This window comes from Leptodactylus fuscus, chromosome 6, assembly GCF_031893055.1.
Source record: "Leptodactylus fuscus isolate aLepFus1 chromosome 6, aLepFus1.hap2, whole genome shotgun sequence".
NCBI classification, from domain to species: Eukaryota; Metazoa; Chordata; class Amphibia; order Anura; family Leptodactylidae; genus Leptodactylus; species Leptodactylus fuscus.
In genome coordinates this window covers 167,799,882-167,871,970 of record NC_134270.1, presented here as the reverse complement: position 1 = coordinate 167,871,970, position 72,089 = coordinate 167,799,882, and the positions used below count along the sequence as shown (strand labels likewise).

Below are 72,089 nucleotides of genomic sequence, written 5' to 3'. Positions count from 1 at the left end.
ATTCATGGTGGAGGGAGCCTCTAACCAGCCCAGTTTGGACCAATTCATGGTGGAGGGAGCCTCTAAACAGCCCAGTTTGGGCAAATTCATGGTGGAGGGAGCCTCTAAAAAACCCAGTTTGGACCAATTCATGGTGGAGGGAGCCTCTAATTAGCCCAGTTTGGACCAATTAATTGTGGAGGGAGCCTCTAACCAGCCCAGTTTGGACCAATTCATGGTGGAGGGAGCCTCTAACCAGCCCAGTTTGGGCAAATTCATGGTGGAGGGAGCCTCTAAACAGCCCAGTTTGGGCAAATTCATGGTGGAGGGAGCCTCTAACCAGCCCAGTTTGGACCAATTAATGGTGGAGGGAGCCTCTAAACAGCCAAGTTTTGGGAAATTCATGGTGGAGGGAGCCTCTAACCAGCCCAGTTTGGACCAATTCATGGTGGAGGGAGCCTCTAAACAGCCCAGTTTGGGCAAATTCATGGTGGAGGGAGCCTCTAAACAGCCAAGTTTGGACCAATTCATGGTGAAGGGAGCCTCTAAAAACCCGTTTGGACCAATTCATGGTGGAGGGAGCCTCTAACCAGCCCAGTTTGGGCAAATTCATGGTGGAGGGAGCCTCTAAACAGCCCAGTTTGGGCAAATTCATGGTGGAGGGAGCCTCTAACCAGCCCAGTTTGGACCAATTCATGGTGGAGGGAGCCTCTAACCAGCCCAGTTTGGGCAAATTCATGGTGGAGGGAGCCTCTAAACAGCCCAGTTTGGGCAAATTCATGGTGGAGGGAGCCTCTAACCAGCCCAGTTTGGACCAATTAATGGTGGAGGGAGCCTCTAAACAGCCAAGTTTTGGGAAATTCATGGTGGAGGGAGCCTCTAACCAGCCCAGTTTGGACCAATTCATGGTGGAGGGAGCCTCTAACCAGCCCAGTTTGGACCAATTCATGGTGGAGGGAGCCTCTAAACAGCCCAGTTTGGGCAAATTCATGGTGGAGGGAGCCTCTAAAAAACCCAGTTTGGACCAATTCATGGTGGAGGGAGCCTCTAATTAGCCCAGTTTGGACCAATTAATTGTGGAGGGAGCCTCTAACCAGCCCAGTTTGGACCAATTAATGGTGGAGGGAGCCTCTAACCACCCCAGTTTGGGCAAATTCATGGTGGAGGGAGCCTCTAACCAGCCCAGTTTGGACCAATTAATGGTGGAGGGAGCCTCTAAACAGCCAAGTTTTGGGAAATTCATGGTGGAGGGAGCCTCTAACCAGCCCAGTTTGGACCAATTCATGGTGGAGGGAGCCTCTAAACAGCCCAGTTTGGGCAAATTCATGGTGGAGGGAGCCTCTAAAAAACCCAGTTTGGACCAATTCATGGTGGAGGGAGCCTCTAATTAGCCCAGTTTGGACCAATTAATTGTGGAGGGAGCCTCTAACCAGCCCAGTTTGGGCAAATTCATGGTGGAGGGAGCCTCTAACCAGCCCAGTTTGGACCAATTCATGGTGGAGGGAGCCTCTAACCAGCCCAGTTTGGACCAATTCATGGTGGAGGGAGCCTCTAAAAAACCCAGTTTGGACCAATTCATGGTGGAGGGAGCCTCTAAACAGCCCAGTTTGGGCAAATTCATGGTGGAAGGAGCCTCTAACCAGCAGAGTTGTGGGAAAGCAGGGTGGAGGGAGCCTCTAACCAGCAGAGTTGGTGGAAATCAGGGTGGAGGGAGCCTCTAACCAGCAGAGTTGGGGGAAATCATGTTGGAGGGAGCCTAGTATTAGCAGAATTGTGCAACGCTTATGGTGGATGAGTATGAGGATGCGGAGGAATTGGAGAGGTTGAGTACAGACATGGAGTTTCATGTTGGGGTGCTTTACACAGGTGGGCACAAAAATGAAGGCTCTATCCAGTGGTGGTTCATTTTTATCAAAGTGAGCCGGTCGGCACTCTCAGCTGACAGACGGGTGCGCTTGTCAGTGATGATGCCACCGGCTGCACTGAACACCCTCTCAGATAGGACGCTGGCGGCAGGACAGGACAGCACCTCCAAGGCATATAGGGCAAGTTCAAGCCACAGGTCCAACTTCGACACCCAATACGTGTAGGGCGCAGAGGGGTCGGAGAGGACAGGGCTGTGGTCGGAAAGGTATTCCCGCAACATGCGCCTATACTTCTCACGCCTGGTGACACTAGGACCCTCCGTGGCGGCACTTTGGCGAGGGGGTGCCATCAAGGTGTCCCAGACCTTAGACAGTGTGCCCCTCGTTTGTGTGGACCGGTGAGAACTTGGTTGCCTACTGGAGGAACTGCCCTCCCTGCCGCCAACGTCACATGCTGGAAACATCTCCATCATATTCTGCACCAATTGCCTGTGGCAAGCATTGATGCGATTGGCCCTCCCCTCTACCGGAATAAAAGACGAGATGTTGTTTTTATACCGGGGGTCAAGGATAGCAAAGATCCAGTACTGGTTGTCCTCCATGATTTTGACAATACGCTTGTCGGTTGTAAAGCACCCCAACATGAACTCAGCCATGTCTGCCACAGTGTTAGTTGGCATGACTCCTCTGGCCCCACCGGAAAGTTCAATCTCCATTTCCTCCTCATCCTCCATGTCTACCCATCCGCGCTGCAACAATGGGACGATTCGAAGTTGCCCGGAAGCCTCCTGTATCACCATCACATCATCGGACAACTCTTCTTCCTCCTCCTCCTCCTCCTCCTCCTCCTCCATTAAACGCAGTGAAGCGGACAGATGTGTGGACCTACTCTCCAGCTGTGACGGATCGGATGCTATCCCTAACTCCTCTGTGTGATCTGAGTTATCCCTGATGTCAATCAGGGATTCTCTCAGAACACACAAGAGCGGGATTGTAAGGCTCACCATCGCATCCTCAGAGCTCACCCTCCTTGTGGACTCCTCAAAGACCCGTAGGATGTCACAAAGGTCTCTCATCCATGGCCACTCATGGATGTGAAACTGAGGCAGCTGACTTTGTGGCACCCTAGGGTTTTGTAGCTGGTATTCCATCAAAGGTCTCTGCTGCTCAACCACTCTATTCAACATCTGAAACGTTGAGTTCCAGCGTGTGGGGACGTCGCACAAAAGCCGGTGTTGTGGCACATGCAGGCGTTGCTGGAGAGATTTTAAGCTAGCAGCGGCTACTGTCGACTTGCGAAAGTGGGCGCACATGCGCCGCACTTTCACCAGTAGCTCTGGAACATTGGGGTAGCTCTTTAGGAAACGTTGCACCACTAGGTTGAAGACGTGGGCCAGGCATGGAACATGTTGGAGTCCGGCAAGCTCCAGAGCTGCTACCAGGTTCCGGCCGTTATCACAAACGACCATGCCTGGGCCCAGGTGCAGCGGCTCAAACCATATTGCCGTCTCATCGAGGAGGGCATCCCTCACCTCGGAGGCAGTGTGCTGTCTGTCCCCCAAGCTGATCAGCTTCAGCACAGCCTGCTGACGTCTACCAACGCCAGTGCTGCAACGTTTCCAACTCGTAGCTGGGGTCAATCTAACAGCGGAGGAGGAGGCGGTGGCGGAGGAGGAGGCGGTGGCGGAGGAGGAGGCGGTAGAGGAGGAGGAGGAGGGGGGTGTTCTTCTCGTGTCCCTGCCAGGAATGTTAGGCGGGGAGACGAGGTACACCGGGCCAGTTTGGGAAGCAGTCCCAGCCTCAACTACATTCACCCAGTGTGCCGTCAGTGAAATGTAGCGTCCCTGTCCGCATGCACTTGTCCACGCGTCGGTGGTCAAGTGGACCTTTGTGCAAAGCGCGGAACTAAGGGCCCGCCTGATGTTGAGTGACACGTGCTGGTGCAAGGCGGGGACGGCACACCGGGAGAAGTAGTGACGGCTAGGGACGGCATAGCGAGGTGCCGCAGTTGCCATCAGGTCCAGGAAGGCGGGAGTTTCAACAAGCCGGAACGCCAACATCTCCTGGGCCAGCAGTTTAGCGATGTTGGCGTTCAAGGCTTGCGCGTGTGGGTGGTTAGCAGTGTATTTCTGCCGCCGCTCCAATGTCTGAGAGATGGTGGGTTGTTGTAAAGAAACGCCTGATGGTGCCTTTGATGGTGCAGGAGAAGGAGATAAGACAGGACCAGGGGAGGATGAGGTAGAAGTCAACAAAGTGGCGGAGGCAGATGAAGTGGTGTCCTGGCTCGTCCTCTGGAGTGCATCGCCAGCACAGTCAGCAGTGGCAGTGGCAGAGGCAGAGGCAGTGGCAGTGGCGTGAACGGCAGGCGGCCTTTGTCCTGCCGTTGCTGCCTGCCACTGATTCCAGTGCTTGGATTCCAAATGACGGCGCATTGAAGTGGTGGACAGGTTGCTCTTCTCAGAGCCCCTAATCAATTTCGAGAGGCAAATTGTGCAGACAACACTATATCTGTCCTCGGCGCATTCCTTGAAAAAACTCCACACCTTCGAGAAACGTGCCCTCGAGGTGGGAGTTTTTCGGGGCTGGGTACGAACTGGAACATCTTGGGAGATTCCGGGTGTGGCCTGGCTTCGCCTAAGCTGCTGACCTCTGCCTCTGCCTCTAGCTACCCTTTTTGGTGCTGCACCTGCCTCAACATCCACACTACTTTCCCCGCTTGACATCCCCCCTGTCCAGGTCGGGTCAGTGTCCTCATCATCCACCACTTCCTCTTCCAACTCCTGTCTCATCTCCTCCTCCCGCACAATGCGCCGGTCAACTGGATGCCCTGACGGCAACTGCGTCACATCATCGTCGATGAGGGTGGGTTGCTGGTCATCCACCACCAAATCGAACGGAGATGGAGGAGACTCTAGTGTTTGAGCATCTGGACACAGATGCTCCTCTGTTAGGTTCGTGGAATCGTGACGTGGAGAGGCAGGTTGAGGGACAATGAAAGGAGCGGAGAACAGCTCTGGGGAGCAGGGACAGTTTGGGTTATTGTTCTGTAAAGCTTCGGAATTTTGGGAGGAAGGAAGACAAGACTGTTGGGTAATAGGAGGAGAGGAGGCAGAGTCTGACTGGCTGCTGGACAATGTGCTGTAAGCGTTCTCTGACAGCCATTGCAAGACCTGTTCCTGGTTCTCGGGCCTACTAAGGTTTGTACCCTGCAGTTTAGTTAATGTGGCAAGCAACCCTGGCACTGTGGAGTGGCGCAATGCTTGCTGCCCCACAGGAGTAGGCACGGGACGCCCTGTGGCTTCACTGCTACCTTGCTCCCCAGAACCATTCCCCCGACCTCGCCCACGGCCTCGTCCACGTCCCTTTCCGGGAGCCTTGCGCATTTTGAATTCCTAGTTAGAAATTGGCACTGTATACCAGTAGTAAAAATTGTGGGTGCACGTAACCCCAATATATTCTTTGAATTCCCAGTCAGAAACTGGCACTATATGGCAGTAGCAAGAAATGAGGGTATTTGTATTCCCAATATACTCTTTGAATTCCCAGTCAGACAATGGCACTGTATACCAGTAGTAAAAATTGTGCGTGCACGTAACCCCAATATATTCTTTGAATTCCCAGTCAGAAACTGGCACTATATGGCAGTAGCAAGAAATGAGGGTATTTGTATTCCCAATATACTCTTTGAATTCCCAGTCAGACAATGGCACTGTATACCAGTAGTAAAAATTGTGGGTGCACGTAACCCCAATATATTCTTTGAATTCCCAGTCAGAAACTGGCACTATATGGCAGTAGCAAGAAATGAGGGTATTTGTATTCCCAATATACTCTTTGAATTCCCAGTCAGACAATGGCACTGTATACCAGTAGTAAAAATTGTGGGTGCACGTAACCCCAATATATTCTTTGAATTCCCAGTCAGAAACTGGCACTATATGGCAGTAGCAAGAAATGAGGGTATTTGTATTCCCAATATACTCTTTGAATTCCCAGTCAGACAATGGCACTGTATACCAGTAGTAAAAATTGTGGGTGCACGTAACCCCAATATATTCTTTGAATTCCCAGTCAGAAACTGGCACTATATGGCAGTAGCAAGAAATGAGGGTATTTGTATTCCCAATATATTCTTTGAATTCCCAGTCAGACAATGGCACTGTATACCAGTAGTAAAAATTGTGGGTGTATATAGCCCCAATTCTATTGCTAGGGGACTTGCAGGGTATTTCTGGGGTGAAGGTGGGGGGGCACACCGTTGGAACGGGTATCGGGGTATATATCGGGTATACGGGAATACACTGACAGTGTATTCCAATTCAGGATCCTGGGAAAGCTGGGTTGCGGCGATTGAGCCCGTCAGTGCCACGTTACACTGACAAGCTTCTCCCTGGAATTTAGCTCTTACAAGAGCTGTTGGTTGTCTTCTCCTTCCTATCCTAGCCTGTCCCTGCCTACCCAGAATCTAAGCCCTAGCTAGCTGGACGGAAACCTCCGTCCTCGGTGAATTGCAAGCTCAGAATGACGCGAAGCTGGGCGTCGCTGTTCTTTTAAATTAGAGGTCACATGTTTTCGGCAGCCAATGGGTTTTGCCTACTTTTTTCAACGTCACCGGTGTCGTAGTTCCTGTCCCACCTACCCTGCGCTGTTATTGGAGCAAAAAAGGCGCCAGGGAAGGTGGGAGGGGAATCGAGTATGGCGCACTTTACCACGCGGTGTTCGATTCGATTCGAACATGCCGAACAGCCTAATATCCGATCGAACATGAGTTCGATAGAACACTGTTCGCTCATCTCTAGTTATGAACTGTCTCTGTATTTAATAGGCTGATATTGCCGATGATCTTAGAGAGCTCCTCTATATACGGTGCTTGTCCATGGAGTGGCCGGTATGTAATAGAAACTTCATCTGTTACATATGTGGATTTATCATCTCATTATTGATACTATAAGACAGTTGTCACAGACATGCCGAAGATGAGGTAACTGGTCAGGTAACTTCTTATAATTACCTAGCACATGTTCATATCCGGTATTAGCTCTTAGCCAAGTATTTCTCCTCCAGTCTCTGCTCAGACAGAGATAATAAACTGTGTAGTCTGTACACTGGATCTGAGGAACATTCACAAGTTGCAATTTGCAAAAATCATTAGAAAACTGCAACTTTGCACAAGTGTAGAATTATATTCTAAAATGTTTATTGATTTTTTATATTATAGATGTTATCATTAGAGATGAGCGAACAGTGTTCTATCGAACACATGTTCGATCGGATATCAGGGTGTTCGCCATGTTCGAATCGAATCGAACACCACGTGGTAAAGTGCGCCAAAATTCGATTCCCCTCCCACCTTCCCTGGCGCCTTTTTTGCACCAATAACAGCGCAGGGGAGGTGGGACAGGAACTACGACACTGGGGGCATTGAAAAAAATTGGAAAAAGTCATTGGCTGCCGAAATCAGGTGACCTCCATTTTAGACGAATAGTGGATTTCAAATCCGGGTCATATGAGAATGTGAACTTTGTGACTATGAGACAGGGATAGCTGTACAGGCAGGGATAGCTAGGGATAACCTTTATTTAGGGGGGAATGTTATTAAAAATAACTTTTTGGGGCTCTATCGGGTGTGTAATTGTGATTTTTGTGAGATAAACTTTTTCCCATAGGGATGCATTGGCCAGCGCTGATTGGCCGAATTCCGTACTCTGGCCAATCAGTGCTGGCCAATGCATTCTATTAGCTTGATGAAGCAGAGTGTGCACAAGGGTTCAAGCGCACCCTCGGCTCTGATGTAGCAGAGCCGAGGCTGCACAAGGGTTCAAGCGCACCCTCGGCTCTGATGTAGGAGAGCCGAGGGTGCACTTGAACCCTTGTGCACCCTCAGCTCTGCTACATCAGAGCCGAGGGTGCGCTTGAACCCTTGTGCACACTCTGCTTCATCAAGCTAATAGAATGCATTGGCCAGCGCTGATTGGCCAATGTATTCTATTAGCCTGATGAAGTAGAGCTGAATGTGTGTGCTAAGCACACACATTCAGCTCTACTTCATCGGGCTAATAGAATGCATTGGCCAGCGCTGATTGGCCAGAGTACGGAACTCGACCAATCAGCGCTGGCTCTGCTGGAGGAGGCGGAGTCTAAGATCGCTCCACACCAGTCTCCATTCAGGTCCGACCTTAGACTCCGCCTCCTCCGGCAGAGCCAGCGCTGATTGGCCGAATTCCGTACTCTGGCCAATCAGCACTGGCTAATGCATTGTATTGGCTTGATGAAGCAGTGCTGAATGTGTGTGCTTAGCACACACATTCAGCTCTACTTCATCGGGCTAATAGAATGCATTGGCCAGCGCTGATTGGCCGAATTCCGTACTCTGGCCAATCAGCACTGGCTAATGCATTGTATTGGCTTGATGAAGCAGTGCTGAATGTGTGTGCTTAGCACACACATTCAGCTCTACTTCATCGGGCTAATAGAATGCATTGGCCAGCGCTGATTGGCCGAATTCCGTACTCTGGCCAATCAGCACTGGCTAATGCATTGTATTGGCTTGATGAAGCAGTGCTGAATGTGTGTGCTTAGCACACACATTCAGCTCTACTTCATCGGGCTAATAGAATGCATTGGCCAATCAGCGCTGGCCAATGCATTCTATTAGCGTGAACTGAGTTTGCACAGGGGTTCTAGTGCACCCTCGGCTCTGCTACATCAGATTGCTACATCTGATGTAGCAGTGCCGAGTGTGCATCAGATGTGTAGTTGAGCAAAACTGACTCAGCACTGCTAAGTCTGCATTCGCATAGGAATGCATTGGCCAGCCTTCGGCCAATCAGCGCTGGCTCTGCCGGAGGAGGCGGAGTCTAAGGTCGGACCTGAATGGAGACTGGTGTGGAGCTATCTTAGACTCCGCCTCCTCCAGCAGAGCCAGCGCTGATTGGTCGAGTTCCGTACTCTGGCCAATCAGCACTGGCCAATGCATTTCTATGGGGAAAAGTTAGCTTGCGAAAATCGCAAACTGACAGGGATTTCCATGAAATAAAGTGACTTTTATGCCCCCAGACATGCTTCCGCTGCTGTCCCAGTGTCATTCCAGGGTGATGGTATCATTTCCTGGGGTGTCATAGTGGACTTGGTGACCCTCCAGACACGAATTTGGGTTTCCCCCTTAACGAGTTTATGTTCCCCATAGACTATAATGGGGTTCGAAACCCATTCGAACACTCGAACAGTGAGCGGCTGTTCGAATCGAATTTCGAACCTCGAACATTTTAGTGTTCGCTCATCTCTAGTTATCATCATTCAATGTAAGAAACATTTTATTTCTCATTATATCGTGCCCACTTTGCATCAACAGATTCACTCACTCCTAAAAACTTTTCAGGGGACTATCCTGGAAACATTATTAAATCTACACATCTAATAAGCAAGGCACATAAATGAAAGTATCCCTGCGTACACCGCACATATGACCCAACCAGGAACAGCCTCATTAATGACACACAAAGATATTAAATTCAACTGTGTGAAAACATTTATTACCCACAAGGAAGTTAAAAACTTAGAAGTCAAAATCAAACTATAGAATTGAGGTCGGTTCATGGTTAGGGTTGATCCGATCTTGAGATTTCAGGATCGATTTTAAAATCCAATTTACAATCATTTTCCAGCCGATCCCGATTGCTCAACCCTAGTCACGGTGCCTAAACATGCATGAATCACATGAAATATACATACACTCATGGCCAAAAGTTTTGAGAATGATAAAAATATTAATTTTTACAAAGTCTACTGCTTCAGTTTTTCTAATGGCAATTTGCATATATTCCAGAATGTTATAAAGAGTGATCAGCTTAACAGCAATTACTTGCAAAGTCAATATTTGCCTAGAAAATGAACTTTATCCCCCAAAACACATTTCAACATCATTGCAGCCCTGCCCTAACATTGTTTCAGTGATTGCTCCATTAACACAGGTGTGGGTGTTGATGAGGACAGGGCTGGAGATCAATCTGTCATGATTAAGTAAGAATGACACCACTGGACACTTTAAAAGGAGGCTGGTGCTTGGCATCATTGTTTCTCTTCTGTTAACCATGGTTATCTCTGAAGAAACACGTGCAGTCATCATTGCACTGCACAAAAATGGCCTAAGAGGGAAGAGTATCGCAGCTAGAAAGATTGCACCTCAGTCAACAATCTATCACATCATCAAGAACTTCATGGAGAGAGGCTCCATTGTTGGCAAAAAGGCTCCAGGGCGCCCAAGAAAGACCAGCAAGCTCCAGGACCGTCTCTTAAAAGTGTTTCCCCTGCGGGATCGGCCTACCAGCAGTGCAGAGCTTGCTCAGGAATGGCAGCAGGCAGGTGTGAGTGCATCTGCACGCACTGTGAGGCGGAGACTCTTGGAGCAAGGCCTGGTCTCAAGGAGGGCAGCAAAGAAGCCACTTCTCTCCAGAAAAAACATCAGGGACAGACTGATATTCTGCAAAAGGTACAGGGAGTGGACGGCTGAGGACTGGGGTAAAGTCATTTTCTCTGATGAATCCCCTTATCGATTGTTTGGGACATCTGGAAAACAGCTTATTCGGAGAAGACGAGGTGAGCGCTACCACCAGTCTTGTCTCGTGCCAACTGTAAAGCATCCTGAAACCATTCATGTGTGGGGTTGCTTCTCAGCCAAGGGAATCGGCTCTCTCACAGTCTTGCCTAAAAACACAGCCATGAATAAAGAATGGGACCAGAATGTCCTCCAAGATCAACTTCTCCCAAACGTCCAAGAGCAGTTTGGCCATCAACAATGCCTTTTCCAGCATGATGGAGCACCTTGCCATAAAGCAAAGGTGATAACTAAATGGCTCAGGGAACAAAACAGAGAGATGTTGGGTCCATGGCCTGGAAACTTCCCAGATCTTAATCCCATTGAGAACTTGTGGTCAATCATCAAGAGACGGGTGGACAAACAAAAACCTACAAATTCTGACAAAATGCAAGCATTGATTGTGCAAGAATGGACTGCTATCAGTCAGGATTTGGTCCAGAAGTTGATTGAGAGCATGCCAGGGAGAATTGCAGAGGTCCTGAAGAAGAAGGGTCAACACTGCAAATATTGCAACGCTGCATTAACTCATTCTAACTGTCAATATAAGCTTTTGTTACACATAATATGATTGCAATTCTATTTCTGTATGTGATAAAAACATCTGACAAACACACATAAAAACCAGAGGGCAGCAGATCATGTGACAATAGAAGATCTGTAAAAAAACACAAAGAGCACCGCGCCGTACCTAGTGCATTATCCCTCGTATGTTGGAATCTTAACCACTACTAGGGCAATAAATAATCACCTTGTGACCTAAGTTTTATGTGCCAAAACAATATCACTCAAAAGGGTTTTTTAGCAGCAAAGATCTCCATAGTAGAAAATACAATTCGGACCAGTCATCCAAGTGTGTGTACACAGGAAGGACAAGATAAAATCAATGGATTCGCGCTTACCCTCCCAACGACTTTTATTCAGCATGTAGCAGACAATACACAACGCGTTTCGGGACGCAGCCCGTCCCTTTCTCAAGTGTCCGTTTTTGTCCTTTTTAAAAGGAGCTTATATTGTTAATGTTTTAAAAAGGACAAAAACGGACACTTGAGAAAGGGACGGGCTGCGTCCCGAAACGCGTTGTGTATTGTCTGCTACATGCTGAATAAAAGTCGTTGGGAGGGTAAGCGCGGATCCATTGATTTTATCTTGTCCTTCCTGTGTACACACACTTGGATGACTGGTCCGAATAGAAGATCTGTGTCATTCTCAAAACTTTTGGCCATGACTGTAGAGTCTGAAGAAGGTATTTTTTTTTTTTCTTTTAAAATGTAGATGGTGAGCCCCACATAGAGCTCACAATGTACATTTTTCCCTATCAGTATGTCTTTGGAATATGGGATGGAAATCCATGCAAACACGGGGAGAACATACAAACTCCTTGCAGATGGTTTTATGCCCTTGGCAGGATTTGAACACCAAGACCCAGCGCTGCAAGGCTACAGTGCTAACCACTGAGCCACCGTGTGGCCCCCCTGAAGAAGGTATTTTATACCGAAAAACGTTGAACTCTACTTGTGTGAATAAATAAGCGTATATATTTCTGCACAACTCAAGTGTGGCGTTCATTTCTTCCACAAATATGACATGTAGATACATGCGGATACTGAAGGTTGTAGCAAAGCTGTAACCTGGCACTTTCCCATTAGTAACATGGCGAGGCTGAGGCCTAATCTGTATACTTCCCCTTCTTCCCATCTGTATATATCGCTGTATACACTAGTGTAATGGATCGCTCTGAAGTCAGGAAGATCACCGGGCCGCCGCCGCCACCACCGAACCGCTCAAGAGCTGTGACTGAAAGCTAACGTGCAGAAAAAGCATATGGCGGCTTCACGTGAGACTCAGTCACAATAACCACCGAAAAATTGATGGAGAAAAGAAGGGAATTTTCTCCGTTGCTTCCAGTTTTCATACAGCGACACCCAGGGAATCACATTATAGTTACTGGGGTCCACCATTGTCAGTGTGTATCCGCTGTCTTACAGGTCCCGCTCTCTGTTGTCTGGTCCGTCAGGAGAACATAGTGTGAGCCGAGTGTCAGATATAATGGGGGATGATTTATCTATAGAGGTGGAATAGCAGTAAGGCCCATAGCAAACAATGGGGGGTCAGCTGTCCAAGGCCCCTTAGAAAATTAAAGTACTAATCTGATTGGTTGATATAGACGACCCCTCCCCCGGACCTGCCGCGTAGGATTATGGCGGATAAGACTGGAAAAAGTGGCAAATCCTGAAGATTAAGATGGATGAAGGACAATTATATACTGTATAATATTATAATATCTACCATCTAATATCTATCAGTATATGTACTGGTATAATACAGGTATATCTGGTATAAAAGACAATGTGCTTGTCTGAATACAGCTGAAAATAAAGGTATTGTTGGGATTAAGCCATACATCTATACCATACATCAGCTGCGTGTTCAGATAGACTAGTACAGTGATGGTGAACCTATGGCACACGTGTCAGAGAGAGCATGCAGAGCCTTCTATGCTGGCACGTGTGCGGTCGCCCGGATCGCTCACTAACGGGGAATCTAATAAAGGATTGCCCATTGATGAGCGATCGCTGCCTTCGGTTGTATGTGCAAATGCACATACAATTGAAAGTTGTCAGCGTAGGCCGCAAATCACGCGACTGCGACCTACACTGACTGCAGAGTTTGACCTCTCCTCTGACACAGGCGCAATGATGTGAGACATCAGCGCCCACAGTCAAAAGGAGGTGGACACCAGCGGCACTTCGTGGGTAAGTATAAGAGTGTGTCAATGTGTGTGAATGTCATACTGACTATACTAAAGAGCTGTTAGGACTGTGCGGCAGCTGTCTCTGCTCAGTCCAGCATGCATGGGGTTAATCCCCTTGCAGCTGATAGGCGTGGTCGGTCTGCTGACTGACACTGGTGTCGGCCTATCGGCATCTAGCTTGTAGCACCTGGGCTGGCTGATCGGTCCCGCCTTCCCTCCATTTAAGGAGGCTGGTTTGGAGCCGGGTGCTCTAATATCAAACATCACATGCTGCATGGCAGGGCAGTACTTTAGTTTGGCAGAGTTCTGCCTTAGCTAGGCAGGGCTTTAGTTAGAATTGTCCCTAGAATTGCCCAGAGATTTCCCACCTAGCTAGCCTCTGATCTCCATTGCTTCATGTGCTGCGGCTGTGTGTTTGGCCCAGCACTGTTCTGTTTTACAGTCTGTCAGTATCTTAGGCAGGCTGCTACTTGTGGTACTCCATAGCAGGGGCTGTGGTGTGGGTGTGGCCCGGTAATCTGCTGGAAGCACACGGTCATAGTTAGGTGTCTAGTGGTGAAGTAATCCCTAAGACCTTTGTATTCCTTTAGTGGCTGCTTAGTACTGCAATGGTGGTGTCTCTAAGTATCAGAAAAGCCCTTTAGTAGGTGGAATAGCCCAGCAGTGAAGTCAACTGGGCCTTGTTCACACCAGTTTGCGCTTCACCATAATTTAGTGGGTTTTAGGTTGCAGTTTGGGCACTCAGTCTCTAAAAGGTTCGCCATCACTGGCCTAGTATAATAAAATGGCACAAAGCACACTGGTCTGTAGTAGTTGTAGAGATGCCGCCATAATGTACACGCAGAGCGTCTCTCCAGACCACCGGAGATATGAGGCTATAGGGGAAATGTAATAGAAGCCACAGTAGGAAGGCCGCTATGCCAATGTGATAGCAGGTCGTCCCATCAAGCAACATGAGCCTAGAAGCAATAATTACCCCGGAAAGACCGTCTAAGCTAGGACCTGATATGGCGCTACGAGTGACTATGGTCTATGCGATTCACCCCCCCACTCACACTGGGGGGATTGTCAAGAGCCTGAATATGCCCTCAATGATATGAAGTCAAAACTGCATTTCCCGAAGCCGTATTGTAGGCTGTGGTACTTGAAATAGCCGACATTGCACGCTCACAGCGCTCGCCTTTAAATACTCATGCGTGCCGCCAAGGCCTCTCCCCTCCCTGACATCATAGTAGTGGATCAATCAGCGCTCAAATGTGTCCACACCTCCAGATATGCATCAGGGGGAGGTACAAACAATCCCTAGATGTCAATATAACATGCAAAAATAGAAAGGCATCAGAAACACTGAACGCCAATGATAAGTCAGACCAAACACTGGTTGGAATTAGAGGCAGTTTGAATGCCAGGGGGTTGGTAGATTGTCTGATCTGAATATGTGCAACAATAAGGTCATGTCCGATATTAAAACACATATTCCTGACTAGGCTGAGCTGTAGCCTTCCCTAAAAGGATCTGACTGGGGCCAAATATCCATTCTGACCCTAAAGCCTAATTATAGATGAAAAGATGAATACACAAGAAATGAAAAGCCAATCACTATTATAGATATAACATCAAACATCCCCCATTATTTTTATATATATATCTCCGAGGAATTCACAGCAGATCAAATGTCAAAAGGTTTTTATGACCACTAAGATAATAGATGAGCACAACTATAAAGGGATTCCAATTGTTAGAGCACAGATAAATAAATCTAGGATAAGTTGCAACGCCCCATTAAACAAGATAACACTAGTCAGATATCCACTCTAACCCTAAAGCCTAATAATATTGATGCACAGATCGATCGCACATCAAATAATGTGCATATTCCTATTAGAGCCATAACACTAAGCCTCCCCCCTTTATCCAAAAGGTGAAACTACCCTCTAGCACAAGAAAGTAGATAGGATGCAAAAGTAGTCCAAATAAAGGATGAAAAGGACAAAGATTCATTAAGTCCGTCAGGCCTAACCAATTATTTGGAATATCCAACGTGTATCTCTCTGCAGGATGACTGTCCCAATATCGCTCCCTAGGGTTTTTACAAACCAATTCGAACCCCTAAAAGGAGCAAACGTGCTGAGATTGGACTGTCAACCCGCCTATTGATATACCCAAAGTGATCCAAGATTCCAACCACATACTATTTGTTTTCACAAGTCGGAAATGGCCATGAACCAACCTGTCACCCAAGGTGCAAGTCCTACAAAAGGCGATTGATGGTCGACCAGAAATAACCCTGATATCACCATCCTGTTTGAGGATCTCCCAGAACGGAAAAAGTTCCTGATATACACGGCCAGACTGATGATCAAATGTCCTATTCAGTCGTACAGGCCTATCCACATCAGTCTTCGCCTGTGGTACTAGTAGTTCTGGATATTCTTCCTAAGTGGTCTGGATGGTGGCTATCCCAGCCAAGTAATGAATTTGTTGGTCTTTTTCCAAAACAAAGTGGTAGATAGTACCCCATCCTCCCAAATCCTAATTCCTAAATCAAGGAAAGATAAATTGGACGCAACCAACATTACCGTCAATCTCATATTCATGGTGTTAGATTTCAGGGCATTGACACAGTCCCAAAATAGAGCAGGAAGGCCCGACCAGAGTGTCAAAATCGTCAAAAAGCGGATCCATAGGAGTATATGCGATGTCCAGTGCTCATGTGACTCTATGAAGACGTGGCTTTCCTACCACCAACCCCCAAAAATGTTAGCATAGGTGGGCGTGGCAAAAAAGTCAGATTATCATGTTAAAAAAAATTTTTTCCTGCTACAGTGTTCTTACGGGAAAAACATTTTCAGAATTTTATAGACCAGGTTCTGATGAGCACAGATAACTAATATGCATGTGTTTTACAGAAAATTTTTTAATTTGATTGAAATTCTAGGTAAGAGGCAGTGATTTGAAGTTTTTATTTTTTAAAACTATTTTTTTTTATTCACTATTTTTAGTCCCCCCTAGGGAACATTTTGCAGTCCCATAGACTGCAATACAACTGCATTAGAGTATGGGAGTTTTGCTATGTTACTATTGAGGCTGATCATAGACCAGATTCAATAGTAATATTCTAATGACAAGCCTGGGATCCTTCATAAGGCTTCTGCCTGTCAGAGGAACAGGCCGGCTCCCATGATCTCGCCGCACGAAACATGAAAGGAATAGGCCAATTTTCTTTGGGGGGGGTGCCTTACAGACTGTTAAACCATAAAAATATAGAATTTTGGTACGTCCATTATCATATTGACCCACAGGATATAGGAAACATGTCATGTTGGTAGAACAGCGATTACCCCAAAAACAAAACCATAAGACAAGGATACAAATGAAGGCTTTCTCTAATAATCAGAATTTACCTCATTCACCATCCAGTACATTATATGAAATATTATCTCCTTCCTGACATCTGTCATAATACATTGAAGGTTGAATTTTAAAATTTTGAATTTTATTGTGGACAATCAGGAGATCCAGAGCCGGCGATCAATTGCCATGACAGCCGGGAGATTAAGGGTTCCCTGAATAGCATTCACTACTTATACGGTCTGTGCTATGTAACGTGTCAGAAGGAGAGGTATTTTGCAATGTGTTTTAGTACTGATCAGACCCGTAGGATTCAAGAAATCTAGGACTAAAAAAAAAAATAAAACTAGGTGTATATAAAAAAAAATGAAAAACCTAAAAACATTTAACTATTAAAATTTCAAATTACCTCTTTCCCTTCAATACATGTAAAGTAAAAAAATTACTGAGACATACACATTAGGATCCCCGTGTCCAAAAACACCCGGTCTGCAAACTTATAAAAATAATTTTCACGTACATGGAAATATCAAAAATATCAGAATTTAGTGACTTCTGAGATTTTTTTTTTTTTTTTTAAATAAAACTATATACATTTGATATGTTAAATAGAACTGAAATATAGAATACAGGTGACATGTTATTTTGGTAACACCATAAAGACAAAGGAAAGTCGCACAAACGCACAATGCCGCCCCATTCTGATTTTTTTTTTTCCCCCATCTTCCAGTCCATTGTACAGAATAATGACACGATTATAAAGAACAATTTATCCTGCAAACACTAAGCCCTCATATGGCTCTGAGAACAGAGAATAACAATGTAATGAGGTTTGGAAGGTGGGGAGGGAAAATGGAAACTAAAAATAGCCACCAGTAGGAAAGGGTTAAATGGTCCCAATATGAAGGAGAATTTGTCCTGGGAAAATGAAGCCTCATCCAGCTCTATAAATAATGATAGTTAGGGCTTGTAGAAGGCGGGAAGTAAAAGACAAAAACCAAAAGACAGGAAGTGGAGAGAAATTCTTTTGGCAATTCAATAGAATCTACTGTGTACATAGACAGAGCATCCAATCTAGAGAGATGACCGCCATACTGTGGGATTGTCCCTTCTAGGATAATATATCTTACTCTGCTACCTGTCACCTTCTACCTTCTGGAATAGGCCGAGATTCCCCAAAAATAGGACGAGGTCTGATATAACTTTTTGCTATGAGAGATGGGTTAGGACTTATCTTCAGGAGACGTCTTATTATATTCATGAACAATCCACTCTCCAGAACCCCTTATACCCAGAACAATGATGGGCTCTCACACACAGATCCTTCTTGGACTCGCCCACAACGTTTTTTGTTCCCAAATACTAGAATAATAGTAGACACCCCCGGTGGGTGACGTTCCATATGTGAGTATATGAGCTGGTGTGGCCCCCAGTACAGGTCTATACATTATATAGAATCTCACAACCACAGATTCATTCCTAGATCTTTATTATGTTATAACAATTATAGAAACATACATTCCATCTTTATATAATATATACAGCCCCTCCCCCTCCCTGTGACAAGCACCCCACACCCTGGGGCTTCTGGTCAGTACTGGGGCAGAGATAGGGAGTTCTCCATGAAGGAAACCACAGACGACAAGGTCTGGAACATAGCTCGGGTGTCCTGAATAGACAAGACAGAACGGAAAGAAAAATGTCAGTGTACAACAAGTGTTAGTATGTCATCCTCCTGTACCCATAATGTCAGACAACTTTTCTAAAAGTTATTGATTTCTCCTCACATGGGTTTTGCCCATATTTGATCTTCATCCACAATCTGGAACATCACTGGGGTAGAGGTTCCCTCGCTGTTAGTTTCTATGCCACTATCACTACTAGAACTTATGGGTGATGTTCGTGAACTTCCCGTGGAGCTGCCGTCTTCTGTTGGTCTGGGGAAATTGTTCTTCTGAGGGTCTTGAGTTATCCGGAACACGGGCCGTTCTTGGATCAAAGGTGGCCACAGTGTAAGGAATCCCCTCCTCTCCCAACCTGTCCAAAGATAGATCAATAAGATATCAGTATTGGAAATCATCAACTACTATCCTTACGGAGTATTATAAAGTAGAGGGACTACTCACCGACAGGAGACCTCATAAGGGTCATCCAAAGGGTAATTTCTTTTGTGAGGGTCAAATCCTCGTACTTCAGCCCACTGTAGCTGCAGGCTTCCAGGATGCTTCTCTTGGTCACGCCTATTGATCCTGATGCACCTGAAAGGTAAGAGTCAGCCATTATAGAGGAGATGCCGATGGTACAAGATGGGATTTATTTTACACATCAGATCAATGTGTGAGCTGAATGATAAATCAGTATGAGGGAATAGTTGGAGAAGCCGACACATCACATCCATTTATATCCAGATAGAACTGGTGAGTTACCTATAAGCTTGGCCTCTGATAGGCTTCTCTGGATACCAGTGTCCGAGAAATTTTTTTGTACATTCTCAGCCAGTTTTGCTCCAAAAATTTCAACTTTAATTGGGTTCAATTTGTTGCGTTTGTTGGCCACAGCTTTCATATACTCAACGCCGGCCTTCAGCTCCTCCCTCATCTCCACTGGAACAAAGAAATAGGCGTCCATTGTATATGAAGGAGGAAAAAAGGGGGTGTTGCCTTTTATTGGTCTTCCGGGGTAAAATATACTGTATACTACTGATGGGTGGGCAGTGGAGCTTCACCTGTATAGTAATATATGCTGTGGTGGAAAAACCTAAAACATCCTGAGCAAACAGAGAAGATCCCCGGCCATCACATCTTATCTAGTAGCTAGAGCCAAGAGACCTAACATGGTGGACTACCAACTGATGTAATAACAGAGCCAATACTGTCATGTAGCCACCAGCCCCGACATCTCAGCTTCATAACTACAATATTACATCATCAACATTACAATTATCAATTGAAGTATATAGCAACTAAACAGACCATCCCGACCTCCAAGGCACAACTCACAGAACAGCCAATAAACACAGATATGAGCATATATATATATATATTACAGCTTTACTTACCGTATACACCATATGTACAGATATGTGCACAAGACACCAACCTCACTGACCTCTATAGAAATGGATTTATCTCTGGGATAGTCCAGGATTACAAAGTGTCGGATTGTTCTATAGAAAAAAAAAACAAAATGGTGCCTCCCATATCCATGGACTTAGTCTGGTATTGCAGCTCAAAACTAATCACTGCAAGGACCTACAATACCAAACACAACCCATGGAGAAGAGAGGGCTGATAAACAAAAAAATAATCAGATACACAAACATCACTAGCAGACAAGGAAGAGATTACAAATACATGTCTACTTCTTAGTCAGATCTTATTAATACATTGAATAAGTCTCTGATAAGACCTCAGTAGTCAGTGAAGACTCGGACACCGGCAGTGACAATGTGATGTACTATGTGTCCTGGAGATGTCACTTCAAAGCTATTTTCTAAACTGCATCAGAATAAATGAGAATAAACATAAGTCATAAGATCAGGATGTAAGCCTCTTCAAAAGGCTTAAGAAGGCAAAATACTTCCCTCATGAGCCTCCAATGGCAGATCTTGAAATAATATCTAGTCCCTGTGCCTTCCGTTGCTCACACAGATCAGCTAGCATCTGCAATATACATATGAGGCTGTGCAAGGGCAGATGGTTTTCAAAACAAGTCCAGCAGGGTGTGTTTGCCATATAAAAATTCCTGAGATATGAAGACACTTTCCTGGCCATCACCAGCACCTCTACTTTATATGTAAATATAATTGCACACCATCATATTTAGCACGTGTCCTGCAGGAACAATGTGTTATCTTTCACCAACTGCAGTGCGGCCACAATATTCATCTCACTGTCACTGGTAACACTCCACAGTTCTAGTTGGCAGTGAGACATCCAAGAGGATCCTTGCTGTGGGATACAGCAGAGCAGCTCCTCCATTGTGTATATTCTCTGACCCAGGCTCATTACCTTTATAACTACATGGCAGGATATAATACTACACCCATAAAACAGAGGAAGGAGTGGAAGGGTTCAAGAATCCTAGAAGGTCTAAATAGAACCAAAATATAGAATACAGGTGACATGTTGTTTTGGCTGCAGAGTGAAAACTGTAAAGACAAAGCCTATAAAAGTCGCACAAACGCACTTTCTCCAATGTTGCCCCATTCTGATTTTTTTCCATCTTCCAGCACATTGTACAGAATAATAAATGACACTATTATAAAGAACAATTTATCCTGCAAACACTAAGCCCTCATATGGCTCTGAGAACAGAGAATAACAATGTAATGAGGTTTGGAAGGTGGGGAGGGAAAATGGAAACTAAAAAATGTCACCAGTAGGAAAGGGTTAAATGGTCCCAATATCAAGGACAATTTGTCCTGGGAAAATGAAGCCTCATACAGCTCTATAAATAATGATAGTTAGGACTTGTAGAAGGCGGAAAGTAAAAGACAAAAACCAAGAGACCGGAAGTGGAGAGAAATTCTGTTGGCAATTCAATAAAATCTACTGTGTACATAGACAGAGCATCCAATCTAGAGAGATGACCGCCATACTGTGGGATTGTCCCTTCTAGGATAATATATCTTACTCTGCTACCTGTCACCTTCTACCTTCTGGAATAGGCCGAGATTCCCCAAAAATAGGACGAGGTCTGATATAATTATTTGTTATGAAAGATGAGTTAGGTCTTATTTTCAGGAGATGTCTTATTATATTCATGAAGAACAATCCGCTCTGCAGAACCCCTTATACCCAGAACAATGATGGGCTCTCACACACAGATACTTCTTGGACTCGCCCACAGTGTTTTTGTTCCCCAAATAGATGAACAATAGTAGACACCCCCGATGGGTGACTTTCCATATGTGAGTATGTATATGAGCTGGTGTGGCCCCCAGTACAGGTCTATACATTATATAGAATCTCACAACCACAGATTCATTCCTAGATCTTTATTACAAAACAACAATGTGTTACATTTATAAAAATACATAAATTTCATCTTTTATATAATATACACAGCCCCTCCCCCTCCCTGGGACCAGCACCCCCACACCCTACATCCAGAAGAGGCGATTCTGGTCAGGACTGGGACAGAGATGGGGAGTTCTCCATGACAGAAACCACAGAAGAGATGAAGTCCGGTACACAGCTCCGGTGTCCTGAAAAGACAAGACAGAATGTAAAGTAAAATAAAAATAAGTCAGTGTACCCCAAGTGTAAGGATTTCATCCTTCCGTACCCCAAATGTCAGTGTCCTCCTCCTCTACTCATAATGTCAGACAGCTGTTCTAGATTGGGAAAGTTATTGATTTCTCACTTCGCCCATATTTGATCCTCACCCACAATCTGGAACATCACAGGGGTAGAGGTTCCCTCACTGTTAGTTTCTATCCCACTGTCACTACTAGAACTTATGGGTGATGATCGTGAAGAACTTCCTTTGCCTCTGCCGTCTTCTGTTGTAGGTCTAGGGAACTTGTTCTTCTGAGGGTCTTGAGTTATCAGGAACATGGGCCGTTCTTGGATCAAAGGTGGCCACAGTGTAAGGAATCCCCTCCTCCCCCAACCTGTCCAAGGATAGATCAATAAGATATCAGTATTGGAAATCATTAGCTACTATCCTTACTGAGTATTATAAAGTAGAGGGACTACTCACCGACAGGAGACCTCATAAGGGTCAATCCACAGGGTAATTTCTTTTGGGAAGGCCAAATCCTGGTACTTCAGCCCACTGTAGCTGCAGGCTTCCAGGATACTCTCCTCCCGATCACGCCTATTGATCCTGATACACCTGAAAGGTCAAAGTCAGCCATTATAGAGGAGATGCCGATGGTACAAGATGGGATTTATTTTACACATGTCATCAGACCAATGTGTGAGCTGAATGATAAATCAGTATGGGGGAATAGTTGGAGAAGCCGACACATCACATCCATTTATATCCAGATAGAACTGGTGAGTTACCTATAATCTTGCCCTCTGATAGGCTTGTCTGGATACCAGTGTCTGATAAATTTTTTTATACAATATCTCAGCCAGTTTTGCTCAAATTTCAACTTTAATTGGGTTCAATTTGTTGCGTCTTGGCCACAGCTTTCATATACTCAACGCCGGCCTTCAGCTCCTTCCTCATCTCCACTGGGACAAAGAAGTAGGCGTCCATTGTATCTGAAGGAGGAAAAAAGGGGGTGTTGCCTTTTATTAGTCATGCGGGGTAAAATATACTGTATACTACTGATGGGTGGGCAGTGGAGCTTCACCTGTATAGTAATATATGCTGTGGTGGAAAAACCTCAAACATCCTGAGCAAACAGAGAAGATCCCCGGCCATCACATCTTATCTAGTAGCTAGAGCCAAGAGACCTAACATGGTGGACTACCAACTGATGTAATAACAGAGCCAATACTGTCATGTAGCCACCAGCCCCGACATCTCAGCTTCATAACTACAATATTACATCATCAACATTACAATTATCAATTGAAGTATATAGCAACTAAGCAGAGACCATCCCAACCTCCAAGGCACAACTCACAGAACAGACAATAAACAGATATGAGCAAATATATATATTACAGCTTTACTTACCGTATACACCATATGTACAGATATGTGCACAAGACACCGACCTCACTGACCTCTATAGAAATGGATTTATCTCAGGGATAGTCCAGGATTACAAAGTGTCGGATTTGTTCTAAAAAAAAAAAAAAAAAAAAAAAAAAAAATACACCGCCCCCCTTATCCATGGACTTAGTCTGGTATTGCAACTCAAAACTAATCACTGCAAGGACTTGCAATACCAAACACAGCCCATGGAGAAGAGGGGGCGGATAAACAAAAGAAATAATTAGATGAAGATAAAGAATTAGATACAAAAACATCATTACTGGCAGTCAAGGCAGAGATTACTGATTTCTAACTTTTATTCTTAGTCAGATCTTATTAGTAATAAATTAAATAACTGACCGATAAGACCTCAGTAATCAGTGAAGACTCCAACACCGGTCCGTCAGTGACAATGTGATGTACTGTGTCCTGGAGATGTCACTTTATTTCAAAGCTATTTTCTAAACTGCATCAGAATAAATGAGAATAAACATAAGAACAGTCATAAGATCAGGATATAAGAGGGGAAAGTAACACAATTCAAGAAAACGACAGATCCAAAGTCATCAGAATAAAAAAGATGGTAAACAGAACCAGAATCACAAGAGGAAGGAGGAGAGATGTCACTTATAGGCAGCAGATCCCAGTGATACAATAAGCTGTACAGAAGTATTGGCCAATAATCAATATAATATAATAGTCTTTTATATCCTCACACAATTGGTTCACACAAAGTTTGTCACAAACCAGAGTTTACATTTTTCTCTAAAACAATGTACTACAAAAAAAACAACAATTATCCCAACACTGCGGCACCAACAATGTGGCAGAGTAGAAAGTGATGAACCAAACATCACCCCAGATCAGTGACCAATAGATGGAAGCTGTTTTCCATCTTATTTCTTGTTTAATGTAAACTATATAATGAAGGGATGACATTGCTGATGCTGCAGTTGTCCCTTTTGACAAATTTAGTGGCCACTTCAAAGGGCTTAAGAAGGCAAAATACTTCCATCATGAGCCTCCAATGGCAGATCTTGAAATATCTAGTCGCTGTGCCTTCCGTTGCTCACACAGATCAGCTAGCATCTGCAATGTGGAATATACATATGAGGCTGTGCAAGGGCAGATGGTTTTCAAAACAAATCCAGCAGGGTGTTTTTTTTTTTTTTCCATGGAAAAATTCCTGAGATATAAAGACACTTTCCTGGCCATCAGCAGCACCTCTACTTTATGTAAATAAAATGGCAAACCATCATATTTAGCACGTGTCATGCAGGAACAATTGTGTATTCTTTCGCCAATTGCAGTGCAGCCACAATATTCATCTCACTGTCACTGGTAACACTCCACAGTTCTAGTTGGCAGTGAGACATCCAAGAGGATCCTTGCTGTGGGATACAGCAGAGCAGCTCCTCCATTGTGTATATTCTCTGACCCAGGCTCATTACCTTTATAGCTACACTCACCGGCCACTTTATTAGGTACACCATGCTAGTAACGGGTTGGACCCCCTTTTGCCTTCAGAACTGCCTCAATTCTTCGTGGCATAGATTCAACAAGGTGCTGGAAGCATTCCTCAGAGATTTTGGTCCATATTGACATGATGGCATCACACAGTTGCCGCAGATTTGTCGGCTGCACATCCATGATGCGAATCTCCCGTTCCACCACATCCCAAAGATGCTCTATTGGATTGAGATCTGGTGACTGTGGAGGCCGTTGGAGTACAGTGAACTCATTGTCATGTTCAAGAAACCAGTCTGAGATGATTCCAGCTTTATGACATGGCGCATTATCCTGCTGAAAGTAGCCATCAGATGTTGGGTACATTGTGGTCATAAAGGGATGGACATGGTCAGCAACAATACTCAGGTAGGCTTTGGCGTTGCAACGATGCTCAATTGGTACCAAGGGGCCCAAAGAGTGCCAAGAAAATATTCCCCACACCATGACACCACCACCACCAGCCTGAACCGTTGATACAAGGCAGGATGGATCCATGCTTTCATGTTGTTGACGCCAAATTCTGACCCTACCATCCGAATGTCGCAGCAGAAATCGAGACTCATCAGACCACGCAACGTTTTTCCAATCTTCAATTGTCCAATTTCGATGAGCTTGTGCAAATTGTAGCCTCAGTTTCCTGTTCTTAGCTGAAAGGAGTGGCACCCGGTGTGGTTTTCTGCTGCTGTAGCCCATCTGCCTCAAAGTTGGACATACTGTGCGTTCAGAGATGCTCTTCTGGCTACCTTGGTTGTAACGGGTGGCTATTTGAGTCACTGTTGCCTTTCTATCAGCTCGAACCAGTCTGGCCATTCTCCTCTGACCTCTGGCATCAACAACGCATTTCCGCCCACAGAACTGCCGCTCACTGGATGTTTTTTCTTTTTCGGACCATTCTCTGTAAACCCTAGAGATGGTTGTGCGTGAAAATCCCAGTAGATCAGCAGTTTCTGAAATACTCAGACCAGCCCTTCTGGCACCAACAACCATGCCACGTTCAAAGGCACTCAAATCACCTTTCTTCCCCATACTGATGCTCGGTTTGAACTGCAGGAGATTGTCTTGACCATGTCTACATGCCTAAATGCACTGAGTTGCCGCCATGTGATTGGCTGATTAGAAATTAAGTGTTAACGAGCAGTTGGACAGGTGTACCTAATAAAGTGGCCAGTGAGTGTATATGGCAGGATATCATACTACACCCATAAAACAGAGGAAGGAGTGGAAGGGTTCAAGAATCCTAGAAGGTCTAAATAGAACCAAAATATAGAATACAGGCGACATGTTGTTTTGGCTGCAGAGTGAACTCCGTAAAGACAAAGCCTATAAAAGTCGCACAAACGCACTTTCTCCAATGTCGCCCCATTCTGAATGTTTTTCCATCTTCCAGCACATTGTACAGAATAATAAATGACACTATTATAAAGAACAATTTATCCTGCAAACACTAAGCCCTCATATGGCTCTGAGAACAGAGAATAACAATGTAATGAGGTTTGGAATGTGGGAGGGAAAATGGAAACTAAAAAAGCCACCAGTAGGAAGGGGTTAAATGGTCCCAATATGAAGGAGAATTTGTCCTGGGAAAATGAAGCCTCATCCAGCTCTATAAATAATGATAGTTAGGGCTTGTAGAAGGCGGGAAGTAAAAGACAAAAACCAAAAGACAGGAAGTGGAGAGAAATTCTGTTGGCAATTCAATAGAATCTACTGTGTACAAAGACAGAGCATCCAATCTAGAGAGATGACCGCCATACTGTGGGATTGTCCCTTCTAGGATAATATATCTTACTCTGCTACCTGTCACCTTCTACCTTCTGGAATAGGCCGAGATTCCCCCAAATAAGACAAGATCTGATATTACTTTTTGCTATGAGAGATGGGTTAGGACTTATCTTCAGGAGATGTCTTATTATATTCATGAGGAACAATCCGCTCTCCAGAACCCCTTATACCCAGAACAATGATGGGCTCTCACACACAGATCCTTCTTGGACTCGCCCATAGTGTGTTTTGTTCCCCAAATAGAATAGTAGACACCCCCGGTGGGTGACGTTCCATATGTGAGTATGTATATGAGCTGGTGTGGCCCCCAGTACAGGTCTCTACATTATATAGAATCACACAACCACAGATTCATTCCTAGATCTTTATTACATTATAACAATTATAAAAATACATAAATTCCCTCTTTATATAATATATACTGCCCCTCCCCCTCCCTGGGACCAGCACCCCACACTGTACATCCAGAAGAGGTGTTTCTGGTCAGTACTGGGACAGAGATGGGGAGTTCTCCATGACGGAAACCACAGAGACGAGGTCCGGTACACAGCTCCGGTGTCCTGAAAAGACAAGACAACAGAACATAAAAATAAAGTCAGTGTACCCCAAGTGTAAGGATTTCATCCTTCCGTAACCCAAATGTCAGTGTCCTCCTCCTGTACCCATAATGTCAGACACCTGTTCTAGATTAGGAAAGTTATTGATTTCTCATCTTATTATGGGTTTTGCCCATATTTGATCCTCACCCACAATCTGGAACATCACAGGGGTAGAGGTTCCCTCGCTGTGAGTTTCTATCCCACTGTCACTACCAGAGCTTATGGGTGATGATCGTGAATCGCCTCTTTTGCAGCTGCCGTCTTCTGGTGTAGATCTAGGGAACTTGTTCTTCTGAGGGTCTTGAGTTACCAGGAACACGGGCCGTTCTTTGATCAAAGGTGGCCACAGTGTAAGGAATCCCCTCCTCCCCCAACCTGTCCAAAGATAGATCAATAAGATATCAGTATTGGAAATCATGAACTACTATCCTTACGGAGTATTATAAAGTAGAGGGACTACTCACCGACAGGAGACCTCATAAGGGTCAATCCACAGGGTCATTTCTTTTGGGAAGGCCAAATCCTCGTACTTCATCCCACTGTAGCTGCAGGTTTCCAGGATACTTTCCTCCCGATCACGCCTATTGATCCTGATACACCTGAAAGGTAAAAGTCAGCCATTATAGAGGAGATGCCGATGCTACAAGATGGGATTTATTTTACAAATTTCAACAGACCAATGTGTGAGCTGAATGATAAATCAGTATGGGGGAATAGTTGGAGAAGCCGACACATCACATCCATTTTATATCCAGATAGAACTGGTGAGTTACCTGTAGGCTTGCCCTCTGATAGGCTTCTCTGGATACCAATGACCGATTTTTTAATTTTTTTTTTTTTGTACAAGCTCAGCCAGTTTTGCTCCAAAAATGTCATCTTTAATTTGTGTTCAATTTGTTGCGTCTGTTGGCCACAGCTTTCATATATTCCACGCCGGCCTTCAGCTCCTCCCTCATCTCCACTGGAACAAAGAAATAGGCGTCCTTTTTATCTGGAGAAAATAAGGGGATATTGCATTTTATTAGTCATGTAGTGTAAAATATACTGTATACTATTGATGGGTGGGCAGTGGAGCTTCCTGTATAGTAATATATAATGTTATGGAAAAACCTAAAACATCCTGAGTAGAGATGAGCGAACACTAAAATGTTCGAGGTTCGAAATTTGATTCGAACAGCCGCTCACTGTTCGAGTGTTCGAAAGGGTTTCGAACCCCATTATAGTCTATGGGGAACAGATACTCGTTAAGGGGGAAACCCAAATCCGTCTCTAGGGGGTCACCAAGTCCACTATGACACCACAGGAAATGATGCCAACACCTCTGGAATGACACTGGGACAGCAGGGGAAGCATGTCTGGGGGCATCTAACACACCAAAGACCCTCTATTACCCCAACATCACAGCCTAACAACTACATACTTTACACATTCAAAAAAACCTCTATCAAAGTGGGAAAATACCTGGAAACATGTGTATTTGGCCCTTGGAGTGAGTTGAGGTTGGCACCAACATTGCTTTTGAAAATCGGGGTGGATTGAGCCTCTAACCAGCAGAGTTGTGGGAAATCAGGGTGGAGGGAGCCTAGTAGTAGCAGAATTGTGCAACGCTTATGGTGGATGAGGATGCGGAGGAATTGGAGAGGTTGAGCACAGACATGGAGTTTCATGTTGGGGTGCTTTACACAGGTGGGCACGAAAATGAAGGCTCTATCCAGTGGTGGTTCATTTTTATCAGTGAGCCGGTCGGCACTCTCAGCTGACAGACGGGTGCGCTTGTCCGTGATGATGCCACCGGCTGCACTGAACACCCTCTCAGGACGCTGGCGGCAGGACAGGACAGCACCTCCAAGGCATATAGGGCAAGTTCAAGCCACAGGTCCAACTTCGACACCCAATACGTGTAGGGCGCAGAGGGATCGGAGAGGACAGGGCTGTGGTCGGAAAGGTATTCCCGCAACATGCGCCTATACTTCTCACGCCTGGTGACACTAGGACCCTCAGTGGCTGTACTTTGGCGAGGGGGTGCCATCAAGGTGTCCCAGACCTTAGACAGTGTGCCCCTTGTTTGTGTGGACCGGTGAGCACTTGGTCACCTACTGGAGGAACTGCCATCCCTGCCGCCAACGTCACATGCTGGAAACATCTCCATCATATTCTGCACCAATTGCTTGTGGCAAGCATTGATGCGATTGGCCCTCCCCTCTACCGGAATAAAAGAGATGTTGTTTTTATACCGGGGGTCAAGGATAGCAAAGATCCAGTACTGGTTGTCCTCCATGATTTTGACAATACGCTTGTCAGTTGTAAAGCACCCCAACATGAACTCAGCCATGTCTGCCACAGTGTTAGTTGGCATGACTCCTCTGGCCCCACCGGAAAGTTCAATCTCCATTTCCTCCTCATCCTCCCTTTCTACCCATCCGCGCTGCAACAATGGGACGATTCGAAGTTGCCCGGAAGCCTCCTGTATTACCATCACATCATCGGACAGCTCTTCTTCCTCCTCCTCCATTAAACGCGATGAAGCGGACAGGTGTGTGGACCTACACTCCAGCTGTGACGGATCGGATGCTATCCCTGACTCCTCTGTGTGATCTGAGTTATCCCTGATGTCAATCAGGGATTCTCTCAGAACACACGAGCGGGATTGTAAGGCTCACCATCGCATCTTCAGAGCTCACCCTCCTTGTGGACTCCTCAAACACCCGTAGGATGTCACAAAGGTCTCTCATCCATGGCCACTCATGGTTGAAACTGAGGCAGCTGACTTTGTGGCACCCTAGGGTTTTGTAGCTGGTATTCCATCAAAGGTCTCTGCTGCTCAACCACTCTACTCAACATCTGATAAGTTGAGTTCCAGCGTGTGGGGACGTTGCACAAAAGCCGGTGTTGTGGCACATGCAGGCGTTGCTGGAGAGATTTTAAGCTAGCAGCGGCTACTGTCGACTTGCGAAAGTGGGCGCACATGCGGCGCACTTTCACCAGTAGCTCCGGAACATTGGGGTAGCTCTTTAGGAAACGTTGCACCACTAGGTTGAAGACGTGGGCCAGGCATGGAACATGTTGGAGTCCGGCAAGCTCCAGAGCTGCTACCAGGTTCCGGCCGTTATCACAAACGACCATGCCTGGGCCCAGGTGCAGCGGCTCAAACCATATTGCCGTCTCATCGAGGAGGGCATCCCTCACCTCGGAGGTAGTGTGCTGTCTGTCCCCCAAGCTGATCAGCTTCAGCACAGCCTGCTGACGTCTACCAACGCCAGTGCTGCAACGTTTCCAACTCGTAGCTGGGGTCAATCTAACAGCAGAGGAGGAGGCGGTGGAGGAGGAGGAGGGTGTTCTTCTCGTGTCCCTGCCAGGAATGTTAGGTGGGGAGGTACACCGGGCCAGTTTGGGAAGCAGTCCCAGCCTCAACTACATTCACCCAGTGTGCCGTCAGTGAAATGTAGCATCCCTGTTCGAATGCACTTGTCCACGCGTCGGTGGTCAAGTGGACCTTTGTGCAAAGCGCGGAACTAAGGGCCCGCCTGATGTTGAGTGACACGTGCTGGTGCAAGGCGGGGACGGCACACCGGGAGAAGTAGTGACGGCTAGGGACGGCATAGCGAGGTGCCGCAGTTGCCATCAGGTCCAGGAAGGAGGGAGTTTCAACAAGCCGGAACGCCAACATCTCCTGGGCCAGCAGTTTAGCGATGTTGGCGTTCAAGGCTTGCGCGTGTGGGTGGTTAGCGGTTTATTTCTGCCGCCGCTCCAATGTCTGAGAGATGGTGGGTTGTTGTAAAGAAGCGCCTGATGGTGCAGGAGAAGGAGATAAGACAGGAACAGGCGAGTATGAGGAAGAAGTCAACAAAGTGGCGGAGGCAGATGAAGTGGTGTCCTGGCTCATCCTCTGGAGTGCATCGCCAGCACTGTGAGCAGAGGCAGTGGCAGAGGCAGTGGCAGTGGCGTGAACGGCGGGCGGCCTTTGTCCTGCCGTTGCTGCCTGCCACTGATTCCAGTGCTTGGATTCCAACTGACGGCGCATTGAAGTGATGGACAGGTTGCTCTTCTCAGAGCCCCTAATCAATTTCGAGAGGCAAATTGTGCAGACAACACTCTGTCCTCGGCGCATTCCTTGAAAAAACTTCACACCTTCGAGAAACGTGCCCTCGAGGTGGGAGTTTTTCGGGGCTGGGTACAAACTGGAACATCTTGGGAGATTCCGGGTGTGGCCTGGCTTCTCCTAAGCTGCTGACCTCTGCCTCTAGCTACCCTTTTTGGTGCTGCACCTGCCTCAACATCCACACTACTTTCCCCGCTTGACATCCCCCCTGTCCAGGTCGGGTCAGTGTCCTCATCATCCACCACTTCCTCTTCCAACTCCTGTCTCATCTCCTCCTCCCACACAATGCGCATGTCAACTGGCTGCCCTGACGGCAACTGCGTCACATCGTCGTCGATGAGGGTGGGTTGCTGGTCATCCACCACCAAATCGAACGGAGATGGAGGAGACTCTAGTGTTTGAGCATCTGGACACAGATGCTCGTCTGTTAGGTCCGTGGAATCGCGAATTGGAGGGGCAGGATGAGGGACAATGAAAGGAGCGGAGAACAGCTCTGGGGAGCAGGGACAGTTGGGGTTTATTGTTCTGGGAAGATTGGGAATTTTGGGAGGAAGGAGGACAAGACTGTTGGGTAATAGCCTCTGCCTCCACTCCTCCTGACTGGTGGGCAATGTGCTATAAGCGTTATCCGACAGCCATTGCAAGACCTGTTCCTGGTTCTCGGGCCTACTAAGGTTTGTACCCTGCAGTTTAATGTGGCAAGCAACCCTGGCACTGTGGAGCGGCGCAATGCTTGCTGCCCCACAGGAGTAGGCACGGGACGCCCTGTGGCTTCACCGCTACCTTGCTCCCCAGAACCATTCCCCCGACCTCACCCACGGCCTCGTCCACATCCCTTTCCGGGAGCCTTGCGCATTTTGAATTCCCAGGCAGAAAGTGACACTATATGGCAGTAGCAAGACTTGAGGGTATTTGTAACCCCAATATATATTCTTTGAATTCCCAGTCAGAAACTGGCACTATATACCAGTAGCAAAAATAGTGGGTGTATATAGCCCCAATTCTATTGCTAGGGGACTTCCAGTGTATTTCTGGGGTGAAGGTGGGGGGATACACCGTTGGAACGTGGATTGGGGGTGTATATATAAGGGAATACACTGTCAGTGTATTCCATTCAGGATCCTGGGAAAGCTGGATTGCGGTGATTGAGCCCGTCAGTGCCAAGTTACACTGACAAGCTTCTCCCTGGAATTTTAGCTCTTACAAGAGCTGTTGGTTGTCTTATCCTTCCTATCCTAGCCTGTCCCTGCCTACCCAGAATCTAAGCCCTAGCTAAATGGACGGAAACCTCCGTCCCCGGTGAATTGCAAGCTCAGAATGATGCGAACCTGGGCGGCGCTGTTCTTTTAAATCAGAGGTAACATGTTTTCGGCAGCCAATGGGTTTTTCCTACTCTTTTCAACGTCACCGGTATCGTAGTTCCTGTCCCACCTACCCTGCGCTGTTATTGGAGCAAAAAAGGCGCCAGGGAAGGTGGGAGGGGAATCGAGTAATGGCGCACTTTACCACGCGGTATTCGATTCGAACATGGCGAACAGCCTAATATCAGATCGAACATGTATTCGATAGAACACTGTTCGCTCATCTCTAATCTTGAGCAAACGGAGAAGATCTCCAGCCATCAGATCTTATCTAGTAGCTAGAGCCAAGAGAGACCTTCTAACATGGCGGACTACCAACTGATATAATAAAAGAAATTTCTGGCACTCAGAGTATGCTTCCAAAAGTGAATATTTTGACAAAAACGTTTTGGTCTAGAAGACCTTCGTCAGTTTGTCTGGAAAAAAAAAATCATACAAATATACAGATTGTGATAGAGGTGTGTGTTGAGAGTAGTTTAAAAAGGGTAACCTGGTGCCCGTCTGGTGGAAATAGTAGACTCCAGTCAGGAGCCCACCGGGCCAATTGCCCAACAGGCCAATTGCAGCTCTAACCCGGACACAGTCCCACAAAGTGGGTGGTGAAAAAATGGAAAAGATATATATATATATATATATATATATATATATATATATATATATAGAAAAACCGGGAACTGGCAGAGCGCTAAAGGCAGCAAAATCCGTAATAGACTTGAAAAATAAAAATGACGATATGCAAGATTAAGATGAATTGGTTCTGTTTTATTGCTCCAAGGACATGAACAGCTTAAAACGGCCACGCGTTTCGACACCGGGCGGGTGTCTTCTTCAGGCCAAGCAGGAAGTGTCCAGCAACAGCCTTAGAACCAAGTCCTATCTTTGTATGTGTGTGTGTGTGTGTGTGTGTGTGTGTGTGTGTGTGTGTGCGTGTGTGTGTATGTATGTATATATGTATATATGTGTGTGTGTGTGTATATATATGTGTATATATATATATATATATATATATAGTGTCAAAGATTGAAACAAGAAACCAAAACATCGATAGAAATACACTACATATAATGATATATATATGGAATACAAATATACCAAGGTATAGAAAATGGGGTGTCTATGAATTATAATAGATCCAGGTATACATGAATAAATACATAGCCTAAGGGAGCTACAGGTGGAGATTTAAACAAGTCATAATATAGCATGGTATCCGTAATAGTAAAATGATGCAAATACCTGGTGACTAGAGGATAATTTACAGGGTAGACAGTATATAAAAAATGTCAATATGCCAAGATAAACAGTACATCAATATGCCAGTAATTCGAGGATGGGTGCCCAGCTTACTAAACAGTAACATGTAGCCTAACTCAATGCAGTATCCTAAACAATCTTACCGGTAGGAGATATGAGTAACAGGAAGCCAAATGTAGATATGTGGGAAATCCAGGAATGAAGGTGTGCAAGGTGTAGGTGAGGGGTGGTTTTATATGGGGTACTGGCACCAGAAGCCATCGGGCCGGGAGTCCGCCCCTATAGGGTGCGTGGCCCCAAGTCCAAAGGCCCCCGGCGCCCCCCTACAAGGATTACCAGGTAGGTAGATATTGGTGGTGTAGAGTGGCCAAAATTAAAGAACATTGGTGGTGTAGTGTAGAGAACCAGGCCAAACGGCCTGTCAGTAGCAGTCCCGGAGTCCAAATGACACTATTTTATAAAGAACAATTTATCCTGCAAACACTAAGCCCTCATATGGCTCTGAGAACAGAGAATAACAATGTAATGAGGTTTGGAAGGTGGGGAGGGAAAATGGAAACTAAAAAATGTCACCAGTAGGAAAGGGTTAAATGGTACCAATACGAAGGACAATTTGTCCTGGAAAAATGAAGCCTCATCCAGCTCTATAAATAATGATAGTTAGGGCTTGTAGAAGGCGGGAAGTAAAAGACAAAAACCAAAAGACCGGAAGTGGAGAGAAATTCTGTTGGCAATTCAATAGAATCTACTGTGTACATAGACAGAGCATCCAATCTAGAGAGATGACCGCCATACTGTGGGATTGTCCCTTCTGTATATAATACATACAGCCCCTCTCCCTCCCTGGGACCAGCACCCCCACACTCTACATCCAGAAGAGGTGATTCTGGTCAGTACTGGGACAGAGATGGGGAGCTCTCCATGACGGAAACCACAGACGACGAGGTCCTGAACACCGCTCCAGTATCCTGAAAAGAGAAGACAGAACGTAAATAAAAATAAGTCAGTGTACCCCAAGTGTAAGGATTTCATCCTTCCCTACCCCAAATGTCTGTCTTCCTCCCTTACCCAGAATGTCAGACAACTGTTATTGATTTCTCACCTCTCATTATGGTTTTCTCCCATATTTGATCTTCATCCACAATCTGGAACATCACCGGGGTAGAGGTTCCATCACTGTTAGTTTCTACGCCACTATCACTACTAGAACTTATGGGTGATCGTGAACTTCCTTTGCCGCTACCGTCTTCTGTTGTAGGTCTAGGGAAATTGTTCTCCTGAGGGTCTTGAATTATCAGGAACATGGTCCGTTCTTGGATCAACGGTCGCCACACTGTAAGGGTAACCCTCCTCTCCCAACCTGTCCAAAGATAGATCAATAAGATATCAGTGTTGGAAATCATTAACTACTATCCTTACTGAATATTATAAAGTAGAGGGACTACTCACCGACAGGAGACCTCATAAGGGTCAATCCACAGGGTAATTTCTTTTGGGAGGGCCAAATCCTCGTACTTCAGCCCACTGTAGCTGCAGGCTACCAGGATACTCTCCTCCCGATCACGCCTATTGATCCTGATACACCTGAAAGGTCAAAGTCAGCCATTATAGAGGAGATGTCGATGGTACAAGATGGGATTTATTTTACACGTCATCAGACCAATGTGTGAGCTGAATGATAAATCAGTATGGGGGAATAGTTGGAGAAGCCGACACATCACATCCATTTATATCCAGATAGAACTGGTGAGTTACCTATAAGCTTGCCCTCTGATAGGCTTCTCTGGATACCAGTGTCCGAGAAATTTTTTTGTACATTATCTCAGCCAGTTTTTGCTCCAAAAATTTCAACTTTGTGTTCAATTTGTTGCGTCTGTTGGCCACAGCTTTCATATACTCAACGCCGGCCTTCAGCTCCTCCCTCATCTCCACTGGAACAAAGAAATAGGTGTCCATTGTATCTGAAGGAGAAAATAAGGGGTTGTTGCCTTTTATTAGTCTTCCGGAGTAAAATATACCTTATACTATTAATGGGAGGGCAGTGGAGCTTCACCTGTATAGTAATATATGCTGTGGTGGAAAAACCTAAAACATCCTGAGCAAACAGAGAAGATCCCTGGCCATCACATCTTATCTAGTAGCTAGAGCCAAGAGAGACCTAACATGGCGGACTACCAACTGATGTAATAACAGAGCCAATACTGTCATGTAGCCAACAGCCCCGACATCTCAGCTTCATAACTACAATATTACATCAACATTACAATTATCAATTGAAGTATATAGCAACTAAGCATTACAATTAGAATTAGATGCAAAAACATCAGACAAGGCAGAGATTACGAATACATGTCTACTAACACTTTTATTCTTAGTCCTTTATTAGTAATACATTAAATAAGTCACTGATAAGACCCCAGTAGTCAATGAAGACTTCAACACTAGACATGAGCGAACAGTAAAATATTCGATGCTCATTCTTTCTGAATAGCATCTCAATATTCAACTATTCGAATGAATATCGAACCCCATTCTAGTCTATGGGAGAAATTGCTTTGTTTCAGGGGATCCCACCATTCGACTCAGGAGGGTCACCAAGTCCACTATGACACCTCAGGAAATGATGCCAACACCTCTACAATGCAACTGGGACAGCAGAGGAAGCATGTCTGGGGGCATCTAACACACCAAAGACCCTCTATTACCCCAACATCACAGCCTAACAACTACACACTTTCCACACTCAAAAAAACCTCTATCAAAGTGGGAAATACCTGGAAACCTTCTTTACTCCCCAAATGGATGGACACAAACCCCAATTTAAGCTCAACAAACATTAACAAGTACCCCTTTAAATCACATTGCCTATGACAACCACAGATAGAATAGACAATGGGAAATCCTTCAGTCCCCACCCTGAACTGTCAGTGTGTGTGTGTGTGATGTGGTAAGACCTTCCAAAATTCCCTTTTCTAGCCCTTAACAGGAGCCCTTCCAAATGAAGTTACAGGCCCTTAAGCTGAGCTCCCAGCAGAGATTGAGGCCCTTTAACTTAGTTCAGCCTTGTAACAGCAGAGATTTGTTGGTTCTTTGGGTGAGTTGAGCCTTTAAACAGCAGAGATTGATTTTGGCTGTTGGAGTGAGTAGAGCCTTTAGAACAGCCGCTCACTGTTCGAACGGGTTTCGAACCCCATTATAGTCTATGGGGAACATATACTCATTAAGGGGGAAACCCAAATCCATCTCAGGAGGGTCACCAAGTCCACTATGACACCACAGGAAATGATGCCAACACCTCTGGAATGACACTGGGACAGCAGGGGAAGCATGTCTGGGGGCATCTAACACACCAAAGACCCTCTATTACCCCAACATCACAGCCTAACAAGTACACATTTTACACAATACCACCTCTCAGACAGTGGAAAAACACCTTGAAACGTGTATTTGGCCCTTGGAGTGAGGAGAGCCTGTCACCAGCATTGTATTGGGTACTTGGAGTGAGGATAGCCTTGCAACAGCAGTGTGTTTGGCCCTTGTAGTGAGTTGAGTTTGGCACCAGCATGGTCTTTGAAAATCAAGGTGGATTGAGCCTCTAACCAGCAGAGTTTTGGGAAATCAGGGTGGAGGGAGCCTAGTAGTAGCAGAATTGTGCAATGCTTATGGTGGATGAGTATGAGGATGTGGAGGAGGAATTGGAGAGGTTGAGCACAGACATCGACTTTCATGTTGGGGTGCTTTACACAGGTGGGCACGAAAATGAAGGCTCTATCCAGTGGTAGTTAATTTTTATTAAAGTGAGCCGGTCGGCACTCTCAGCTGACAGCCGGCTGCGCTTGTCAGTGATAATTCCACCGGCTGCACTGAACACCCTCTCAGATAGGACGCTGGCGGCAGGACAGGACAGCACCTCCAAGGCATATAGGGCAAGTTCAAGCCACAGGTCCAACTTCGACACCCAATCCTTGTAGGGCACAGAGGGATCGGAGAGGACAGAGCTGTGGTCGAAAAGGTATCCCCGCAACATGCGCCTATACTTCTCACGCCTGGTGACACTAGGACCCTCAGTGGCTGTACTTTGGCGAGGGGGTGCCATCAAGGTGTCCCAGACCTTAGACAGTGTGCCCCTTGTTTGTGTGGACCGGTGAGCACTTGGTCGCCTAGTGGAGGAACTGCCCTCCCTGCCGCCAACGTCACATGCTGGAAACGTCTCCATCATATTCTGCACCAATTGCTTGTGGCAAGCATTGATGCGATTGGCCCTCCCCTCTACCGGAATAAGAGATGTTGTTTTTATACCGGGGGTCAAGGATAGCAAAGATCCAGTACTGGTTGTCCTCCATGATTTTGACAATACGTTTGTCGGTTGTAAAGCACCCCAACATGAACTCAGCCATGTCTGCCACAGTGTTAGTTGGCATGACTCCTCTGGCCCCAACGGAAAGTTCAATCTCCATTTCCTCCTCATCCTCCCTTTCTACCCATCTGCGCTGCAACAATGGGACGATTCAAAGTTGCCCGGAAGCCTCCTGTATCACCATCACATCATCGGACAGCTCTTCCTCCTCCTCCATTAAACGCAGTGAAGCGGACAGATGTGTGGACCTACTCTCCAGCTGTGACGGATCGGATGCTATCCCTGACCCCTCTGTGTGATCTGAGTTATCCCTGATGTCAATGAGGGATTCTCTCAGCACACACGAGCAAGATTGTAAGGCTCACCATCGCATTCTCAGAGCTCACCCTCCTTGTGGATTCCTCAAACACCCTTAGTATGTCACAAAGGTCTCTCATCCATGGCCACTCATGGCTGAGAAACTGTGGCAGCTGACTTAGTGGCACCCTAGGGTTTTGTAGCTGGTATTCCATCAAAGGTCTCTGCTGCTCAACCACTCTACTCAACATCTGATAAGTTGAGTTCCAGCATGTGGGGATGTCGCACAAAAGCCGGTGTTGTGGCACATGCAGGCATTGCTGGAGTGTTTTTAAGCTAGCAGCGGCTACTGTCGACTTGCGAAAGTGGGCGCACATGTGCCGCACTTTCACCAGTAGCTCTGGAACATTTGGGTAGCTCTTTAGGAAACGTTGCTGTTACGTTCGTGTCTGAGTCCAGACCCAGATTCTGGATTGCAGGTTGTACCGCTAAGGAAACAGGGGAGGGAGACTATCCCTGGCACTACGGTGGCTAGCTAGGCCCTGCCTACGGGTGGTGATCAGCTGTCCCCAAGCTAGTCATGGCCCCGACAACTCCTGGCTCTCTAGTACGAAGACCTAGAAGACAGGGCAAGAGCTATAGGAGAGCTAGGGACTGGGGTTTCTAAAGTGGTGACCCCTACAGAAATCCAGGTGCAGCTGCAGACAAACGGGCTGGGAGGTGCTGGACAACGGACACGCAGCACAAAACAAGAAAATGAGAGGGACAGTGGAGAGGTGAGGAAAGGGTAAACACAGGACTGGGGAAAACACTGGAACCCAAAACTTCTCAAAATACAAGAAAGTGCCAGGCAAACAGAGCAGAAGGATAGGGTGTGAGGGAACAAACCAGATACAAACAGACAACTCACACCACTTCGTAATCAGTTGGAACTTTCACCAAAACAATCCTCCTCCTAGAGCCATGAATCCTAAGGTGTAAACCACGAAAACCGGCAACATGTGGAGCCAGCCCTCTTCCTTAAAAAGGCCCCAGAATCCTCCCATAGGATGATGGCAATATTAAACACCTGAGGTTCGATTCCTGGAACCTCAAGTATGCTAAAAGGGCTGACACCGATACCAAACCATATGGTCCAGTGGCAAAGCAACCACCAGCAGAACACATGAGCCCGGATCAACTCCCCAGTCGACACACACACCAACATATACAAACAAAGAGGTCATGACAGTTGCACCACTAGGTTAAAGACGTGGGCCAGGCATGGAACATGTTGGAGTCCGGCAAGCTCCAGAGTTGCTACCAGGTTCCAGCCGTTATCACAAACGACCATGCCTGGGCCCAGGTGCAGCGGCTCAAACCATATTGCCGTCTCATCAAGGAGGGTATCCCTCATCTCAGAGGGAGTGTGCTGTCTGTCCTCCAAGCTGATCAGCTTCAGCACGGCCTGCTGACGTCTACCAACGCCAGTGCTGCAATGTTTCCAACTCATAGCTGGGGTCAATCTAACAGCCTAGGAGGAGGCGGTGGAGGAGGAGGGTGTTGTTCCCGTGTCCCTGCCAGGAATGTTAGGCGGGGAGACGAGGTACACCAGGCCAGTTTGGGAAGCAGTCCCAGCCTCAACTACATTCACCCAGTGTGCCGTCAGTGAAATGTAGCATCCCTGTCCGCATGCACTTGTCTACGTGTCGGTGGTCAAGTGGACCTTTGTGCAAAGCGCGGAACTAAGGGCCCGCCTGATGTTGAGTGACACGTGCTGGTGCAAGGCGGGGACGGCACACCGGGAGAAGTAGTGACGGCTAGGGACGGCATAGCGAGGTGCCGCAGTTGCCATCAGGTCCAGGAAGGCCGGAGTTTCAACAAGCCAGAAGGCCAACATCTCCTGGGCCAGCAGTTTAGCGATGTTGGCGTTCAAGGCTTGCGCGTGTGGGTGGTTAGCGGTGTATTTCTGCTGGCGCTCCAATGTCTCAGAGATGGTGGGTTGGTGGAAAGAAGCGCCTGATGGTGCATGAGATGGTGCAGGAGAAGGAGATAAGACAGGAATAGGGGGGGATGAGGGAGAAGTCAACAAAGTGGCAGAGCCAGATGTGGTGTCCCAGCTCGTCCTCTAGAGTGCATCGCCAGCACTGTGAGCAGAGGCAGTGGCTGACTGCAACTGTCTCATTGTCGTCGATGAGGGTGGGTTGCTGGTCATCTGCCAACAAATCGACCGGAGATGGAGGAAGCTCCAGTGTTTGAGCATCTGGACACAGATACTCGTCTGGTAGCTCTGTGGAATTGCGAAATGGAGGGGCAGGTTGAGGGACAGTAAAAGGAGCGGAGAACAGCTCTGGAGAGCTGGGAAAGTTGGGGTTATTGTTCTGGGAAGATTGGGAATTTTGGGAGGAAGGAGGACAAGACTGGGTAGGAGGAGGAGAGGAGGTAGAGGCTGACTGGCTGCTGGACAATGTGCTGTAAGCGTTATCAGACAGCCATTGCAAGACCTGTTCCTGGTTCTCGCGCCTAGTAAGGTTTGTACCATGCAGCCTAGTTAATGTGGCAAGCAACCCTGGCCCTGTGGAGCGGCGCAATGCTTGCTGCCCCACAGGCGTAGGCACGGGACGCCCTGTGGCTTCACCGCTAACTTGGTCCCCAGAAGCATTCCCCCGACCTCGCCCACGGCCTCGTCCACGTCCCTTTCCAGGGGCCTTGCGCATTTTAATATGCTCTCCTTGCTTAAACACACTCAGAACCTGGCACTATATGCCAATAGCAAGAATTGAGGGTGGTATGCAGGCTCCAATATTTTATAGAAATTCACACTCAGTAACTGGCACTATATGCCAATAGCAACAAATGGAGGGTGTATGTAGCCCCAATTTTATTGTTGAGGGATTACACAGTGTATTCAAGTTAGTTTCAGGGGAGAGGGTGGGGGTGCACACTGTTGGAACGTGGATTGGGGGTATATAGGGTATATGGGAATACACTTTGTGTATCCCACTCAGGATTATCCACACTGTGGAAAGATGGGTTGCGCAGATAGAGCCTGTCAATGCCATGTTACGGTGATGGACACTGACAAGACACTGGAATGTAGCTCTTAAAAGAGCTGTTGGTTTTCTTCTTCTCCTTCCTATCCTATCCTATCCTATCCTATCCCTGCCTACCAGAATCTAATTCCTAACTCTATGGCTGCAGACGTCTGTCTGTGACCAAGTGAAGGCTCAGAATGACGCGAAGCTGGGCGGCGCTGTTCTTATAATCAGAGGTCACATGTTTTCGGCAGCCAATGGGTTTTTAGTATTTTTTTTCAAGGTCCCTGTTGTCATAGTTCCTGTCCCACCTCCCCTGCACTGTTATTGGAGAAAAAAAAACGCCAGGGAGGGTGGGAGGGGAATCGAGTTTTCGCTCACTTTACCATGCGGTGTTCGATTCGAATCGGACACCTCGAACAGTGTGATATCCGATCGAACATGTGATCGATAGAACACTGTTCGCTCATCTCTAATTCCTAGATCTTTATTACATTATAACAATTATAAAAATACATAAATTCCATCTTTATATAATATATACAGCCCCTCCCCCTCCCTGGGACCAGCACTCCACACTCTACATCTAGAAGAGGTGTTTCTTGTCAGTACTGGGACAGAGATGGGGAGTTCTCCATGACGGAAACCATAGAGGAGATGAAGTCCTGAACACAGCTCCGGTGTCCTGAAAAGACAGAACGTAAAGAAAAATAAAAATGTCAGTGTACCCTAAATGTCAGTGTGTCATCCTCCTGTACCCATAATGTCAGACAACTGTTCTAGAGTAGCAAAGTTATTGATTTCTCACCTCTCTTCTTATGGGTTTCGCCCATATTTGATCTTCACCCACAATCTGGAACATCACAGGGGTAGAGGTTCCCTCACTGTTAGTTTCTATGCCACTGTCACTACTAGAGCTTATGGGTGATGATCGTGAAGAACTTCCTTTGCCTCTGCCGTCTTCTGATGTAGGTCTAGGGAACTTGTTCTTCTGAGGGTCTTGAGTTATCAGGAACACGGGCCGTTCTTGGATCAAAGGTGGCCACAGTGTAAGGAATCCCCTCCTCCCCCAACCTGTCCAAGGATAGATCAATAAGATATCAGTATTGGAAATCATTAGCTACTATCCTTAGTGAGTATTATAAAGTAGAGGGACTACTCACCGACAGGAGACCTCATAAGGGTCAATCCACAGGGTCAATTCTTTGGGGAGGGTCAAATCCTGGTACTTCAGCCCACTGTAGCTGCAGGCTTCCAGGATACTTTCCTCCCGATCACGCCTATTGATCCTGATACACCTGAAAGGTCAAAGTCAGCCATTATAGAGGAGATGTCGATGGTACAAGATGGGATTTATTTTACACGTCATCAGACCAATGTGTGAGCTGAATGATAAATCAGTATGGGGGAATAGTTGGAGAAGCCGACACATCACATCCATTTATATCCAGATAGAACTGGTAAGTTACCTTTTGTACAAGATCTCGGCCAGTTTTGCTCCAAAAATTTCAACTATAATTGGCTTCAAATTGTTGCGTCTGTTGGCCACAGCTTTCATATATTCCACACCAGCCTTCAGCTCCTTCCTCATCTCCAACTGGAACAAAAAAATAGGCGTCCATTGTATCTGAAGAAAATAAGGGGGTGTTCCCTTTTATTAGTCATGCGGGGTAAAATATACTGTATACTATTGATGGGAGGGCAGTGGAGCTTCACCTGTATAGTAATATATGCTGTGGTGGAAAAACCTAAAACATCCTGAGCAAACAGAGAAGATCCCCGGCCATCACATCTTATCTAGTAGCTAGAGCCAAGAGAGACCTTCTAACATGGCGGACTACCAACTGATGTAATAACAGAGCCAATACTGTCATGTAGCCAACAGCCCCGACATCTCAGCTTCATAACTACAATATTACATCATCAACATTACAATTATTGAAGTACAGATCAACTAAGCAGAGACCATCCCAACCTCCAAGGCACAATTCACAGAACAGACAATAAACAGAGATATGAGCATATATATATATATATATATATATATATATATATATATATATATATATATATACTATCATAAATACAGAAATAGAATTCCTCTAAATTAAAATTAAAAATTAAAACATTTAGATGTTTTATTACATATCCAGCAAAGCAATGTATATATCATATCTATCTGCATGTATGCAATTAAAATGAAGGTTGGAGTTGGGGGAGGGGTCCTGTGAGTTTCTCCCCCTCCAGTGATTTTATTAGGCAGTGTGAATATCATTTACATAACACAAGTCTATTCAGTAGGTAAAAGTTCCCCCCAATACATCAGACTAGAGAAGTTTCCATCAATTTTTCCTCTATTGTATTGTAACTTCCCTTCTAAATAGTTTCATTAAATAAAATCTCCCCCTTGCTCTCTCTCCAGACACTGGTCAGATATTGGGGAGGGGTCTGAGGTATTGGGGATAGGGGTGTGGGCTGCTGTCTTCTGTTATCTCATGGCCATCACCAGCACCTCTACTTTATATGTAAATATAATTGCACACCATCATATTTAGCACGTGTCCTGCAGGAACAATGTGTTATCTTTCACCAACTGCAGTGCGGCCACAATATTCATCTCACTGTCACTGGTAACACTCCACAGTTCTAGTTGGCAGTGAGACATCCAAGAGGATCCTTGCTGTGGGATACAGCAGAGCAGCTCCTCCATTGTGTATATTCTCTGACCCAGGCTCATTACCTTTAAAACTATATGGCAGGATATCATACTACGCCCATAAAACAGAGGAAGGGGAGTGGAAGGATTCAAGAATCCTAGAAGGTCTAAATCAAACCAAACTATAGAATACAGGCGACATGTTATTTTGGCTGCAGAGTGAACGCCGTCAAGACAAAACCTATAAGAAAGTCGCACAAACGCACTTTCTCCAATGTCACCCCATTCTGATTTTTTTCCATCTTCCAGCACATTGTACAGAATAATAAATGACACTATTTTATAAAGAACAATTTATCCTGCAAACACTAAGCCCTCATATGGCTCTGAGAACAGAGAATAACAATGTAATGAGGTTTGGAAGGTGGGGAGGGAAAATGGAAACTAAAAAATGTCACCAGTAGGAAAGGGTTAAATGGTACCAATATGAAGGACAATTTGTCCTGGGAAAATGAAGCCTCATCCAGCTCTATAAATAATGATAGTTAGGGCTTGTAGAAGGCGGGAAGTAAAAGACAAAACCCAAAAGACCGGAAGTGGAGAGAAATTCTGTTGGCAATTCAATAGAATCTACTGTGTACATAGACAGAGCATCCAATCTAGAGAGATGACCGCCATACTGTGGGATTGTCCCTTCTAGGATAACATATCTTACTCTGCTACCTGTCACCTTCTACCTTCTGGAATATGCCAAGTTTCCCCAAATAAGACAAGGTCTTATATAATTATTGAAAGATGAGTTGGGTCTTATTTTCAGGACTTGTCTTATTATATTCATGAAGAACAATCTGCTCTCCAGAACCCCTTATACCCAGAACAATGATGGGCTCTCACACACAGATCCTTCTTTGACTCGCCCATAGTGTTTTTGTTCCCCAAATAGTAGAACAATAGTAGACACCCCCGGTGGGTGACGTTCCATATGTGAGTATGTATATGAGCTGGTGTGGCCCCCAGTACAGGTCTATACATTATATAGAATCACACAACCACAGATTCATTTCTAGATCTTTATTACATAATTATAAAAATACATAAATTCTATATTTATACAATATATACAGCCCCTCCCCCCTCCCTGGGACCAGCACCCCACACCCTACATCCAGAAGAGGTGTTTCTGGTCAGGACTGGGACAGAGATGGGGAGTTCTCCATGACGGAAACCACAGAAGAGATGAGGTCCGGTACACAGCTCCGGTGTCCTGAAAAGACAAGACAGAATGTAAAAGAAAAATAAGTCAGTGTACCCCAAGTGTAAGGATTTCATCCTCCTGTACCCCAAGTGTCAGTGTGTCCTCCTCTCTTACCCATAATGTCAGACAGCTGTTCTAGATTAGCAAAGTTATAGATTTCTCACCTCTCATTATGGGTTTCGCCCATATTTGATCCTCACCCACAATCTGGAACATCACAGGGGTAGAGGTTCCCTCACTTTGAGTTTCTATCCCACTGTCACTACCAGAGCTTATGGGTGATGATCTTGAATCGGCTCTTTTGCAGCTGCCGTCTTCTGGAGTAGATCCAGGGAACTTGTTCTCCTGAGGGTCTGAGGGTCTTGAGTTACCAGGAACACGGGCCGTTCTTGGATCAAAGGTGGCCACAGTGTAAGGAATCCCCTCCTCCCCCAACCTGTCCAAAGATAGATCAATAAGATATCAGTATTGGAAATCATTAACTACTATCCTTACTGAGTATTATAAAGTAGAGGGACTACTCACCGACAGGAGACCTCATAAGGGTCAATCCAAAGGGTCATTTCTTTTGGGAAGGCCAAATCCTGGTACTTCAGCCCACTGTAGCTGCAGGCTTCCAGGATACTCTCCTCCCGATCATGCCTATTGATCCTGATACACCTGAAGGGTAAAAGTCAGCCATTATAGAGGAGATGCCGATGGTACAAGATGGGATTTCTTTTACACATGTTATCAGACCAATGTGTGAGCTGAATGATAAATCAGTATGGGGGAATAGTTGGAGAAGCCGACACATCACATCCATTTATATCCAGATAGAACTGGGGAGTTACCTGTAGGCTTGCCCTCTGATAGACTTGTCTGGATACCAGTGTCCGATAAATTTTTTTTGTACACTCAGCCAGTTTTGCTCCAAAAATGTCATCTTTAATTATGTTCAATTTGTTGCGTCTGTTGGTCACAGCTTTCATATATTCCACTTCAGCCTTCAGCTCCTTCCTCATCTCCACTGGAACAAAGAAATAGGCGTCCATTGTATATGAAGGAGAAAATAATGGGGTGTTGCCTTTTTATTAGTCATGCGGGGTAAAATATACTGTATACTATTGATGGGTGGGCCTTCTAACATGGCGGACTACCAACTGATGTAATAACAGAGCCAATACTGTCATGTAGCCAACAGCCCCGACATCTCAGCTTCATAACTACAATATTACCTCAACATTGCAATTATCAATTGAAGTATATAGCAACTAAGCAGAGACCATCCCAACCTCCAAGGCACAACTCACAGAACAGCCAATATACACAGATATGAGCAAATATATATATTACAGCTTTACTTACCGTATACACCATATGTACAGATAAGTGCACAAGACACCGACCTCACTGACCTCTATAGAAATGGATTTATCTCAGGGATAGTCCAGGATTACAAAGTGTCGGATTGTTCTAAAGAAAAAAAAAAAAAAAAAAAAAAAGCGCCTCCCATATCCATGGACTTAGTCTGGTATTGCAGCTCAAAACTAATCACTGCAAGGACCTACAATACCAAACATAACCCATGGAGAAGAGAGGGCTGATAAAATATATATATATATATATATATATATATATATATATATATATATATATATATATATATATATATATATATATATATATATATATATATATATATATTAAAAATAAAAATTGAAATTGAAAAAAATTAGATACAAAAACATCAAGTCTAGCAGATAAGGCAGAGATTTTGAATACATGTCTACTAACGCTTTTATTCTTAGTCAGATCTTATTAGTAATACATTAATTTAAATACGTCTCCGATAAGACCTCAGTAGTCAGTGAAGTCTCCAACACCGGCAGTGACAATGTGATGTACTATGTGTCCTGGAGATGTCACTTTATTTCAAAGCTATTTTCTAAACTGCATCAGAATAAATGAGAATAAACATAAGAACAGTCATAAGATCAGGATATAAGAGGGGAAAGTAACACAATTCAAGAAAACGACAGATCCAAAGTCATCAGAATAAAAAAGATGGTAAAAAGGTAAAAGAACCAGAAACACAAGGGGAAGGAGGAGAGATGTCACTTATAGGCAGCAGATCCCAGTGATACAATAAGCTGTACAGAAGTATTGGCCAATAATCAATATATAATATAATAGTCTTTTATATCCTCACACAATTGGTTCACACAAAGTTTGTCACAAACCAGAGTTTACATTTTTCTCTAAAACATCGTGTATAGAGATGAGTGAACACTAAAATGTTCGAGGTTCGAAATCCGATTTGAACAGCCGCTCACTGTTCGTGTGTTCGAACGGGTTTCGAACCCCATTATAGTCTATGGGGAACATATACTCGTTAAGGGGGAAACCCAAATCCGTGTCTGGAGGGTCACCAAGTCCACTGACACCCCAGGAAATGATGCCAACACCTCTGGAATGACACTGGGACAGCAGGGGAAGCATGTCTGGGGGCATCTAACACACCAAAGACCCTCTATTACTAGAGATGAGCGAACAGTGTTCTATCGAACTCATGTTCGATCGGATATTAGGCTGTTCGGCATAATCGAATCGAACACCGCGTGGTAAAGTGCGCCATTACTCGATTCCCCTCCCACCTTCCCTGGCGCCTTTTTTGCTCCAATAACAGCGCAGGGTAGGTGGGACAGGAACTACGACACCGGTGACGTTGAGAAAAGTAGGCAAAACCCATTGGCTGCCGAAAACATGTGACCTCTAATTTAAAAGAACAGCGCCGCCCAGGTTCGCGTCATTCTGAGCTTGCAATTCACCGAGGACGGAGGTTTCCGTCCAGCTAGCTAGGGCTTAGATTCTGGGTAGGCAGGGACAGGCTAGGATAGGAAGGAGAAGACAACCAACAGCTCTTATAAGAGCTAAATTCCAGGGAGAAGCTTGTCAGTGTAACGTGGCACTGACGGGCTCAATCGCCGCAACCCAGCTTTCCCAGGATCCTGAATGGAATACACTGTCAGTGTATTCCCGTATACCCGATATATACCCCCGATACCCGTTCCAACGGTGTGCCCCCCCACCTTCACCCCAGAAATACCCTGCAAGTCCCCTAGCAATAGAATTGGGGCTATATACACCCACTATTTTTGCTACTGGTATATAGTGCCATTGTCTGACTGGTAATTCAAAGAATATATTGGGGTTACGTGCACCCACAATTTTTACTACTGGTATACAGTGCCATTGTCTGACTGGGAATTCAAAGAATATATTGGGAATACAAATACCCTCATTTCTTGCTACTGCCATATAGTGCCAGTGTCTGACTGGGAATTCAAAGAATATATTGGGGTTACGTGCACCCACAATTTTTACTACTGGTATACAGTGCCATTGTCTGACTGGGAATTCAAAGAATATATTGGGAATACAAATACCCTCATTTCTTGCTACTGCCATATAGTGCCAGTTTCTGACTGGTAATTCAAAGAATATATTGGGGTTACGTGCACCCACAATTTTTACTACTGGTATACAGTGCCAATTTCTAACTAGGAATTCAAAATGCGCAAGGCTCCCGGAAAGGGACGTGGACGAGGCCGTGGGCGAGGTCGGGGGAATGGTTCTGGGGAGCAAGGTAGCAGTGAAGCCACAGGGCGTCCCGTGCCTACTCCTGTGGGGCAGCAAGCATTGCGCCACTCCACAGTGCCAGGGTTGCTTGCCACATTAACTAAACTGCAGGGTACAAACCTTAGTAGGCCCGAGAACCAGGAACAGGTCTTGCAATGGCTGTCAGAGAACGCTTACAGCACATTGTCCAGCAGCCAGTCAGACTCTGCCTCCTCTCCTCCTATTACCCAACAGTCTTGTCTTCCTTCCTCCCAAAATTCCGAAGCTTTACAGAACAATAACCCAAACTGTCCCTGCTCCCCAGAGCTGTTCTCCGCTCCTTTCATTGTCCCTCAACCTGCCTCTCCACGTCACGATTCCACGAACCTAACAGAGGAGCATCTGTGTCCAGATGCTCAAACACTAGAGTCTCCTCCATCTCCGTTCGATTTGGTGGTGGATGACCAGCAACCCACCCTCATCGACGATGATGTGACGCAGTTGCCGTCAGGGCATCCAGTTGACCGGCGCATTGTGCGGGAGGAGGAGATGAGACAGGAGTTGGAAGAGGAAGTGGTGGATGATGAGGACACTGACCCGACCTGGACAGGGGGGATGTCAAGCGGGGAAAGTAGTGTGGATGTTGAGGCAGGTGCAGCACCAAAAAGGGTAGCTAGAGGCAGAGGTCAGCAGCTTAGGCGAAGCCAGGCCACACCCGGAATCTCCCAAGATGTTCCAGTTCGTACCCAGCCCCGAAAAACTCCCACCTCGAGGGCACGTTTCTCGAAGGTGTGGAGTTTTTTTAAGGAATGCGCCGAGGACAGATATAGTGTTGTCTGCACAATTTGCCTCTCGAAATTGATTAGGGGCTCTGAGAAGAGCAACCTGTCCACCACTTCAATGCGCCGTCATTTGGAATCCAAGCACTGGAATCAGTGGCAGGCAGCAACGGCAGGACAAAGGCCGCCTGCCGTTCACGCCACTGCCTCTGCCTCTGCCACTGCTGACTGTGCTGGCGATGCACTCCAGAGGACGAGCCAGGACACCACTTCATCTGCCTCCGCCACTTTGTTGACTTCTACCTCATCCTCCCCTGGTCCTGTCTTATCTCCTTCTCCTGCACCATCAAAGGCACCATCAGGCGTTTCTTTACAACAACCCACCATCTCTCAGACATTGGAGCGGCGGCAGAAATACACTGCTAACCACCCACACGCGCAAGCCTTGAACGCCAACATCGCTAAACTGCTGGCCCAGGAGATGTTGGCGTTCCGGCTTGTTGAAACTCCCGCCTTCCTGGACCTGATGGCAACTGCGGCACCTCGCTATGCCGTCCCTAGCCGTCACTACTTCTCCCGGTGTGCCGTCCCCGCCTTGCACCAGCACGTGTCACTCAACATCAGGCGGGCCCTTAGTTCCGCGCTTTGCACAAAGGTCCACTTGACCACTGACGCGTGGACAAGTGCATGCGGACAGGGACGCTACATTTCACTGACGGCACACTGGGTGAATGTAGTTGAGGCTGGGACTGCTTCCCAAACTGGCCCGGTGTACCTCGTCTCCCCGCCTAACATTCCTGGCAGGGACACGAGAAGAACACCCCCCTCCTCCTCCTCCTCCTCTACCGCCTCCTCCTCCGCCACCGCCTCCTCCTCCGCTGTTAGATTGACCCCAGCTACGAGTTGGAAACGTTGCAGCACTGGCGTTGGTAGACGTCAGCAGGCTGTGCTGAAGCTGATCAGCTTGGGGGACAGACAGCACACTGCCTCCGAGGTGAGGGATGCCCTCCTCGATGAGACGGCAATATGGTTTGAGCCGCTGCACCTGGGCCCAGGCATAGTCGTTTGTGATAACGGCCGGAACCTGGTAGCAGCTCTGGAGCTTGCCGGACTCCAACATGTTCCATGCCTGGCCCACGTCTTCAACCTAGTGGTGCAACGTTTCCTAAAGAGCTACCCCAACGTTCCAGAGCTACTGGTGAAAGTGCGGCGCATGTGCGCCCACTTTCGCAAGTCGACAGTAGCCGCTGCTAGCTTAAAATCTCTCCAGCAACGCCTGCATGTGCCACAACACCGGCTTTTGTGCGACGTCCCCACACGCTGGAACTCAACGTTTCAGATGTTGAATAGAGTGGTTGAGCAGCAGAGACCTTTGATGGAATACCAGCTACAAAACCCTAGGGTGCCACAAAGTCAGCTGCCTCAGTTTCACATCCATGAGTGGCCATGGATGAGAGACATTTGTGACATCCTACGGGTGTTTGAGGAGTCCACAAGGAGGGTGAGCTCTGAGGATGCGATGGTGAGCCTTACAATCCCGCTCTTGTGTGTTCTGAGAGAATCCCTGATTGACATCAGGGATAACTCAGATCACACAGAGGAGTTAGGGATAGCATCCGATCCGTCACAGCTGGAGAGTAGGTCCACACATCTGTTCGCTTCACTGCGTTTAATGGAGGAGGAGGAGGAGGAAGAAGAGTTGTCCGATGATGTGATGGTGATACAGGAGGCTTCCGGGCAACTTCGAATCGTCCCATTGTTGCAGCGCGGATGGGTAGACATGTAGGATGAGGAGGAAATGGAGATTGAACTTTCCGGTGGGGCCAGAGGAGTCATGCCAACTAACACTGTGGCAGACATGGCTGAGTTCATGTTGGGGTGCTTTACAACCGACAAGCGTATTGTCAAAATCATGGAGGACAACCAGTACTGGATCTTTGCTATCCTTGACCCCCGGTTTAAAAACATCTCGTCTTTTATTCCGGTAGAGGGGAGGGCCAATCGCATCAATGCTTGCCACAGGCAATTGGTGCAGAATATGATGGAGATGTTTCCAGCATGTGACGTTGGCGGCAGGGAGGGCAGTTCCTCCAGTAGGCAACCAAGTTCTCACCGGTCCACACAAACGAGGGGCACACTGTCTAAGGTCTGGGACACCTTGATGGCACCCCCTCGCCAAAGTGCCGCCACGGAGGGTCCTAGTGTCACCAGGCGTGAGAAGTATAGGCGCATGTTGCGGGAATACCTTTCCGACCACAGCCCTGTCCTCTCCGACCCCTCTGCGCCCTACACGTATTGGGTGTCGAAGTTGGACCTGTGGCTTGAACTTGCCCTATATACCTTGGAGGTGCTGTCCTGTCCTGCCGCCAGCGTCCTATCTGAGAGGGTGTTCAGTGCAGCCGGTGGCATCATCACTGACAAGCGCACCCGTCTGTCAGCTGAGAGTGCCGACCGGCTCACTTTGATAAAAATGAACCACCACTGGATAGAGCCTTCATTTTTGTGCCCACCTGTGTAAAGCACCCCAACATGAAACTCCATGTCTGTACTCAACCTCTCCAATTCCTCCGCATCCTCATACTCATCCACCATAAGCGTTGCACAATTCTGCTAATACTAGGCTCCCTCCACCCTGATTTCCCCCAACTCTGCTGGTTAGAGGCTCCCTCCACCCTGCTTTCCCACAACTCTGCTGGTTAGAGGCTCCCTCCACCCTGCTTTCCCACAACTCTGCTGGTTAGAGGCTCCCTCCACCCTGCTTTCCCACAACTCTGCTGGTTAGAGGCTCCCTCCACCCTGATTTCCACCAACTCTGCTGGTTAGAGGCTCCCTCCACCCTGCTTTCCCACAACTCTGCTGGTTAGAGGCTCCCTCCACCCTGATTTCCACCAACTCTGCTGGTTAGAGGCTCCCTCCACCATGAATTGGTCCAAACTGGGCTGTTTAGCGGCTCCCTCCACCATGAATTGGTCCAAACTGGGGTTTTTAGAGGCTCCCTCCACCATGAATTTGCCCAAACTGGCCTTTTTAGAGGCTCCCTCCACCATGAATTTGCCCAAACTGGCCTGTTTAGAGGCTCCTTCCACCATGAATTGGTCCAAACTGGGGTTTTTAGAGGCTCCCTCCACCATGAATTGGTCCAAACTGGGGTTTTTAGAGGCTCCCTCCACCATGAATTTGCCCAAACTCTGCTGGTTAGAGGCTCAATCCACCCTGATTTTCAAAACAAATGTTGGTGCCAACCTCAACTTACTACAAGGGCCAAATTCACTGCTGGTGACAAGCTCTCCTCACTGCAAGTGCCAAATACACATGTTTCAAGGTGTTTTCCTACTGTCAGAGAGGTGGTATTGAGTGTGTAAAGTGTGTAGTTGTTAGGCTGTGATGTTGGGGTAATAGAGGGTCTTTGGTGTGTTAGATGCCCCCAGACATGCTTCCCCTGCTGTCCCAGTGTGATTCCAGAGGTGTTGGCATCATTTCCTGGGGTGTCATAGTGGACTTGGTGACCCTCCAGACACGGATTTGGGTTTCCCCCTTAACGAGTATCTGTTCCCCATAGACTATAATGGGGTTCGAAACCCGTTCGAACACACGAACATTGAGCGGCTGTTCAAATCGAATTTCGAACCTCGAACATTTTAGTGTTCGCTCATCTCTAGTGACAACGTCTTTGCTGACACAAGATTTAGTTGCCCCAGTGTCTGAGGAATGGCACCTCCTTTCCATTAATCAATACAGGTTGGAAAATTTGTATACCTCTTTCTGCTGAAGAGGGACACTGGGGCTGGAGAGCCTGACCTTCATTGTGAGTTGTCCTGACCCTGATTAAGGGCTGGTTTTCTACAATTGTCACATTGTTTTGGGCACCAACAATCCCTGGCTAGATGTCCCGGTTTCCCACAATTAAAACATTTTCGAGTTTCCCTCTGCTCTTGTTGTCTAGGGCGGGTGCCCTGTCGGCCTTGATTATTTGGGTTACCCAGGTTTAAGGTGCCTGAATTGGTGTAGTTTTTCACGGGGGCGGCTGCCTTTTTCTATCTGTCATCTACAGCGAACCCAACAGCCTTAGCATACAAGTCATCTGGGTTTGTGCGTCTCCAATCTGGGGTGCAATCTCTGATCTTTTCAGACATATTTGGTCCAATTCCTTGCATGAATGCCTCAGCAATCATGGTGTTTTTCAAAGCATCAGGGGCCTGGTCCCACCCAGAATCTACTACCTTTGTAAGTAATCTGCCATAATATGCTTCAACAGACTCTCCCTTCTCCAAGTTGTCAAAGCGGTGCGTCTAGTTTGCTTGTTTATCACACCACATTTGCAACATGTCTAAAGTTATACCCACTCTCATCAGTTTCTGTGCTATAGGGTTCATTTCTACCAAACTGGGCAGTAAGATTAATGGGCGACATCAGTCCCTCAGGACATTTGACCTGTAGAAGGGCCATAAGATCCTTCCAACTAGCTTTGTAATTCATCTGGATCATTTTCATTTTTCTGAGGAAAGCACTGGGCTCTAACTGAGGGTCTGGTAGTTGTTGGCATAGGGCCAATTGTTCACTGGGGGTCCAGGGTCGCCATTCAATCATGGTAGTGGTAACATTTTGACTGCTTGTCCCCTCTCCCCCCTCCTGTACCTCTTAGTGGAGTTTGGGATGTCCCTTTTGAGTCATCTTCAGCTTCGGGCCCTGAACACCCAGGGTTCTCCTTGTCTGGGATCTAGTTAGGACCGGGTATAAATGTTGGGTTGGCTTTGGCGGAGGTGGGAAGATCTCATTATCAGGTGGTTGCAACATTTTCACCTGCTGGGCAGTGGAGCGGTAGGATCCACATGCCAAACAGGTTTCCCGAAAATAGGGATTTTGTTGCCCACAGACTTTACAAGTCCATCCCTCAGAATCTCCATATAGTGGGGGTGTGGAGGGTGGATTCTGCCGTCCTTTCTGATTCAAGATCACATCGGAAGGCAAGGTGTATAATATACCTTTCTTTTGAACTGATTTTTGAGGCCAACCCTCTCTCTCCGCTCTATTACTGCCTTCAATCAGAGCATATATTCCTCTTTGTAACTTATGCTCCTGTATTTGTCCTGCATGATCTATTCTCCATTGGTCCCAAAATTTACTATCAAATAATCCTGTTTTGGAAACCCCTGCTCTCTTAAGGATTGTTTTTACCTGGGCGGCAATTTCTTTCCCTTCTCCCATTTCTATTAGTTCATATGGGGTGTACCCTACCTTTGAGGATCCCTTCCCCATACTAGCTGATGGCCAGTCAGCCGTGAGCTTCCCACTCCTCTAGGGCAATTAAGACAATAGAGGGTCACTTTGACTTCTCTAGTGGGAACTCCCAGACAGTCACCCTGTCTTCCTTGAACTAATCTGATGTGCAAATTCTGGTGTCGTGCTCGGGGCAAAACCTCATTCGGCTCCACAGACTGAACTTTCTGTCTATGTCTCTTTACAAAAACACACCTGAATGTTTGCACGTACTTGCGCGGATTCTACTTGGTCCTTAGTGCTACTACTCGGGTCCCATTTGACCCTGACCGTCCAGACACGGCTGGAGGCTAGTGTTCCAAAACAAGGACTTTTCAATCACTCAGTACTTTTATTCTCGCAACTCTAGGGATTAAGGATGGAGAATGACTCTCCCTTCTGTGCCGCCTTATACACTTTATAACAGATATAAATGGTGAACAGAATCAAACTTAATAAACCGAAGAAAATGTACAAGGTCTCCCAAAAATGATGACAAAGGAAAGTACAACTCATCATGTAAAGAATAAGCCCTTGCATAGCTATGTGGACAGAAAAATGTAAAAAAAAAAAAAAAAAAAAATGAATTTTGGAAGACTGGGAGGGAAAATATGAAAAAAAAAAAATTCCATACAAACCTGTATCATTAAGGGGTTAATATACATTGGCAAAGTTGTACAAAGACAAAATCTAAATGAGCTCGTGGATATTCCCACTGGCCCCGCTCACTTGATCAATGAGTTAGGGTAAGTCAAAAGGAGGGGTCAGCATAGTTACGGCTGAGTCGCACTGTGCTCCTTCTGAGGACGTCCTCTCCCTTTATACACTATATGGTTGTATATCAAAAATGAGAAAACGGCACACACATAAAATTACAAAATCTAATTTATTAAATACATCCATGTAAAAAGAGAAATCACAAATATTACAATCGCAAGGAGACAAAATAATTTATTTTATATAATTTTTATATAATTTTATTTTATTTTATAATTATTGTTCTGTGACTATGAGCGACTCCTGTGTGCTCATCACATGACCATGGACCGTAAATCACATGACCATGGTCAGGCTTTTATCCTCTAGAAGTAACAGAATGAATGACAGCAAGCCGAGATCTAGAAAACCATGAGGAATTGATACAGAAAGTATATTGGAAAATTATATATCTTTTTATTGTACATTTGTCCAAATTGGTCTGAAAGTGGCCGACCCCTTTAATGCTTCCACATCTGTGCAGTTAAGTCATGCCATCTTTTTAAAAATTAAAATAAAGGAAAGTTTATTCTGGATTTCAACATAAGTCATGCTATCTTTGGTTGGCTGCAGTACCGAAGGGAGTGAAGGGGCATATTATTTATTGATTTGAGAAATGTCAACTATCAGTAGGCAGTTGAGCTTTAATGTCCATTCTACAAATGGGGCACTTTTTATTTGTGATCAGCCACTGGTCCACACACACTTTATGGAAGAGATGCATACATGGGAGACGCCTAAATAAAAAAAGCAGAAAAACACGTTAGTAAAAATCTAGATTTTCTATACAATGCCTTTTCAAGCAGATTTGTAAAACTCAATACAAAGTGGCCCCTTTATAGAAGCCAATCCCTTGTCTGAGAGCACAGTATGCAGTACAGGGACATGACAGTGTTTCCATTGGTTATGAAGATATTATAAATTCATAACTAATGGCATATCCAGAAGTCATCACATGGGAATAGCATTTTACTAAGGAGAAATATCACCACAGAATCAACTGTTTGCAGAAGTTGCTGGCAGTGAAATGATACAATGGATGCAACCAAAAGCAGACTTCTCCAGCCACTTCATAGTGGATGTTCTTTGTGGCCTTGTCCAGTACGTTTCAGAACTAGAGGCTGCTGCCAAAATCTGTTTAGTAGGAGTGCTAGGTATCAGACCCTCAACAATCTGATATGGATGATCTATCCAATAGATTGGTTGTCAACATCAAAAAGTTGTACAACCCCTTTAAGCAGCCATAGACATAAGATAAGACCCTGCTAGGCTGACAACTATTTTCCCTGACAGTCAAGAGTGCCTATTCATTTCGAAGAAGAAAGAGAAAAGGAAGAAAAATAAGCAGCAGTCAGACTTCTCTGGCAAAAGATAGATTTCCTGAAGGAGCAAGTGATTGGACTTCTTGAAATCCTAATGAGCAAATATGTCAGTATCACTACTATTTCCTCATGGCTTTGGGACGAAGATATAGGGCATTTAGGACGTGTGTGATTCTTATGGTATACTAGCTGGTACCCGCGACTTCGTCTGCGGTGATTGTAGCAGTGGGTATATACAGGCGCGGGTAAGGTTTTCGTACTGTGTATAAGGTATGGGATATGAAATGTAAGTTTGTATCTTGTTTTTGCTGTAATTCAGAGAATACGTGAGACTTTTGTGTTGAAGTTACTTTGTATTTGAGCTGCTATATATACGGTGTTGTGAGAAACTTTACATAGTGACTTTGGGACAGAAGTATTTGAAGTTAACCCTTTCCCGCCGATGGCATTTTTTGATTTTCGTTTTTGACTCCCCTCCTTCTAAACCCCATAACATTTTTATTTCTCCGCTCCCAGAGTCATATGAGGTCTTAATTTTTGCAGGACAGATTTTTCATCATGATGCCACCATTATTTATTCTATATAATGTACTGGGAAGCAGGGAAAAAAAAATCAGAATGGGGTGGATTTGAAGAAAAAATGCATTTCTGCGACTTTCTTACGGGCTTTGGTTTTACGGCGTTCACTGTGCAACCAAAATGACATGTCCCCTGTATTCTGTGTTTCGTTATGATTCCGGGGATACCAAATTTATAAGGTTTTATTTACATTTTGACCCCTTAAAAAAATTCCAAACTGTGTTAAATTATTTTTTGAAAAGTCGCCATATCCCGACAACCGTAACTTTTTTATACGTGCGTGTACGGGGATGTATAGGGCGTCTTTTTTTGCGGGACTGGGTGTACTTTTCGGGAAAGATTGCTTTGATCATTTTTTATTCAAATTTTTATCAGAATCAAAACAGTGAAAAAATGGCAGTTTGGCACTTTTGACCCTTTTTCCCGCTACGGCGTTTACCGAACAGGAAAAATATTTGTATAGCTTTGTAGAGCGGGCGATTTCGGACGCGGGGATACCTAACATGTATGTGTTTCACAGTTTTTAACTACTTTTATATGTGTTCTAGGGAAAGGGGGGTGATTTGAATTTTTAATCCTTTTTATTTATTTGTTTGTTTTTTTTTACTTAAACTTTTTTTTTTGCATTTATTAGACCGCCTAGGGTTATTGACATGGGTGGGCGGTGTCGCAGATTGTCAGAGTGGTGGGGGCAAACATGGCTGCTCCGGAGCGTTAAAGAGAACCTCCTGGAGTATCGTTAAGGTGAGGGGCAAAGTGGTAAAGTATATGTATATGTGATTGTGTGGGGTTAGGGGCGAGGCTGTAGAGGGCAATATGAATTTTGTGGCTTGCTATGGTCCAAAGTGTGTGAGATTGCAGAGATGGTGGTGTGAGTTTGGGTTTTGTGGGGGTCCTGGCACAAACGTATGTGCGCTATTGTGACAAAAGTAGCCTATTGTTTAATCGGGTGTATTAACTATGTTTGTGGAAAATTTCAGCCAAATCGGTGGAGCGGTTTTTCCGTGATTGAGGAACAAACATCCAAACTCACAAACCCACAAACTTTCACATTTATAATATTAATAGGATTACCTGACATCTTCACCTTCCTCTAATATAGAAAGGCAAATGGTAGACTTTTCTTCAGTATCCTCCTCAGTTGCTTCCTCGCCATCTTGTTTGCCATGCAGTTTCCGCTCAGTGGATACCTTATAAGAGATGAAATTATTGGCAAACTTTATAAAGACCAGTTTTCAGGAAAACACATACATTTACCACAATACAAAAAATATTCCACAAACTCCAACTTTCTGTGCAGCTATAGAGACAACCCATGTCTTTAATACACTTTAAGGGAGCCTGCACATGAAGTTTACGCTCGCTCATTCTAAACGTAAAACTCGTGCAGAGTGAGCAGCATAAAAAACAGATCCTATTGACTTGAATGGGTGCTGGCATACACGTGCCCCCCCATTGAAATCAATGGGAGGCTTTTACCTATTGCTTTCAATGTGATACGCGCACATGCCGGCACCCATTCAAGTCAATGGGATCTGTTTTTTTACGTCGCTCACCTTGAACGAGTTTTACGTTCAGAATGAGCGAGCGTAAACTCCATGTGCAGGCTCCCTTAGCAAGTAAATGTGAATTGCATTGTGCAGATTTACAGAGGACTGGTCTTCTCTTCTGAGAGGTGGTGTAGTAAATATTTCTATTCCTCATAACATAATTCTAGAGGAAAATTTCTCATAACTCATTTTTATGCTGCCTCTATTATTCCTCCCAGGAATTAAAGAATAAATTGACAGCTGGACATTTCCATTCACACTTGTCAAATGGGTGTGTCCCTACAAAATCTGTCAGAATTGGATGTGATTGCACAGTATCAGACTGTATACACCCTCCTCCCTGAATTGATACCACTCAGTTGTCTGGTTATTTCTAAACAGAACAGAAGAATGGTACATCAGATGTCCAAGACAAGATGCGCCAACATTTTTATATAATTTGAAATACAATTAACAACTCAACACATGCCGGCATTGACAGGTCATCTTCAAAGATCTATTCCAGGAAATCTCAATGAGAATTTCACCGCTGAAGCAACACTATAGCTTTTCTAGTGTTAATACTATACGCTTTTTTTTCCCTCTCCTCATCTGTATAGGGAAGTGGCGCAGACTGAGCTTTTTTTTTTTTTTAAATGTAGATTGTGAGCCCCACATAGAGATCACAATGTACATTTTTCCCTATCAGTATGTCTTTTTTGGAATATGGGATGGAAATCCATGCAAACACGGGGAGAACATACAAACTCCTTGCAGATGGTTTTATGCCCTTGGTGGGATTTGAACACCAGGGCCCAGTGCTGCAAGGCTGCAGTGCTAACCACTGAGCCACCGTGTGGCCCCCTACTGAGCCTTCTTATACAGAGGGCCACTGCATAGCATCAAGAAAAAAAAAATATATATATACCAAGCAACCCAGATGATTCCCAAACATACACTTAAATATATTTGAAAAGATCGTGTACCATACACAAGGGAGATTTACAGCAGCAGTAATAACATCCAAATACCCCTTAGGGCACGATAAATGAAGAAAGACCGATGGATGCGAGGAGAAACTGCGCTACTCTCTTGAGATAAAATACGTTCTTTATTCCACTTTTCTTAAAAACACGATGCTACATACAGCGTTTCGGGGGATTCCCCTTTCTCAAGTGTTCCAGAAACACACAATGTACCTTAATAAAAACAAACAAATATCATAATGAATACAGGATATAGTCTCCTACAAAAAAAAAAAAAAAAAAAGTAAACAACTAAACATGGATTTTAAGTCTCTTCCAACCATTATTAAAGGCCTCAGTGTTACCCTCCAAAATAGTTGTCACTAATAAATGGTCTGGGTAGCTGAAGAGGCAAACCAACACAGATAGAGTATAAGTCATTAAATATAAAACATGCAAAACCAATACATGTAAAGTTTCCTTTAAAATACCATATACAACTAGATAGGAAGAGGGTTAGAGTAAGTTTTCTTACCAGACACAAAGTCAGGAGCAGAAGCTTCCCTGCTGGAGTATGGTTGTGATACACAGCGTGGAGTGAATCCACCATGTGTGTAACACGGGCTTTTACCTGCTACGCGTGCTGGTAGGGAGGGTCACATGTATCCAAATTGTTACTGCCCACCAGCTGCTCAAACTAATTGAGAACTGCTATCCACAGCTGATCCCTATGGATAACAGGGACATCTGGTATTTTACCCCTAAAAAGATAAAGTTAAAGGCATTGCTCGTCTCTAGGGGGAGTGTGTTTTGTGATGTGTAAAAAGGACAGGTCGTACTCGAATTCAGGAAGCCACGGACCCTGATCATGCTTTACAGTGTATTTTCACATATAATTAGGAGTCCCAAAACGATTAAGCAATCTGTATAGGAAATTGGTTGAAACCTCATCATAAATAAGTATATAAATAAAAAAAAATAATATAATACATTATCAACTTGAACCCACAATGAATATTACTCCTCAAATGAGGGAATTTTATTAAAAAATAGGTCTTATTTTGGACTGAAACATGGATACTGGTATGATAAGTTCATGATATAAAAAAATAAAAAAATAAATAAATAGATAAATTATGAGTAATACACATACATCTGAAAAACAAGGGGGTACAAAAATATAAGCATACAAGCTACAGTATAAGGACAGAACATTTCACATTAAAATCTTCAAAATCAGAGAATGAACTGAGTTGCATTAGTTTTTAACTGTTTAATCCATAAAAATGACCCACAATAGTGTATCTATTTCATATAAAGTTAGTAGCTTGTATGCTTATATTTTTGTATTTTTGTATTCTCATTCAATTTTCATGTGATTCCACACAGTATAATCCTCCTACAGTCACCCGTCTCTGCCCCAGTGTCATGCCGTTCTCCCCTCTTCATCTGCCCCAGTGTCATGCCGTTCTCCCCTCTTCATCTGCCCCAGTGTCATGCCATTCTCCCCCCTCCATCTGCCCCAGTGTCATGCTGTTCTCACACTCACACACACTCACCTTCCCTCGCAGCTCTCTCCCTCATGCACATATTGTAGGCGCGATGTGACGTCATCACATCGCGGCTACAAATGCCGGAGCTCAGCGTTAAAGCAGGAGCTGAGCTGTGACAACACCTGCTTTAAACGGCTATGTATTCAGCTCATCGGCGTCAGTAGGACGCCGATGAGTTGAAATCGGGACATGCCGACCGGGATCATTTTGTTAGGTCCGGGCCGCGCCGCGGGGCCCTGCGCGGTTGCCCGGCTCGCCCGGCCCTGGATCCGCCCCTGGCGTCGTGTTTTTAAGAAAAGTGGAATAAAGAACGTATTTTATCTCGAGAGTAGCGCAGTTTCTCCTAGCATCCATCGGTCTTTCTACTGCATAGCATCAGTCTCTATCAAACATATGTCATAGCTCTATATGAGCTATAGCTCTAGTATGTTCTATACATATTAAATAAGGACCGTACTGTACTGTTCAATTACCGTATTTTGCGGACTATAAGGTGCACCGGACTATAAGGCGCATTACCCATGAGCGCCTTATAGTCCTGCCTAGGTCCATATATAAGGCGCACCGGACTACAAGGCGCAGCACTGTAATAGCACAGCGCTATAATTGTCACTCAACACGTTTCACCCAGAGGATAACTCTAACTCCGGGTTCATCAGGAAAGAACTAGAATTAAAAGTGGATGAAAACCCAAAAATAAAGAAATGGTTCCCAGCGTCCTGTTATAATGAGGTTAACATCTGTGTTAAATAGGTCTTGGCAAACAGGAATTGTATCAGCCTGCCTCCCCCTCTGTGGTTTTATATCCCCCAAACTGATATATTACAGTGGGTGGTTATTTTAGGGCTCACGTGTGAATATCTATGGGGGCCTGTGATATCAGTCGTATATATCCCCCCCTCACACACACATACCATATTTTTCGGACTATAAGGTTTTAGAGGAGGAAAATAGGGAAAAAAAATTTTGAAGCAAAAACTGGTAAAATATTTAATATATGGGAGTTGTAGTTTTGCAACAGCTGCAAGGCCACATTGACAGGTGACCCTGCAGCTGTACGGGGACGCATAGTGTTTTTTTTGCGGGGCCAGCTGTACTTTTTAGTTATACCATTTTGGGGGATATCTATTGCTTAGATCACCTTGTATTGAAAAAAAAAACCTGCGGTCACTTGATCTCAAGTCCCATAGACGGCAATACAAGTGTATTGCCGTCTATGGGACATTCTGTCTATTAGTATTACGGTGGCTGGTCATAGACCCAGCCGCAATACTAATATATAGCAGTGACAGGCCTGGGAGCCTCATTAGGCTCCCGGCTGTCACCCGAACAGGTCGGCTCCTGCGATATCGCCGCGCAGGAGCCGGCCTGCAACTTCACAGGTACGGGGCCGGTGGGGACCGGCCCCGGGGGAGAAGGGGCCACGGATACTGACCCGGCATCCGCTGTACTAGAGAGGCGGATGCCGGGGAGGGATAGACGCCGGGGCCTGAGACATCGCTACGATCCTCTGCCCTTCATGAAGCCAGCGGCGGGGGTACGGAGGAGCGGAATAGCATCACCCCTGCCGCTGCTGGCTTCATGCAGGGCAGAGGAGCACAGCGATGTCTCAGGCCCCGGCGTCTATCACTTGCCGGCTTCTGCCTCTCTATTACAGCGGATGCCAGGCGCCACATTCAGACTATAAGACGCACCCTTCTTTTCCCCCCAAATTTTGGGGAAAAAAAGTGCGTCTTATAGTCCGAAAATACGGTAATTGGTGTCCAAGCACTGAGTGACCAACTACTGTTCCTACCACTGTGATTTATTAACCGTGGAGGATGAAGAGTTATTCCCCTCCCATTAGCGACAATATATATCTTTTTGCGCTAATTTTGGCTAGGAAGGGTTCTATATTTTTTATAATCATTTGTGGTGACATCACTAGCTATATGGTTTTAATATAAACAAATAAAGTTGCATTTTATCTATTCCTACCAATAATTTAAGCCATCCCTGATAGTAACTTTAGTTTGAAATTAGACCACACATGATTTTAAGGATGCTTTGAACAAACCATTACTTATGCACATACAAAAAAAAAACAATTCTGAGCTGCAAAGTGATGCTGTGGGCAGGCCAGCAAATCTAGGAACGCTTCTAAGATATTTTCCTGTACAAGGGGAAAAAACACCAAGTGTACAGTATTTCCACAGAACCAAAAATCAAACAATACCTACATGGAGTATACATAAAATGACGACAGGAGGAAAGGGAAGTCGGGGGAGGTGCTTGTGTCTGGGCCATAGCCATCAATAGATATAGTTTGGGCAGTACTGGCAGTCGACTGATGTCCATAAACTGAAGACCACGAAGATGAACCAGGACAGCAAGGATCAAAAGCAGAGGCGCTACGAAAGCTGACACTTCCGTGACTTCTAATACCATTATTGCTTAGATCTACAGGCAAGGCTTGCTGTAACATGAATGGTATAAAAATGAGAAAAAAGATAAGTGAAGTCTTATCCTGCATATTTACACAAAAGACTGATGTTATATACATATATATTGTATATAAAAAAAGTGCAAATAAGGTACAGCAAAAAAAACAACTCCTCATAAGGCTAGGTTCACACATGCACTACGCAACCCAATACAGAGAGCCCAACCACTAAAGCAGTGGTTACCCCACAGACTTTAATGGTCTGCCAGGTTTCTGCTCTTTTTACATTGAAACCAGAGGGGAGAAAGGTGCTCCGTGCAGGCTCCGACGCAGATGTGAACCTAGCCTAATGCAGTAATAAAAACCAAGACATAACATCCCTCTCTGCTGTATTGGCTCCGTTTGACACATCACTTATCTGTATATGGCAAGTTAACATTTTACTTAAATTTTATCCATTATTCTAGTATACTGTTAGAAACAATACACCAAGAATCTTTGCCTGGGCAGCCCCTTTAAAAGGTCACAAGTAAAAAAAAAAAAAAAAAAAAAAAAAAATAAGCAGAGATTTGAGTGGATGTTGTAGACTTTGTCCAGTAGTGAAATTCAATTCACGTTACGTCTATTATGTAAATTCTGCCGACGATTTTAGGGCATTTTACATAGTTGTAACCGCAAGAACATCCTACTAATATTATAAATGTGAAAGTTTGTGAGTTTGGATGTTTGTGTGTTTGGATGTTTGGCTGTTTGGATGTTTGTTCCTCAATCACGCAAAACCCGCTTGACCGATTTGGCTGAAAGTTTCCACAAACATAGTTAATATACCCGCAATAGGCTACTTTTCGTCACAACAGCGCACATACGTTTGTGCCAGGACCCCCACAAAATCCAAACTCACACCACCATCTCTGCAATCTCACACACTTTGGACCATAGCAAGTCACAAAATTCATATTACCCTCTACAGCCTCGCCCCTAACCCCACACAATCACATATACATATACTTTACCACTTTGCCCCTCACCTTAACGATACTCCAGGAGGCTCTCTTTAACTCTCTGGAGCAGCCATGTTTGCCGACCCCCACCGCTCTGACAATCCGCGACACCGCTCACCCATGTCAATACCCCTAGGAAGTCTAATAAATGCAAAAAAAAAGTTTAAAAAAAAATATAAAAACAGATAAAAAGGATTAAAAATTCAAATCCCCCCCCTTTCCCTAGAACACATATAAAAGTAGTTAAAAACTGTGAAACACATACATGTTGGGTATCCCCGCGTCTCTACAAAGCTATACAAATATTTTTCCTGTTCGGTAAACGCCGTAGCGGGAAAAATGGTCAAAAGTGCCAAACCGCCGTTTTTTCACTCTTTTCATTCTGATAAAAATTTGAATAAAAAGTGATCAAAGCAATAACTTTTCCCGAAAATGGTAGAACTAAAAAGTACACCCGGTCCCGCAAAAAAAGACGCCCTATACATCCCCGTACACTTACGTATAAAAAAGTTACGGCTGTCGGAATATGACGACTTTTCAAAAAAAAAAAATGTTTTAACAGTTTTGGATTTTTTTAAGGGGTCAAAATGTAAATAAAACCATATAAATTTGGTATCCCCGGAATCGTAACGAAACACAGAATACAGGGGACAGGTCATTTTGGCTGCACAGTGAACGCCGTAAAACCAAAGCCCCTAAGAAAGTCGCAGAAATGCATTTTTTCTTCAAATCCACCCCACTCTGAATTCTTTCCCTGCTTCCCAGTACATTATACAGAATAAATAATGGTGGCATCATGAAGAAAAATTTGTCCCAGGAAAAATTAAGACCTCATATGACTCTGGGAGCGAGAAATAAAAAAGTTATGGGGTTTAGAAGGAGGGGAGTCAAAAACGAAAATCAAAAAATGCCATTGGCGGGAAAGGGTTAACTTCAAATCCCTCTGTCCCAAAGTCACTATGTAAAGTTTCTCACAACACCGTATATATAGCAGCTCTAATACAAAGTAACTTCAACACAAAAGTCTCACGTATTGTCTGAATTACAGCAAAAACAAGATACAAAGTTACATTTCATATCCCAGACCTTATACACAGTACGAAAACCTTACCCGCGCCTGTATATACCCACTTCTACAATCACTGCAGACGAAGTATTGGGTCCCAACTAGCGGGAGATTAGTGCAGACAGATGGTATACAATAGACAACGTGTGTAATCTGTTTACCTTGATGTCCCTGTAGTAAGATTTTTTATTTTTTTTAATAAAACCACAAGTCATGCACTAATATTAGGCGCTGGCAGATAAGATACAGTGATAATACACAACATTTAAATCACTTTGATTCTACAGATTCAGTCTCTGTAAGGAGGGGATGGTCGGCTGAGGTGTTTAACAGAAACTAATACCCCTCTCCCTACTGACATGAAGATACACACTCAGCTGACGTGATTATGGAACTCTATGGAAGGGTTGGGGGATATAGCCATCACCTCCCAGTGTATAACAGCAAAATCACCAGCACCCTGTAATAATACTGAAACTGTTGTGACGATAACCTAAAGCTGGCCAATATTTATTACTCCTAACCCTGCATCATAGACAGGCACACCCGGCATAATATGCATTGATCTACATGGTGAGACAGCTGGAAGTAACTCATCTCACAAGTATCATGAGCTGCCTGACTCACTGGAATTCAACTAATGCTTATGGACACCGAAATATTGCAACACCAGACCTACAACCACAAATAACTATGCACAGAGACAAGTCAACAAGGTTTTACACATACAGAACTTTTGTTTACAGCCATCATTTATTTCATCTAACACCACTGGCCAGCAATAAGGAATTACACACAACGGATTTTACAACACTAGCGCCAATATACAGTATGCAGTGGCTACTGCAACATTATGAAGCAACTTACAGAAAAAGCCTTGGTGCAAAGCTCTTTCTACAAGTCTAAAAAACTAAGGTAAGTGCACACAATCTGGATGGCCTCCCCACAGGGCCGGCTCCAGGTTTTTATGGGCCCTTGGGCGACAGCCTCAGTGGGCCCCATGGTAAAGGAGGTGGGGGAGTTGAGACACTGTGCCTCGCAGATGAAGCGAGTGACGTCATGCAGGAGTGTAGCGTCACCAACGCCATACCTCCCAATTTTTAAAGAGTAGAAAGGGGCAAAATGTGCGGCGCACTCTGCGCGCCACGGCAAATTTGGCTTCACCCACTTTTATGTTGACTCCGCCCATTCTCATATATTTATCATGTGCCCCCACACAGTATAATCCTCCTACAGTCACCCGTAAATTACATGCCCCCCTCCATCTCTCCCCCAGTTTCATATACACCCTTCATCTGCCCCCAGTTTCATGTCCCCCCTCCATCTCTGTCCCCAGTTTCATCACATTCTCCCCCTTCATCTGCCCAGTTTCATGTCCCCCGTCTCTGCCCCAGTGTCATGCCCCCCCCCCTTCATTTGCCCCCCAGTTTCATAGACCCCCTTCATTATGTTCCACCTTAATATTTAATACAAAACAAACACTTAAACTCACCTTCCATCACTCCCCCGACGCTCCGCTCCTCTCTCCGCTCTCTCACTCCAGTCAAATAGCGATTAAAGCAGGAACTGTGAGCGCAGCTCCTTTAAAGCTACGGCCTGGCTTGCGTGTGTAAGCGCGATGACGTCATCACATGCACGGTCGTGGCTAGAATGGAGTTGCTCCTGGTAGGTATGATGTCACAGGAAGGGGCGGAGCCTCTCAAAGGAGGGCGGAGTTTCGGCTTTCGCTGCTCGGTGCTGTTTAGAGGAAGCCGGAGCCGAGCACATATAGATGGAGAAGAGAAAGCAGAGAGGATTGTAGCGCGGTAATGGAGGATGGAAGGGGAGAGACAGGTTTATTTTACATGGGACTGCATGTTGGATGAGGCTGAGGGGAGAGAGTGATGTGGTTACATGGGACTGCATGTCGGATGAGGCTGAGGGAAGGGAGTGATGTAGTTACATGGGACTGCATGTTGGATGAGGCTGAGTGGAGAGAGTGATGTAGTTACATAGGACTGCATGTTGGATGAGGCTGAAAAGAGAGTGATGTAGTGACATGGGACTGCATGTTGGATGAGGCTGAGGGGAGAGTGATGTAGTTACATGGGACTGCACATTGGATGAGGCTGAGGGGAGATAGTGATGTAGTTACATGGGACTGTATGTTGGATGAGGCTGAGGGAAGGGAGTGATGTAGTTACATGGGACTGCATGTTGGATGAGGCTTAGGGGAGAGAGTGATGTAGTTACATAGGACTGCATGCTGGATGAGGCTGAAAAGAGAGTGATGTTTTACATGGGACTGCATGTTGGATGAGGCTGAGGGGAGAGTGATGTTTTACATGGGACTGCATGTTGGATGAGGCTGAGGGGAGAGTGATGTTTTACATGGGACTGCATGTTGGATGAGGCTGAGGGAAGGGAGTGATGTAGTTACATGGGACTGCATGTTGGATGAGGCTGAGGGAAGGGAGTGATGTAGCTACATGGGACTGCATGTTGGGTGAGGCTGAGGGGAGCGAGTGATGTAGTTACATGGGACTGCATGTTGGATGAGGCTGAAAAGAGTGTTTTACATGGGACTGCATGTTGGATGAGGCTGACGGGAGAGTGATGTAGTTACATGGGACTGCATGTTGGATGAGGCTGAGGAAAGGGAGTGATGTAGTTACATGGGACTGCATGTTGGATGAGGCTGAGGGAAGGGAGTGATGTAGTTACATGGGACTGCATGTTGGATGAGGCTGAGGGGAGATAGTGATGTAGTTACATAGGACTGCATGTTGGGTGAGGCTGAGGGGAGCGAGTGATGTAGTTACATGGGACTGCATGTTGGATGAGGCTGAAAAGAGTGTTTTACATGGGACTGCATGTTGGATGAGGCTGACGGGAGAGTGATGTAGTTACATGGGACTGCATGTTGGATGAGGCTGAAAAGAGAGTGATGTAGTTACATGGGACTGCACATTGGATGAGGCTGAGGGGAGATAGTGATGTAGTTACATGGGACTGCACATTGGATGAGGCTGAGGGGAGATAGTGATGTAGTTACATGGGACTGCATGTTGGATGAGGCTGAGTGGAGAGAGTGATGTAGTTACATAGGACTGCATGTTGGATGAGGCTGAAAAGAGAGTGATGTAGTGACATGGGACTGCATGTTGGATGAGGCTGAGGGGAGAGTGATGTAGTTACATGGGACTGCACATTGGATGAGGCTGAGGGGAGATAGTGATGTAGTTACATGGGACTGTATGTTGGATGAGGCTGAGGGAAGGGAGTGATGTAGTTACATGGGACTGCATGTTGGATGAGGCTTAGGGGAGAGAGTGATGTAGTTACATAGGACTGCATGTTGGATGAGGCTGAAAAGAGAGTGATGTTTTACATGGGACTGCATGTTGGATGAGGCTGAGGGGAGAGTGATGTTTTACATGGGACTGCATGTTGGATGAGGCTGAGGGAAGGGAGTGATGTAGTTACATGGGACTGCATGTTGGATGAGGCTGAGGGAAGGGAGTGATGTAGCTACATGGGACTGCATGTTGGGTGAGGCTGAGGGGAGCGAGTGATGTAGTTACATGGGACTGCATGTTGGATGAGGCTGAAAAGAGTGTTTTACATGGGACTGCATGTTGGATGAGGCTGACGGGAGAGTGATGTAGTTACATGGGACTGCATGTTGGATGAGGCTGAGGAAAGGGAGTGATGTAGTTACATGGGACTGCATGTTGGATGAGGCTGAGGGAAGGGAGTGATGTAGTTACATGGGACTGCATGTTGGATGAGGCTGAGGGGAGATAGTGATGTAGTTACATAGGACTGCATGTTGGGTGAGGCTGAGGGGAGCGAGTGATGTAGTTACATGGGACTGCATGTTGGATGAGGCTGAAAAGAGTGTTTTACATGGGACTGCATGTTGGATGAGGCTGACGGGAGAGTGATGTAGTTACATGGGACTGCATGTTGGATGAGGCTGAGGAAAGGGAGTGATGTAGTTACATGGGACTGCATGTTGGATGAGGCTGAGGGAAGGGAGTGATGTAGTTACATGGGACTGCATGTTGGATGAGGCTGAGGGAAGGGAGTGATGTAGTTACATGGGACTGCATGTTGGATGAGGCTGAGGGGAGATAGTCATGTAGTTACATAGGACTGCATGTTGGGTGAGGCTGAGGGGAGCGAGTGATTTTTACATGGGACTGTATCCCGGAGGATCTGGGGGATTGGATTGATGTTTAGGGTGGTATAGGAGTCGTTGGCATGGAGGGAGACGGGGTCCTTTGGATGTTTCTGGCATTTAAGGGGGCACAGGAGATCTTTGGGGGTACTGCTGCATCTAAGGGGGTGCAGTGGTGTATACAGTATTATATGCCCAGCAGTTCGCCCCCACACAGTATTACATGCCCAGCATATACAGTACAGAGCCCATGAGAGGTGAGTATATCTATTTATTATTTTAAGTCACCTCCCCTGGGCTAGTATCTATTGAAAAACATGCCGGTGCCCCTTTTCATTTACAATAAGAACATATAAAGATGATGAGGAACAAGGCGGACTACAAGGTCAAGGACCAGCAGACCATATAACACAACATAACACATGTATACACTGAAGGACTGTTATATAACCCCAGTGCCCTCCTTCTCCCCCCCCCCTACATTTCTATACATCGGGTCACGAACATAATACAAGAACTACAGTGAAGACTGACACACGATCCAGCCGGGGACATGGAAGAACAGACACAGCAGAGCACTAGGACTACTCACTATTGTGATTTTATTAGTATCCCCCCCATGTTACATAATGTCCGGCAGCAGTCGCCCCCTCCCCCCCCCCCCCCGGGGGAAAGTCACAGTGCGGAGGAAAACAGATGTGAGTTATGTAAGATCTTCCCAGAAACTGAAGTCACATCATTACTGGTACAAGGTGCGGGAAAGACGTCTCAGCCCAGAGGAGGCGCCGGGAGTAAGGAAACCTGCTGTAACATATACAACTGCTCTGACATCAGTCATGTCAGGCAGATACTGACACAGGACAGGTGAATACTATCAGAGGATACTTTTGGGTAGTGTACCTCCTGGTGACAGATCAGTAACCGCCAGACATGACATCACTGTGTTATCTGTGGTGTTACATAGGACTGCCGGTGACATCTACTACATTACCTGTACTCAGAGAGTTATCACTGTGTTATCTGTGGTGTTACATAGGACTGCAGGTGACATCTACTACATTACCTGTATATAGAGAGTTATCACTGTGTTATCTGTGGTGTTACATAGGACTGCCGGTGACATCTACTACATTACCTGTACTCAGAGAGTTATCACTGTGTTATCTGTGGTGTTACATAGGACTGCCGGTGACATCTACTACATTATCTGTACTCAGAGAGTTATCACTGTGTTATCTGTGGTGTTACATAGGACTGCTGGTGACATCTACTACATTACCTGTACTCAGAGAGTTATCACTGTGTTATCTGTGGTGTTACATAGGACTGCCGGTGACATCTACTACATTACCTGTATATAGAGAGTTATCACTGTGTTATCTGTGGTGTTACATAGGACTGCCGGTGACATCTACTACATTACCTGTACTCAGAGAGTCATCACTGTGTTATCTGTGGTGTTACATAGGACTGCCGGTGACATCTACTACATTACCTGTACTCAGAGAGTTATCACTGTGTTATCTGTGGTGTTACATAGGACTGCCGGTGACATCTACTACATTACCTGTACTCAGAGAGTTATCACTGTGTTATCTGTGGTGTTACATAGGACTGCCGGTGACATCTACTACATTACCTGTACTCAGAGAGTTATCACTGTGTTATCTGTGGTGTTACATAGGACTGCCGGTGACATCTACTACATTACCT

The 72,089-nt window shown here is 45.5% G+C and overlaps 1 long non-coding RNA gene and 3 pseudogenes across 2 annotated transcripts; all 4 read right to left on the bottom strand.

Moving 5' to 3' along the window:
- Window positions 1-18,423: 18,423 nt before the first annotated feature.
- LOC142209158 (maternal B9.10 protein-like) lies at window positions 18,424-19,141 on the bottom strand (annotated as a pseudogene).
- An 8,830-nt stretch (window positions 19,142-27,971) lies between these two features.
- LOC142209157 (uncharacterized) lies at window positions 27,972-43,066 on the bottom strand (annotated as a pseudogene).
- A 2,249-nt stretch (window positions 43,067-45,315) lies between these two features.
- LOC142209156 (protein BTG4-like) lies at window positions 45,316-46,390 on the bottom strand (annotated as a pseudogene).
- Window positions 46,391-55,888: 9,498 nt separating this feature from the next.
- Window positions 55,889-67,855, bottom strand: LOC142209831 (uncharacterized). Of its 2 annotated transcripts, XR_012716971.1 has the most exons (4): window positions 65,176-65,252; window positions 63,945-64,180; window positions 58,753-58,868; window positions 55,889-56,514 (listed from the first exon to the last, which is right to left on the bottom strand). It is a non-coding gene; the product is annotated as an uncharacterized LOC142209831 (long non-coding RNA). The 2 variants fall into 2 exon arrangements; XR_012716970.1 differs by lacking the exons at window positions 63,945-64,180; window positions 65,176-65,252 and adding an exon at window positions 67,707-67,855.
- Between the last annotated feature and the right edge of the window lie 4,234 nt (window positions 67,856-72,089).